This window comes from Capricornis sumatraensis, chromosome 11 (assembly GCF_032405125.1).
Source record: "Capricornis sumatraensis isolate serow.1 chromosome 11, serow.2, whole genome shotgun sequence".
NCBI lineage: Eukaryota > Metazoa > Chordata > Mammalia > Artiodactyla > Bovidae > Capricornis > Capricornis sumatraensis.
Genome location: NC_091079.1, coordinates 74,396,434 through 74,468,522, shown reverse-complemented (window position 1 = coordinate 74,468,522; position 72,089 = coordinate 74,396,434).

The window sequence follows — 72,089 nt, the reverse complement described above, 5'->3', positions numbered from 1 at the left end:
TAGTTGTCTACTTCAAGAAAGTCTTTTGATTTGAGCAACATTGTCACAATTCTCTGCAGGGTTTTCATAGAGTGTGAATAACACAGTATAACCTGCCACCATTGAAAAAGCCACCTCAAGCATGCTGTTCATTTGCTTTGTGGCTCAGGGTTGCTGTTTGTTTTTTTTTTATTAAAACTACTCACTGAATTACAGATTTATTTGATTTTCAATAGTTTTCCTGTTTCTGTTCCAGGATCGAATCCAAGGTACCACATTGCATTTAGTTTTCATAAACCCATGGTCTCTTCTGTGACAATTTCTCAACCTTTCCCTATCTTTCACAACCTTGACAGTTTTGAGGAAGTAGTCAGACATTGTCCCTCAATTTAGGTTTGTCTGATATTTTTCTTACCAGGGCTTTGGTTTTTGGAAACAATTCCACAGAGATGAGGAGCCTTGCTTATGCATTAGCAGGGGAGACATGATTTCCGTGTGACGTGGTGTTAATGTTACTTTTCATCATTTGGTTAAGGTGGTGTCTGCCAGGTTTTTCCACTGGAAAGTTACTATTTTTCCCTTTCCATACTCTACCATGAGTGCATTTTTATCTTAAAAGTCTCAAGTATTCTAACAAAGTTTTATTTCTTACTTTTTTCTTTTATAATCCTGTAACATGTAGCACCTTCTTCCAGGAAAAGGGAAATTCAAACTTATTTGAATTTCTTCCTGGAATGTAACATAATCCAAGGTCATCTTTTCAACAAATATTTTTGAAATATTAAAATATAACTCAACCCAGTGCTGACTGTTCCATATAGAACATTTACATCAATATCATGACTCATAGTTGTAATGCATTTGAGTTACTCTTGTCATTGATTGACTAGATTTCCTAGAACTTATAAAAGCTCACTTATATGAATAGTCTTTAAGACATTAATCAATAAAGAGAGCACTCAGAAATACCCTCCTTTTATACAGAAAGGCATTGTAATCTATTTATGTGACATTTTTGAAAAGTTTTAGCAAAAAGAAGTATATCTGAAATATATGTGATGAGCTCTGATTTTCTTCAGAGGAAAATATATAAAAGTATGATTTCATTTAAAAGTATATGTAACTCCAAAGCTTACTATTGTCAGTGGAAAAAAAACGTGTATGCAATAAAACATTATCTGTGACATAATTTTTTAAATGAAAATGTTTATATCTCTTCCCTTCCTTAATAGTCATCTAATTCAAAGTTTGTCAGCCATGTCCACATGAGCTGTATTTGTGTGCTTCTTGAACCTCTAATGCTAAAGAAAATGTTTCCAGACTTGACTCACACCTGATAGAAACAAGGTCAAATAATTGAAATATTACATTTAGACTCATAATATTAGACTCATAATATAATAATAGTGTAAGGAGCTTTGCCTTACATTTTGATTAGCTCCCAGAAAAGTATATAGCCCGTGTCTTATATCTGTAGAATAGTTGTGTAATTACAAACTACAACAGCAAATGATTAAGTTTTGAAACCTGGAGTATAGGTTTAAGAGTGTAAAAGAGGCATAACTTACAGCTAAGTGATATTTACTGCTGGAATGTAGGGATGCCTGGTGATGGACTTCAAGAGCCTGTTTCATCCAAAATTCTGTTAGACATTGGGGTAGAAGGCAGAACTCTGGTGTTTGTGAGACAGTTCAGTTCCGTTCAGTCACTCAGTCGTGTCCGACTCTTTGTGACCCCATGGACTGCAGCACAACAGGCCTCCCTGTCCATCACCAACTCCCAGAATTTACTCTAACTCACGTCCATTGAGTCAGTGATGCCATCCAACCATCTCATACTCTGTCGTCCCCTTCTCCTCCCACCTTCAATTGCCGGGGTCCAGCCCCAGTGGATCCAGGGTGATTCGAAGGTGGGGACGGAGTCGGCGTCTTTGGAAAAATACATATTTAATCACAGATATAGAGAGATTAGAAATGGATAGTGTAGTAAGAAGATTAGTGGAGAAAAAGAGGCTGAATAACTTGGATTACGTGGAATAGCATCCATGCTCCAGATGGGAATTCAGCCAGAAAAACGGGAGCAAGAAAGTAGCGACATGGGGGAATCAGTCTTTCTGGAAACTGATCCGATTTCTTTATTTTGGGGTTTGCTTATATACCTTTTGTTACACATAGGGATGAATACAGAGTCACACGGGAGTCAGCAGTCCTGACCTTTATCAAAATCAGATGCTTCACATAAATGTATAAAAAATGTACATCATCTTCTGGCCATGAGTGAGACCTGCTGACATTTTATGATCCTTTCTTTCTGACAACCAAAAAACTTATTTCTTCCAAGGGTGTTTTTTCTTAAACCAGGAACCACCCTCCAAATAAAGTTGCATTCCTAGACGGTGAGGGTGTAGTGAGTTACAATCAAGAAAGGAATTTATTTAACCCAAGGTTAACATGATTAGTCTTAAAGGTTAATACTTATTTCTCCTTTATGCTTAAAGGTTAATACTTATTTCTTCTATATGTTAGTTATATTCATTATAAGGGTAGGGAACATGGAGATTTAGCAGCAAACATCAGCCCAACAAATGAAAATCCTTTCACCAATGCTCCCCTTTAGATCTATTTAGTCTTAAGATATGATAAAGTTACATTTTTACATAGCAAGGACACAGTGATTTATAACAAAGTACAGTGATCTATTACAAAAGAGAAAATTCATTAACTCAAAAAGTCTAGTATCGCTAACATCAAAAACTACTATATTTCCTTTTCTATATTCCAAATACATTGATTAATATATTCCCAGGTGCCTAAGGATATGGAGGCCTGGTGGCAATCATTGGCTCAACAATGAGAAAAGCCCTATGCTAATTAAGACTCTCAAAATACTCCAAAACTCTCTGTGCTGTTTATGGTTGAGAGGTAGTGAACAATCATGTGCCTAGTGGCAGGAGTATGGATAATCCTGTCAAACAAGCTAGTCTGTCAGCAGAGAGGTTTGACCTGAGACATCCTTGTCCCACCCAGAGCAGGGAATTAGCAGCAATTATTGACACAACAAATGAAAAACCCTTCACCAATATAATTCCTAACCAACCCATTATACTAATAATTTCTAATTCCCCAAAAGAATTTGCCTTTAGTAAGTCTAAAACATCTCATGCCTCTCAGATTGGGAGGCTATAAACAATCACATGTGGCCGGATGAACCTATACAGGCGGGCTAGATAAACTTCAGAGCAGTCTGTAAGCTGAAACAGTCTTGTCACGCCCAAGAATCTTTATTGCCTTGGAGCTGCACGTTTACTCTTTCTCCGAGAGAAACAGTTATGGGGGAGAGCCCCCCGTAAAGTCAGAGGTGTAGGTGAGAGCATAAAATAGACTCTGGTTTTGGAGTTAGATGCTCAGGAACAGGGGGTTTCCTGAGGCTTGATCACGCCTTTGCGTATGCCAAGCCTCCTTCCTCATGACCTTTGCCATGGGCGGAGTTCCTCACGCTGGCCCCTGGCATTCAATCATTCCCAGAATCAGAGTCTTTTCAAATGAGTCAGTTATTCACATCAGGTGGCCAAAGTATTGGAGTTTCAGCTTCAAAATCAGTCCTCCCAGTGAATATTCAGGACTGATTTCCTTTAAGATCGTCTGGTTGGATCTCCTTGCAGTCCAAAGGACTCTCAAGAATCTTCTCCAACACCACAGTTCAAAAGCACCAATTCTTTGGCACCCAGCTTTCTTTATAGTCCAACTCTCACATCCATACATGGCCACTGGAAAAACCATAGCCTTGACTAGACAGACCTTTGCTGGCAAAGTAGAGACTGAGGATTGCCTGAAACACAAGAACATGCTTCCAGCTTTTGCGGGTAAGAAAGCATAGATTCTGCTGCATCTGTAGTTGAAGAACAGGGTATTTCTTGGCACTAGGAAGGTTTCAAGGCATTAGCTGTGGTTGTAGAGGCATTGACAGGACCTAGCTGTGGGAGCCTCAACAAGTGGCTGAGATGACACTGGTGATGTCCTGTAGATGCTGCTATAAGTGATGGACCGTGGCTAGAAGAGATCTTATCAGTCCAGCTGTTGGAGGCAGAAGAAGGATGGGTCCAAGCTCATCTGAGCCAACTTTCTTAATCACCAAGCTATCCGTGTTATTGTGCTGGTAAGCTTGCTTGATAAGAGTAGTACAAACCCTTGGCTTACCATCAAGAATCTGACACACATGTCCACACCAGCAACTAACTGGGAATAAAGGTTTAAAGTAGAAATGAAGAATTTGATTATCACCCACTGGTATCTCTAACCATGATTTCCAGTTCTTAAATAGTTTAATGACGATAAATGAAATAAGGCATCTCACAAAACGCATTTATTTTATGGTTTTGTTTTTTCTTTCTGCTGATAGGCCAATTTGTCTCCTGCTTGGCACAACTGCTAAGAGCAGTACATAGAGTGACCACTTGGTGTCAGCAGCTACTAACTATTCTTATAAAGGAACCAGCGTTTTCAGTCTCAAAAAGAAGAGACATTTTAAATAATTTGTCTTCTTGATTTTCTCTAACTCTGATGCTTTGATGACTCAACGTTCTAATGTGATTCCTAAGAATTCTGCTCAAGATATTCATAATTAGAACTAGTCCTGAATTTAATGTTAAAATGTTTAAAAGATATCTATGCTGCATGTTGATTTAAAAGTTGTGTTGATCTGTTTGTAGAGATCTGTTAGATGTAATAAGTAACCACTCTAGAGATAACTGAGTACATGCCCTCCTCTACATTAGCACAGGATTGGCCTAGAAAGAATACGCACTACTGGTAAAGAACATGCCTGCAATGCAGGAGACACAAGAGACCCAGTTTCAGTCTCTGGGTTGGAAGATCCCCTGGAGGAGGGCATGGCAGCCCACTCCGGTATTTTTGCCTGGGAAATCCTGTAGACAGAGGAGCCTGGCAGGGTACAGTTCATGGGGTCACAAAGAGTCGGACACAACTGAGCACATGCACACATGCACATGCGCACACGCACACGCACACGCACACACAAAGGAAAGCTTTGGAGTCAAGCAATAGTAAGAGCCCAGCCACTTTTTAGCTGCATCATCTAAGATAAGTAACTTGAGTTCCTGTTTCATCATTTGAAAAATGAGGATAATAATACCCTCCTTAATAGACTTAGAGTATTGATTATTATTATCAATACATGTTCAGTGTCTCAACCTGAAGTCAGGTTCTAGAGCAGGCTCTTAGCAAACTATATCCAGTATTTTACAGTAAGTTAGATATCATGTAGTTATGCGTACTTGAACATTCTATGAATCAAGTATTTAGAATTTTCTAGGATTTTCTTCAATCTTAGTTAAATCCAATGAGGAATCAAAATGTATCCGTATCTGATGCTGTTTATTTTATTATTACTTAAGCTTGCAAAATTATTTCGAAAAATTAGAAATAAATTGAATTATCTTTTATGTCCTTTCATCAATTCACTGACATATTAATATTAGAAGTTATTTAGAGATTTTTATTCACTTTTTTCTCTTGTATGTCATATCTTCCAACCTTATAAATCTCAGTACTTTAAATTTTTACTTTGTCCTCAAATTTATATCATTTTTATTTTCTCATGATCTAAAAATTGAAAGTGAGTGAAAGTGAAAGTCACTCAATTGTGTCCAACTCTTTCAAACCCATGGACTATACAGTCCCTGGAATTCTCCAGGCCAGGAAACTGGAGTGGATAGCCTTTCCTTTCTCCACAGGGTCTTCCCAACCAACACAGGGATCGAACCCAGGTCTCTCACATTGCAGGCAGATTCTTTACCAGCTGAGCCACAAGGGAAGCCCACAAATTGAAAAAGATTTACCAAAAAATTTTTAAAAAGAAATAAAGAAATGTTATACCAGAAATTCTGATGACAGAGAAATGAAAGAGTGTGTCTAAGTTAGGTTTTCACCCCCTTATTCCATCCTAATAGGCAAGAAAGCATCTGAGGTGGGGCAAGGATGAAGTAATGTATGCTCGGGTAGACAAGGTTTAGCTTGGTTTTGCAATCAGACAGACGTAACTTCAAATCCCTGTGGTGCCATTTTCTTGCTGTGATACTCAATTTAAGATACTAATTCTCTCTGAGCCTTAATACATAATAGGAATACATAGAGTGCTGTATTGAGTAGATGAGAAATTATGTCAAACTCTCATTAAGGTACCTAGCCTATATTTAGTGTTAACTAGCTAACTAATTAACAAGATAAATAAATAGAACCTTTGCTCCAGTTCATAGTCAAAGTTCCATTTTGGAGACCACCTGGGTTTGTCCTTCCTGACATAGCCAGAATGTGTCCTTATCCTGGACCTTCATCTCCTGAGCTTCGGATGATTCTAGATCTCTAGTTCCTCAGATCATTGCTATGCTGAGACATGAATAATAAGACCTAGATCCTCTTTAACTCATAATCTCTCAGTAAATGTCTTTCATCAGCACTGCAAGACCCCACAGAGGTCTTCCAGCCTGGATCCCTTCTATTTTCCTGAAAATTCATACTTGTGATTCCATTAACACTTACTGGAAAGCCAGGATAAGAAGCTGACTGAAGGTACAAAATTTTAACTTGCAGCACTTCTCAGCCTCCCCTACAAATACCAATGGAACATTTGAACATCACCCACTTAGCTTCCCTCGTGGCTCAGACAGTGAAGAATCTGCCCGCAAGGCAGGAGACCCAGGATCTATCCCTGGATCAAGAAGATCCCCTGGAGAAGGGAATGGCTACCTACTCTAGTATTCTTGCCTGGAGAAGTCCATGGACAGAGAAGCCTGGTGGGCTACAGTCCAAGGGGTCACAAAGAGTCAGACAAGATTGAGGGCGTGTGTATACACACACACACAAACACACACACACACTTAGCTTCATCTTCATCCCCTGATGCCTGAAGCAAGCAAGGACTAAATCTCTCCATATTTCCTTTCATGAGGAAAAGCAATCACAGTGAAATAAGAGCTCTTCTCCCAAGGTTTTGTCATGGGAGCTGAGAAGAAAGGCACAGTTCAAATAGTAGGAAAGCAGAGAGATGAGAAGTACTAATATAGTGGAGATTTGGGACTGTAATAGTAGAGAAAATTACTCTGGGAAGTTAGGGTAGGAACGTATTCAAGAGTGTAAAGAAGAGGAAAAGGATCAATTATTTTAATTAGACTTAATGAATCCCAAGCTTGGATTTTCATAAATGTTTGAGATACCTAAGTAAACGTTAGGCTCTAATTCCCTTAAATGTCACAACTTTTAAGCACAAATTTTGGGAAGGAAAGGTGAGTAGGGGACTTGTTCAGAATTTGAGCTCTCCTGTACACAGCCTGGTTTAGTATAGATTAATAGTAGTATATTACATCTGATCCCACAATGCAATTCTAATAAGACTGTACAAATTTGGGGCTAATGGTAAAAGTGGCTCCAGAAACAATCATGATAGCTCTTGGAGTGTTAGCTGAGAGGACAACGTGGAAACTACTTAAACTGGAATTATATTTTTGAGAGAAGAGATTTTAGGACTAAATTATCCAATTGAAGAGCCAAACTCAGGCAACACTATGTCAATGAAAAAGTTCAAAAGTCTTAATAGAGTTGTGACCACAAAATTGTTTTTAATCCTGGCTCCATAAATATACCTACATTTTTCTTTAGAAATGTGGGCTTCACAACTAAGGGTTTGCATGCTCAATGAAGACTGAAGATCCCACTTGCCACAACTAAGGCCTGGCACAGCCAAATATATATATATTAAGAGAAAGAAATGACTGTAGTTAGTTCTGCCTGGTTCTACCCACCATTTCCTCTAGATTCTACCTAAGAAGAATTATACCCATTCCCAACAAAAGAAGATAGGGAAGATAGTTTCTGTCAGTAGAGTAAGTCTGTGGACAAAATATACTATTAAGTATTTAAAAATCTCTTTTATGAGATTTTTATAAAATACAAAACTCTTTTGTAACAACATGGAGAGGATGTGTGATAAGATAAAAATGAAAACTTACAGGGCTTCCCTCTCTGCCTATGACTAATAGAATGTCAAATCTAGCAAAGTATAGGAATAAAATTAAAAGGATTGACTGCTGCCACTAATTTAATGAGGGGTGGGGATATAGGAGAAAAGTTTAGAATTATTCACAGGTCTCTAATTTGGCTGGACAAATAATATGGTGAACAAGAAGAGTGAGTGTAATACTGAGATGGCTTTTAGTGAATATGTCCATATACAGTTCAGTATATGCATTTGGAACCTAACAAAGTATCTGTGTTGAGAGATAGAATTGGTGGTTGAAGCCACAGAAATGGAAAGAATCACGGAGACAGAATACATAGATAGTGAACTACAAAGGGCCAATGAGGAAGCCTTGAGGAACACACATATTTAAGGGGGAGATAAAGAAAAAAAGAGCACACCAAATAAACTAGGAAGATAACACGCTATTGCATAGTGCTCTTCGGAATGAGCGTGAAAGAAAAAGTCTCCTTGTAATGCAGAGGAAAAGAACCAGTGATGTTTGGAGAAAAATGACAGACAGGTGACACCTTCACCAAATGTTCAAAGTTAGCATCCTAGAATGGGACCGGACACACACCCTGAACCTCCTGATGGGCTTCTTTAAGATCACTACAGCATTTCCATGGCATTCCCGCCAAAAGTTCAGAACCTGAGTCTGATCATGAAGAAACAGACAAATCCAAACAGAAGGACTTTCTTAAAAAAAATAAAGTTCTGTACTCTAACAGTAGCAATGTTGGTAATGTCATGAAATACAAAAGACAGCTCAGGAACTATTCCAGCTTAGATAAGACTAATGCATGAACCTAAATTTCCTCCTACTATAAAGGACACTCTTGAGACAAGTGATGAAATTAGAATAGAATAAGCAGGTTCAATAATAAAAAAAATAAACTAGGAAGAAAACATAGAAAGAATACTTGGAGATGTGGTGTCATGGAGCAACAGAGAAGAGGGCTTCACAAAGGAAGTGTTTAAGAATGCCAAATGTTGATGAGGTCAAGTAAGATGTAATGTAAAAAAAAAAAAAAATCACTGAATTTGAGAAGTGGAATTCTATAGGGGCTGTGTGCCAAAGTATATTTATTGAAGCAGTGAGAGCCAAAGTCAGATTGCTGTGAATTGGCAAATCACAGACGTAAGAAAGTGGAAATAGTGGAGGCAGATGTGTCAAGCAGGTTGGCTCTGCATTAGAGGAGGTTCGACAGTATTTAAAGGAGTCATGGGACGAAGGAGAGCTCCCTGCTCTCTTTTAAAGGGAATATGGAATTGAGGCCTTTTTTTATGGTTAAAATTTTGATCATGTTTACAAGTTGGTAAAGTTAAAAGTGAAACTGCAGAAGAGAGGACAGACAACAGAAAATGATCAGGGTTCTGCAAGCGAAAGAAGGGATGGGAAGCAAAGGGACAGATGGAGGTGGTAACCATAAAGGAGAGGAAGCAAGTTTTGTATACTGTCTCCTGAACTGTGACTAAAACGAAGCATGTGACTATCAGTGAGCTGTATAGGTGAAAGGGAGGTAAGAAGAGACAAATGACTTGGAGAAGCAAATAAGGTAGCCCCTTCAGACTTAACCAGAAATAAACACGTCTATGAGGGTAAAAATAATCACATTAGCAAGTTTTGACTGAAGTCTAAAGAAAGAAGGGCTCAATCTAGAAGAAGTCAACCAAAAGGACTCAAACCAGACGCCAAAGAGAGTATAAAAAGAGTGAAAGATGCAGAAACTGGCCTGGCTCTTTCATAGATCAAGATGTTCAGTCAGGTCCACCCAACAGGTCTATCATTGTAGGAACATAACAGAAGATCCTAGCGCCTTCCAGTAGTCACATATTTTGTTTAACTTCCTTTGTTCTTATTTCATTCTCACGAAGGACCATTTATTGGAGTAGGAAATGGCAACCCACTCCAGTATTCTTGACTGGAAAATTCCTCTGTCCATGGAGAGGAACCTGGTGGGCTACAGTCCATAGCGTTGCAAAGAGGGAGACATAACTGAGCACGCACACACACATACACACAAAAGGATCATTTGCGAGCACAACTTGTCTAGGTGGATGTTTGTTTCAGCTTTAGTTAACTTTCTCATTTCAAATGAGTCAGTTAGCATCCTCATTTGAATAACTTAGTCTCTTATGATTTAGTGTGGGTAAACTTCCCTAAGCAAAGTTTACCTGCCAGGCTCCTCTGTCCATGGAATTCTCCAGGCAACAATATTGGAGTGGGTAGCCATTATCTTCTCCTGGGGATCTTCCTGACCCAGGGATTGAACTGAGCTCTCCTGCATTACAGGCAGATTCTTTACCATCTGAACCACTAGGGAAGCCTCTAAGTGAACTAACATCTAAATTTTCAACCTGCATGTTTGACATCTGACAGATGCTAGATTCTGGTGAATATAATCTTCTTGTGAGGCTTCCTAATAACAGTTGGTACAAGTTTCCTGCAGGCATCTTAGTCCAGAGACTGAGTTAAATTTTCCTTATTCCAATTCTGTTTGGAAAAGTATCCTGTATATGTATATATAGCTTCTGTGTCCTACCTTAGCCAAGAGAGGTAGTTTAGAATAGTGATCATTATGAGTTTTGAAAATAGACCAGCTGAAGTAGAATCCAGACTGTTCTACTTCAGACAAGTTAATTAACTTCTTGCTATCTCAATTTCCTCATCTTGAAAGTGGGTATAATTGATGCTATTGTTTAAGTAATAATATTTTGTTTTATTTTTGGAGAATAAAGCATATAAAACTCTTAGTATAATTTTTGGCATTCTGTAAGTACTTAAGCAGTATTAACTATTAATATTAGTACTATACCAGATTGGTCATTCCCCCCAAATCATAAACTATGTCCCGAAGTATATTTATTTTCTAGTTCTTTCTTTATTCAGTAAATATTTCTGTTTCCATAAATAAATGGAGGTTTATGCTTAAACTTCACAGTGATTGATGCCAAAAAAGTGATGCCATAAGATTCCTCCCTGAAGAACTTACTACTGGTTGGAAAAAAGAGGATGATGAGAAAACTATCAGTCAAGACACAATAGTGCCTGTCCTCTAATGCCATACTAAGTAACTCAGTCACCCAAACAGGAAAACCAAGTTTTTGTGACTTGTTGTCCTCTCCCTATTCCCTACACCCAGATCACCAAATTGCTTTAATGTGAGTGTGGAGGGATGTCATTTGGCAGCCTGTTCAATGAATCTCTTTGAGATATTCTTTATTTACCTGCAGTATCATCAGGCACCCACGATCTTTTCACCTTTCTGATCTGTCTGTGATCCTGTGTGTGTAGCCCTTTACCCTTACACTTTTGGCCTCATGATCACAAGATGGGTGTTCCAAGCTATAATAGCCACAGTCCAGGCAAAAAGGAGGAAGGAAAAAGGCATGGGCCTTTCTGAGTGGACTTTGTCCTTGTGAACAAGAAAGGGAAGCTTTTCATAGGGACATAATCTGCATCTCATTGACCAAAAAACCATATATCCTGTAGCTGCAAAGGAGGCTGAGCTATTAACTGTGTCACTAACAGTCTTGTTGCTACTTTAGACAAACTGATTCTATTAGAAAAAGAGATGTGTGGGGAAAGTGCCATGGGGTTACTCAACATGCTTGCCACACTTGGTGGTTTAATCCTAAAGGAAATTTTCTCAACTTGGTCTTTAATTACAGTACTTCCATTTCCATTGTAATGTAAATACTCGATAGTTTTTCTTTGTTTATTATTACTGAGATTATAATCCTAGTTCAATATTTATGTTCCTTAGTAAACACAATCACAACTTACATTTTATAAGCAGATATCAATTTAGAAAATAAAAGTCTAATATTTTAAAATTTCTACTTTCCTATTTTACTACCTGATACCACTTTGTTTAACCTGCGTTTTACTGTGAACCTTCCTATATTTCTTGATGATAGAGATTAAGTAGATTTTTAAAACTATTAGAATATCATTCTTTTAAGTACTGTTTTGATGTCTTGAAGAATCAAAAGTATTGAGTTTGATTACCTAGAGACTTCTTTCAGCATTCTTTGTCTATAAGAGCACTTTGTCCAGCCTTTATTGGCTAGAAAAAATTAAAATTATGTGAATTTATAAACCCATCATTCTAATAATTACCATTTCTAGTAGAATTTGATCTAAGATATTGGCTGTATTTTTAAACCAAATGTTAAAGGGTGTCAGTAATTTCTTTTTAAATATGAAAGTTTGATTAATACCTTTCTCAGTTCAGTTAGTTTTTTTTTTTATCCAACATTTTCCAGTTGTCACACATACCATCCCCTGTAAAAGATATTGACTGGCCAAAGGGACTGACTCTTAGAAAACAAATTTAAGCATAGATCCAGCATGAAGGGACATTTAAATCTCTAGTACAAAGTTAAGTCATTAGGGTAATAACAGTAATTTTTTTTAAAGACCTTAATACGGATTATCCTTGACTTATGCTGGTTTGACCTAAAGAGTTTTAGACTTTATGATGGTACAAAAAGTATATAAATTCAGTATAAACTGTACCTTGAATTTTGAATATTTATCTTTTCCCCGAGCTAGCAATACTCTCTGGTGATGCTGGGTGAATGATTGAGCCCATGTATTTATTTACACACATGACCATGAGCATAAATAACCAGTGCACTTACAACCACTCTGTTTTTCATTTTCAGTACAGTATTCAATAAAGTACATGAGATATTTGACACTTAATTATAAAATAGTTTTTGCACTATATGATTTTGCCCAACTGTAGGCTGGGATGTGTTCTGAGTACATTTAAGGTAGGATAGGCTTAGCTATGGTATTTGGTAGATGAGGTTTATTATTTTTTATTTAACGATACTTTCAACTTACAGTAGATCTATCCTGATGTAACCCCATTATAAGTCAAGGAAGACCTGTACTGAAAATGCCCAACCATATTCATCTGCCATAGCCACATCCATTTGTTCTAAAGTCCTTAAGCTTTTTATCATAGAAGGTAGATCCAATTATCAACCCAATATCCAAGAGGAATATGTTGCAAAGGAGATACAACTAGAGTTATAAAAGCACAGCTTCAGTGACTGTGAATTTGGAAGCTTCTTTTGAACCAAAGAGTTATTTGCATGCTGTGTGCTAAGTCACTTCCATCATGTCCAACTCTTTGGGACCCCATGGACTATAGCCTACCAGGTTCCTCTGTCTATGGAATTCTCCAAGCAAGGATACTGGAGTGAGTTGTCAAGCCAGCCTCCAGGTGATCTTCATGACCTAGGGTTCAAACTAGCATCTCCGGCAGTTCCTGCATTGCAGGCAGATTCTTTACTGCTGAGCCACAAGGGAAGCCCCACCTTTCCTTCAAGTTGTTTAGTTGAATTGTTCTGGCAAAGGAGAGGTTACCACTGCAATCAGTCTGACTTCTAAAATTATACTCTCCTACCAGACAAAGCATCAGTCAACACTTCACAGGGTTAACTGTGGAATTGTGAAAAACAGAAAGAAACAAGCATTATTAATAGTAGCCCAAATAGACACTAACCCTGATGCCCACTAATAACAAAAAGGACAAATACATTTCAGATTATTAGTAAAAGGCATACAGAAATGAAAATAAACCATAGCTACATGCAAAAACATGAATGACTCAAAAATAATATTGAAATGAGGAAGCGAGACACAAAGAAATGCTTGTTATTATGATTCCATCTATATAAAATTCAGAAAGCGATGTTACAAGCTACAATAGTGGGGACTTTGGGGATCCTGGCAATGTTTTGTTTTGCTTTGTTTTTTCTGTTAACTTAATCTGAGTGTTGACTACATAAGTGATTCCATTTTGTGAAAATTCATAGTTTTCTATGTGATTTATATGCTTTTCTATATGTATGCTATATTTCAGTATTCTTTAATGGAAAAACTATCATCTATGACATCAGGATTAAGAGTTGGTGGCAATATTTCCATAGGAAAGAGGGGACTGTGATTGGGATGGGGCACAACTGGGTTTTAGGGGAAGCTGATGATAATCTATTTCTCGATCTAGGAGGTGATTAAATAGATGTGCTCACTTTGTGAATACTTTGTGAGCCTTCAGAATCTACACACTTTTCTATCTGGTGCTGGTGCTCAGTTGCTCAGCTGTGTCCGACTCTTGGAGACCCCAGGGACTGTTGGCCCACCAGGCTCCTCTGTCCATAGAAATTTATGGCATTAAGCCAGTGATAATTTGTCATTTCTATAGCAATTATTCTACCTAACTAACCAAGACAACCAACTGGTACATCAAAAATTATTTCAAGGGATTATTAAATATATAAGGTTTATGCTTAGATATTAATGCAATTTTGTCCTCAATTTGTCACAAAATACAAATTCAGGAAATACCATTGTAACCTATAATTTAAATCAGCATTTAAAGTGAATTTAAACTATAAAAGTATGATTCCAATTAGTAAAATACCATAACCCAAAGAGATCATAATAATACGTTCATTAAAGTGAAGTGAAGTCGCTCAGTCATGTCTGACCCTTTGCGACCCCATGGACTGTAGCCTACCAGGCTTCTCTGTCCATGGGATTCTCCAGGCAAGAGTGGGTTGCCATTTCCTTCTCCAGGGGATCTTCCCAACTCAGGAATGGAACCCAGGTCTCCCGCATTGCGGGCAGATGCTTTAATCTCTGAGCCACCAAGTACACAGTTATTTTCCTGGAATCCAAAATCACTGCAGACAGTGAAAGCAGCCATGAAATTAAAAGACATCTGCTCCTTGGAAGGAAAGCTAAGATAGATGTGAACAATGCATTGGAATGCAGAGACACCACTTTGCTGACAGAGGTCCGTATTGTCAAAACTATGCTTTTTCCAGCAGTCACATACGGATGTGAGAGTTGGTCCATAAAGAAGGCAGAGCACTGAAGAATTGATGCTTTCGATGTGGTACTGGAGAAGATTCTTGCGAGTCCCTTGGACTGCAAGGAGATCCAACCAGGAAATCAACCCTGGATATTCACTGGAAGGACTGCTGCTGAAGCTGACGCTCCAATACTTTGGCCACCTGATGGGAAGAACCAACTCACTGGAAAAGAGCCTTATGCTGGGAAAGACTGAGGGCAAAAGGGAAAGGGGGCAGCAGAAGATGAGTGGTTAGATGGCATCACTGATTTAATGGACGTGAATTTGAGCAAACTTCAGGAGGAAGTGAAGGGCAAGGGAGCCTGGCATGCTACCATCCATGGGGTCACAAAGAACTGGACACGGTTTAGTAAATAAACAACAAAAAGAGGACAATCATTCTCCCAAATTAACATTTAATTGGTGGAATTCAAGGACATAGTAGACTGATTAACAACAACAAATAAAATATTGTCCTGTAAGCATAGATTTTAATTTATGGCTTTCTTTTTTAAGTTATTAGCATTTTCTCTCCATTGTATTTATTTTCTCACTAAATTATGATATTACACATTGACAGTGGTGTAGAGGTAAAGAACTCACCTGCCAGTGTAGGAGATGTGTGAGCTGTGGATTTGATGCCTTGGTCGGGAAGATCCCCTAGAGAAGGTCATGGCAACCCACTCCAATATTCTTGCCTGGAGAATCCCATGGTCAGAGGAGCCTGGAGGGCTACAGTCCATAGGGTTGCAAAGAGTTGGATACAATTGAGAGAGACTTAGCACACTTGCCTGGAGTATCCCCATGGACAAAGGAGCCTGGTGGGCTACAGCCATGGGGTCGCAAAGAGTCAGACATGACTGAAGTGACTTAGCACACATGGGAGGTAAAAGAGAATCTGTTACTAGAATGATCTAAATTTCCTCAAAACATGTATCGCCATTTAAAAAATATTTTTTAGGTGCCTACTTGTGAGTCATGAAGTGTTGTTTATTATGTATACACTTAATAAACAAGATAGGGATTTAAAATGTAGCATTCATTACATTTTTAATTTGATTAATAGTTCCTCCAGAGATCTCAGTAGAATTCTAAGGACATACACTAAAATTTATTATTTGAATAGCAAACATACTTTATTGACCTAACAATGGCAATTCAGTTACTGAAATTAAATTGCACTAATTCTGTGAAAATAACAAAATTTAAACATGCCAATTTGAGATTCTTTCTTAGAACTTAAGTTTGATTATTTTGGTGAAACAGGTTGTAAAATAGAAGGTGTATAATCCTAAGGAAATGAAAGTTTCTTAGAGTTCAGTTGCAAAGGTTTCATCTTCTCAACTTACCTGGAAACATGTTAGCAAGAAAAATGTATATTCCTTTCCCTTATGTGATATTGTTTGAGTTAACTCTGTTTCTTTACTCCCTTTAACAGACAGATGGGGACCTGATGTTATTAATAAGTTGTTATACTTTTAAAAGGATAAATATTCATCCTAAATCTTTATTTCTCACATTCAGTAGGTGAAATGTTGAAGGCAGAGTCAAGGAAGAAATCAAACTAAAAATGAGAATGGTCTTACTAGTTGAGAAATGACTTGTTGTCTACCTTGGGCCTTGACAGAATAACAGAAATTCTCTGTTTATAGATGCAGGCAGGATTTGTGCCGAACTTTCTTCTCTATGTGCTGTGCTTAGTCACACAGTCATGTCTGACTCTTTGCGACCCCATGGCTGTAGCCCACCAGGCTCCTTTGTCCATGGGGATACTCCAGGCAGGAATGCTAGAGTGAGTTGCCATGCCCTCCTCCGGGGGATCTTCCCAAACCAGGGATCGAACCCAAGTCTCCTACACTGGAGCCAGATTCTTTACCATCTGAGCCACCAGCTATACAATGCAGGAAATTAAACACTCAGGTTACTAGTATTCTCTTTGATCAAATCTAAACCCACACAGTTCTCCCAGTTGTTTGTAACTGAAGGTTATCTGACTCAAGAACCTTCATGTCAAACTAGATCTATAGTAGAAGCCATGGGGTCTGGACAAGAGCAGAAAATTACTCTTTAGGGAAGTATATTTGGGGGATAAAGCACATGGAAGGTAAAATACCCACTGAGGTGCAAATCTATTTCCAAACAAGTGTAGATAGACTCATTGGCAAGATATTTCCTCTCAGTGATCTGTGACTGGGTCTTTAGATAACTTACTACAGGCTTTTAAAATTGACAAGTATTTTGTAGCTGATCTCAATAAAATGAAATTGATCCCAGTGTAACTCTTTTTAATGTTGCCATAACTTTATAGTGAAGAGACAGTGAATCTGAATCAAACAGATGGCTAATTAAGTACAGTTTCTATGGAGAATGAAGTTCAAAGACTGTTCTTCAGAAAACAAACCACTTAATCAACTGGTCCTCTGAGTGCATTATCATGCTATGCAGTTAATACCTGTATTTTACACGATATTCTATGTGATATTGCTTCAGATTATCCCCAGATTATCCACCAGTTGCCTCTCACTGCCTTTATTACTACCAAGCCACCATCATCTCTTACATGAGTTGCTGCAAAAGCCTCCTTTACTCTGCTTTTCCCCCTTTTCTGTCTCAAAGTCTCATCTCAGTACTAGTGAGAGAAGAGCGCTTCTGAATACAAGCCAGAAGAGGTCACGTCTCAACAATGCAGTGGCTCCCATTTCACTAACAGACTTAAAGCCAAAGTCCTTACAGGGACTGACTTGTCAGTGGTTTGGGTTCTCTAAAGGCAGAGCCTGAGATGAAGATTCCTGGAAAAGTGATGTGCTGAAGGTGTAATTCCTGGTGCAGCCTGGATGAGAGTGAAGCAGAATGGAGAAAGAGAAAGAGCTGAGAAAGAATATAATCTCAGGCAAAGTCCACCTTGACCTGAGCCAAAGCAACGCGACTCCGGTGCCCAAATGGATCACAGAGTGAGTCCCTCTTAAGGCAAGGAGATCAGCTTTGGAAATATTCGTATGTATCAACACATTGTCCACTGTCTGTGTGCAAGGGGGTCAACCTCCCACCACGTTTGGCTCCTGTCAGCTGAGCCCTCATAGCAGCGCCTGTGCCTGTTACAGGAGGCTGAGAGCAGGCCGCAGAGCATCTACTACACTGACCCACGGGGCCCCAGAGGCTGTGGTTTCCGGTACCTCTGTGGCCTCACTACCTGTCACAGTGCGGCTCTCCCACTCCACCCCAGCCACTTTAGCTCCAGTGCTGGTTCTGAGCTCACAGGTAGGGTTTTGCAGCTTGCTCCCTCACTTCCTACTGAAGGCAGGAAGTTGGAAATTTGAGGAGAGAAAAAAGGTGTAAAGTGGCTATTTAGATTGTGGGAAAGTGAACAATTAAAGAAATGTCAAAGCAAATGAGAACCTTCTTGCTTTGCTGAAAGTGTAAAAAATGCAGCTATTCTGGCAGCAGGAAATGAAATAGCTACTACATTCTTGGCAATGTACTCCAAAGAATCTTTTACACAGACACAGAAAGAGACAAGGGCAAGACTCAGCATCCCTGCGTTGTTTTCACATTAGCAATGTGGCACCAAATTGGGCAAAGGGGAGATAAAACACCAGAAATGCAGTCAGCAGTCAAGAGAATGAATGAATTCTACACATCACTAAAACTAGATGTCTAAAACATAACTCTGATTCTAAAGCTGAAGAAGCAGAATGAGAAGTATAATACAATTCAATTTCTATAAATTAAAAACATAAAAATACTATATATTGTTTTTGATACTTGTGTATTAAATTGACCTAAGTGGTAAAGAAAGAATGGTTAAGATGGGAGATGGAGACAAATACTGAAAATAAATCAATAACAGTTTGCAATAACTGATTAATCCTTTGCATATCCAAGGCCCTCCCAACAACAACAACTGTAAAAACAGAAGACCTGATACAGAAGATAAAATACTTCAGTGTGCATATTATTTATAGAAAGGAGAATCAATTTATAATCATCTGATGGAAATCTCAGAGATGGGTTATCCAGTGAGCAAGAAAGGATGAAAAGAAACTACTTACAGAATCCATTGTCATTAACTTATGATTTGTGAGAAGTCATTGATAATAAATTTGTTTAGTGTGTCATAACTTAGAGTTTTTTTTCTTAAGGTTCATTACAACTTTTATTCCTGTCCATTTTCATCATTAAGTTTTGAGTATCTTATCCATCTACAATGAGTGTTTTGGGAAAGCTAATCTTCAAGATTTGGGAAACATAATTCTACAGTTTTCTCCCAATTACCTTTGTCCTGTTCCTCTTTGTGTTCAGAGCAGAATTTCTCAAGAAATTCTATTGCCATTTTTTGCTGGATAACTCTTGTGTATATATGAGGCATGGCAGTGGGGAGTGGCTATCCTAGACATTTTTTTTTTCACTTAAAAAAAAACTTTATATTTGAGTAAAATTAATTTAAAATGTTGTATTAGTTTCAGGTGTACAGCAAAGCAATTTAGTTACACATTTACATATATTCAGACTTCCCTGCTGGCTCAGACAGCAAAGAATCTGCCTGCAACGCAGGACACCTAGGTTCAATCCCTGGGTCAGGAAGATCCCCTGGAGAAGGGAATGACATCCCACTCCAGTATTCTTGCCTGGAGAATTCCATGGACAGAAGAGCCTGGTGGGCTTGAGTTCATGTGGTCACACATGGGCAAACACCAAACACACATGGTCACACAAAGTCAGACACAACTGGGCAACTAACACAAAGCCAATACATGTATCCTTTCTTTTTCAGATCCTTTTCCCATATAAGTTATTACAGAATATTGAGTAGAATTCTTTGTGCTATACAGTAGGTCCTTGTTGATTATTTATTTCCTTTATAGCAGTGTGTATAAATCCCAGCCTCCTAATTTATCCCTCCCCCACCAACCTTTTGACACTTCCTTTCAAAATAAATTTGTTTAGGGATTTCCCTGGTGGTCCAGTGATTGAAAATCTTGCCTTCCAGTTCAGCAGGAGTGTTTTCAGTCCCTGCTCTGGGAACCAAGACCCCATCCCAGACATTTTAGAATGTTTAACGGCATCCCTGGTCTCTACTTAGGGATGTACTCAGCACTACTTCCCTAGTTGTTACAGCCAAAAATGTCAAGCCTGCTAGGCTCCTCTGTCCAGGAATTCTCTAGGCAAGAATACTGGAGTGGGTTGCCATTCCCTTCTCCAGGGGATTTTTCCAATCCAGGGATCAAACCCAGGTCTCTTGAACTGCAGGCAGATTCTTTACCATCTAAGCCAGCAGGGAACGTACCTCACCACCCCCGGCTAAAAAAAAAAAAATGTCTTCAGATGTTGCTAAATATCTCCCGAGAGTTTAGTAGAAAGCTAAACCAAAGGTTGGGTAATTCATAAGTTGATCAGATTTATTGTGATACATAAAAGCCTCCACACACTAACTGTGGATACCAGTGCATGCCTGATCCCAAAGAGAATATGTATGAGTGTACAGTTAATAGAAATACATGCCCTGAATGTCTGTAGACACATTTTCAAAACGTACTTAAATATTTCAGTTTTTAGGTTGAGCCACATGAAATTCCAATATTCAACCAACATGGCAATTTTGCATGGTTCTACCTACTAATTACCAAAATCTGCTATTGTTTGTTTCCCCTACTAGAACTTATGGTCCCTGAGGGTTCTTTGATGTATCCCTTGCTGGTTACTAATACAGTGTCAAACACAATGTGCATTCTGTAAATACTGACCATAGCATGAACAAATGTGTTAATTAATCTACATAAATATAATTACACATGTAATTGGAGTATAGGGCTGTAAGAAACTAATAGCAAAATATGTCCCTTGTTTTATTGACCTGGAAAATTTTTGTAACTCCTCAAAGTATTCTTCGTATAATTTCATCCCATCCTCAAAATATTCTTCACATAATTTTAATCACCTCATGCATCTCTAAGTCTATATAACAGTTCCAGGCTTTGGGGTGAGATATCCCAGTTTGAATCCCAGAAGCATTACATACCAGCTATATGATCTTTCTGTAAATGTTTACAATACTTACTTCAGTGGATTGTTCTGAAGGTTAAATATGACAGCATATGCAAAACAACCATCACAGTATCAGCTCCCAGTTGGCATTCAATACATGAGAAATTTTTGTTTTTCCCCATTTAACTACTCTTACTGATTGAATGTAATCTGATTTTCTTCTGTATTTTTGTTTCTTTTTGTTTTTGTTATTTCTTCTCTGCTTGGATTACATTTTTCAGGAAGATTTATTCAAGTAAAGTAGGAGTTCAGGGACTCTTAAATTTGCATATTTCATTTCTCAAGCTGAAAATAAATTTCCATTAACTACGCATACAGGTATAAATTTAATTACATTCTGTATTTGGTAGATGTACAGAATTTTATGGTATACTTATTAGAATTTAACATCATGACCTCCCACTATAACTGCATTCCTTAAAGAATTTAATATTGAATTTCATTTTCTTTTATCTTATACAAATAGGAAGGATAATTATATTGCAAATGTATAATTGTTAAAAGATATCATGAGATGTATTTAAACATTTTCTATTTAAGTTAAATTATACATCCTAAACACTGTAGTTTAAAAGTACTTATCTTTTCAACTAAACATATTTTTCCTTCTAAAAAGCCTTAAAAACAAGATTGTATAAAGATCTCCTGAAAAGATTAAACATTGTGCACAGACCAAATATTGTATTTCTAGAGTTTTATTTTTAAAAGAATCATTTATTTAACAACTGATTTGCAAAAGTGTTTCATTAGCCTTTGTCTACAAAATAAATTGCATTCTTCCTTTATCATTTTCTAACTTATCAGTAGATTCAAAGTCTGCCCCTACCAAATACCTCCCTTTACTACCAGAAATATTTACCAGGAATATAGCAAAATTCACTTTATCAGTTTTAAAATATATTTCATATAGCAAGTAAGAGACCCATTAAAAATTAATTCAAAAACATAAAACATAACACAAAAGAATAAAACAATCATCATTATCAAGAGGGTTTTTTTTTTATATAAACTAGTTTCTAGAAAGAATTCCAGAAACCCACTCTAATTTTACTCGGTTTGTCTCAGTGTACAATTCTAGGGGACAAACTTGGCTTGTTTGTGTGCGCCAGTCTAACCACACACACCTTACAGACAGATGTAAAATAAAAGGAAGAGGACTCCTCGGTAAGTAGCAGTGCACTGATACTTCTCTTGTGCACATAACCAAGATGCTCGTATGCACACATACAAACACACACACACACCCCAAGACCGTTTTCCCAGCTTAGAAATATTGAGTATGCCATGCTTCCCCTCTCTGACCTTTTCCCATCTCCTTCCACTTTCCATGCTTTCTTCTTTTTCCCCTTGTTCCCTTATTTATCATTATATTGTTATCGTCAAGTTCCCCTACTCCTATAAAGGTACCACCTCCAAGAAGGTGCCTTGTGAGAAGGCATCTTCAAATCCCTCTTTCTCCAAGAAGATTTGAGAGTTTCCCTTGCTTTATTCCTTCATTGATTTGGCAGCTCTGGGTACCTTCTAAATGCCAGGTACAGGAGAAGCAGAGATGAACAAATCTGAATTAGCCACATCTGGCTTTCGTCAAGCTATTAATAATTATGGCCCCACAGTGGTCATATTCTATATATTCTCTATTCCACATACTTCTCATGAAAGCAAATGTATTTACTCTCATTTGAGAAACAGGATGCCATTTCATAGGAGTTTAACAATTTTTCCCATGTCATCCAGCTACTAAGTAGAAGAGCTGAATTAACCCTAATTCCCAGACCCAAGGTCTTTGTGCCACACTGCTGATTGCTCTGACCAGCTGCCTCTCCCAAACGATAAAAGTAATTAAAACATATTATCTAGCAGTATGTATCTGCCACAGCAAGGGAAAGCTATATTAGACATTCTTGTTCTAGCATCTAACAATTAAACAAAAAACTAAAAGTGATTTAATTAAACTAATGAGCACACTGGAGGAATGCCAAATATGCTTAGATTTGAAGAGGTTTGCAGAAGGAAGACACTTATTTATTGCATAACTAAGAATTCTTGACTCCTATCCTTCACCTAATCCTCAAATGTTGTGTTTCAAGGTGCCAACTTGGACGCCTTTGCTCTCCAAAACCCTCAGTCTGAACGACCATGTCTATCTCCATGGTGTGCCATGTGTAACACAACCCCCAAAGAAACTTACAAACTAGAAGTGAAGGAGTAATATACTACAATAAATACATTACAAGGCAAAAGTCAGCCAGCACTATAAAAGAGGTGAAATAAGATCAATTGTATATTCCAAGGAGGGAGAGAACACATTCACTATTTTCTTCTAAGAGAAAAGACAAAGAGTATATGGACAGTTGATACAAGTGTCTTTTGTACTAGGCCTAGGAGAGTGGGCAAGATTGAGCCAGGTGGCAAAGGATTCTAAGTAGAGAATTAAATAGTAAAAAGACATAAAGGGAGAAAAACTGCAAAGAATGTTCCAGCAACATGACTTCGTTTTCACAGGCTCACACAGGTCACACACAAGAAAGTACTAGGAGGTAAGAATGGAGATATAGAAACAATATTGTAAAGCACCTTGAATTCCAAACTAAAACATTTCTATTTTCCTTTAGTAAGAAATATAGATCCTTAGAATATTACTAAGAATGTATAAGTAGATCAGGAGTGTACCTTAAAAAACTAAATGTATTAAATAACACCATCCTTAAAGGGTCCAAAATAGAAATACCACTGACCCTTAAACAACTACAGGGTTAATTCAAATATAGTTTAGAGTTGGCCCTCCATCTTCAATTTCTCTACATCCTCAGATTCGACAAGCCACAAACGGTGTCTTGTAGTACTATAATATTTGCTATTGAAAATGCCTACTTATAACTGGACTTGTGCAGTTCAGTCTCAGGTTGTTCAAGGGTCAATTGTACAAGGAGGATTTTATTCTAGAAACACAGTCATAGGATAAGGAAACAATTGGTTGAATAGGAAGAGGATATGGGAGAATCTAAACTCTTAAGCCTTGGTGACCGGATACTATGTCAGTACTAGAGATGATAAAGTAAATAGGAAGCCACTTTCTTTTTTTCTTTCTTTTAATGCCTTCCCTTTTGGTAACCATAAGCTTGTTTCCTATGTCTCTGAGTTTATTTCTGTTTTGTAGTAATCTAAAAAGTGATACAAGTGAACTTATTTGATCCACAAATAAGTGATATCATATGATATTTGTCTGTCACTGTATGACTTAATTTAGTATTATAATCTCTTGGTCCATCCATGTTGCCACAAATGGCATTATTTCATTTTTATGGTTAAGTAATATTCCATAGTCCATATAACACCATATCTTCTTTATCCATTCATCTGTCAATGATATTTAGGTTGCTTCCATGTCTTGGCTATTGCAAATATTGCTGCTAGGAACATTGGAGTACATGTATCTTTTAAAATTGAAGCTTATAAAATATATCTTTTTCAGATACATGCCCAGGAATAGGATTGCTGGATCATATGGTAACTCCATTGTTAGTTTTTTAAGGAACCTCCATACTGTTCTCCATAGTGGCTGCACTAATTTACATACCCACCAACAGTGTAGAAATGTTTTTGTTTTTCTCTTTTCTCCACACCCTTCCAGCATTTGCTATTTGTAGACGTTTTGATGATGGGCATTCTGACCAGAGTGAAGCGATACCTCACTATAGTTTTGATTTGCACTTCTGTAATAGTTAGCAACATTAAACATCTTTTCATGTGCCAGTTTGCCATCTGTATGTCTTCTTTGGAGAAAAATCTATGTAAGTTTTCTGTTCATTCTTTGATTAGGTTATTTGTTTTTAAATACTGAGCTATATAAGCTGTTTCTATGTTTTAGAAATTAATCCCTTGTCAGTCACATCATTTGAAAATATTTTCTCTTATTCTGTAGGTTGTATTTTCACTTTGTTTATGGTTTCCTTTGCTGTGCAAAAGCTTTTAAGTTTGATTAGGTCCCATTTGTTTATTTTTGCTTTTATTTCCATTACTCTAGGAGATAGAGCCAAAATATCACTGTGATTTGTATCAGAATGTTCTTCCTGTATTTTCCTCTAGGAGTTTTATAGCATCTGGTCTTACATTTAGGTCTTTAACATATTTTGAGTTTATTTTGTGTACAGTGTTAGAGATGTTCTAATTTCACTCTTTTCCATGTAGCTAGCCAATATTCCCAAGACCACTAATTGAAGAAACTGTCTTTTCTCCTTTATATATTCTTGCCTCCTTTGTCCAAGATTCATTGGCTGTGGGTGTGTAGGGTTGGTTTCTGGGTTCTCTATTCTCGTCCATTGTTCCATATGCCTGTTTTTGTGCCAATATCATGCTGTTTTGGTTACTGTAGCTTTATAGAATTGTCTGAAGTCTGGGAAGGTTATGTCTCTAGCTTTGCTCTTTTCCCTCAGAATTCCCTTTGCAATTCTGGGTCTTTTGTGGTTCCATATAAATTTTAGGATTATTTGCCCTAATTCTGTGAAAAATGTCATGGGTAAGGCTTGAGTTAAATCTGTAGATTGCAGAAGCCACTTTATTGGGTACAGTGGAAGACTACTTTGAGTTATATTTACTATATAGTACCCATAAACATTCTAGATAGAGATATAATATTTGGAATCATCAGTATAGATAATTCTTTGCCTCTCTGAGGCAGGGAGTATGTAAACAGATAAAGACAGTAAGGGCAGAATCTTGAACAAAATAGATAACAGAGAATGCTCTGTCAAGAGCATTGTGCAGAGCTACACAATCCAATTCAGCAGCCTCTACTCAACATGCATTTCAAACACTTGAAATGTGACCTGTCTAAATTATGTGCTGTAAAATATATACCAGATTTCCAAGAGTATGAAAAAACTGGCTTTTAGAGGAAAGAGACTGTCTTCCATCCAGTGTTACATAGCATATAAAAAAACTATACATAGCTGAGCACAAAACAAAATAAACAAACAAACAAAAAAAAACAAAGAGCTTTTTAACGACCCATATTTGTTTACCTGGATAGTGACATGTAGGAGAAGGGGAAACAATATTATCTAACTAGAAAAGATAAGTTAGCTTTCTGAGAACCACTTCCCCCCAACAACACATATAACACATATATAATTGGACTTCAATAAATATATAAGTGGATGTGTGTACATGCTAAGTCGCTTTGGTCATATCTGACTCTTTGCAGCCATATGAACTGTAGCCTGCCAGGCTCTTCTGTCCATGGAATTCTCCAGGAAATTTCCTCTAGGAGATTTTTCCAACCCAGGGATCGAACCAGTATCTCTTAGGTCTCCTGTATTGGCAGGCAAGTTCTTTACCACTAGCACCACCTAGGAAGCCCATGTAAGTGGATAAATGAACTTTAATAAATAATTCAGATTCCTGGGATAGAATAGATGCCATGCTCAAATAGGAAATTGAAGAGTTTAATAAAATAGCTATTTATAAATATGAAAGTGGAGTAAAAAGCAAACAAGGAATGACAACACTGGGGAGCTACTGCCACCCCTAGGCCTAAGAGATGGGGGAAGAAGCAGTTGCTGGTATTTGGGACATAGTGGATTCCCTTATAGGAGCCATGATCCAAGTTGGGTAGATGCAGCCAAATAAAGATGCCCTCAAAGGAGGAAGCCAGTACAGTTATTACTCTGGCTTCTCTTCCCATCAGCTGCTGATCTCCTGCCAGAGCCTCCCATTGGCTGACACAAACCCAAACAGGAAGGCAAAGGAGATCCTTGATGCAGTCCTCCCAGACCAACCTCCAAACGGTCAAGTGGAGAGTAGATCTATAGAGGCAATCACAAATTAGAGATTTTATTATGATTTTCAATCCAGCCAGAGATACTTTTCTTTTTTCTAAGGAACATTCATCATCTTGTCCTCATCATCATTCAAATAGTGAGAAAAACTTAATAACCTAGACAGTATCGTAGGCACTGGGGATACAATCATAAGCAAAAAGACTTAGGCTAAATCCCTGTCCTGAATGAGCAGATAGTTTCATGGGGAAAGAGATTCATCCCAGAGTTCCATAGATATCCTTTTGTAGAGAGAAAATCATGGTCTTTAGAATCAAACCAAAACAGTGTTTGATGACTAACCCATGTCCACTGAGCCTCAGCTTCATCTAATACAAGTGAATTGTAATTCCTGGTTTTTTTAGGGTTCATGTGTAATTTAAAAACCAAGTACCAGTTCAGTCACTCAGTCATGTCCTACTCTTTGCAACCCCTTTTACTGTGGCACGCCAGACTTCCCTGTCCATCACCAACTCCCAGAACTTATTCAAAGGCATGTCCATCGAGTCGGTGATGCCATCCAAACATCTGATCCTCTGTCATCCCCTTCTCCTCCTGTCTTAAATCTTTCCCAGCATCAGGGTCTTTTCAGTGAGTCAGCTCTTCACATCAGGTGGCCAAAGTATTGGAGTTTCAGCTTCAGCATCAGTCCTTTCAATCAATATTCAGAGCTGATTTCCTTTAGGATTGACTGGTTTGACCTCCTCACAGTCCAAGGGACTCTCAAGAGTCTTTGCCAACACCACAGTTCAAAAGCATCAATTGTTTGGTGCTCAGCTTTCTTTATAGTCGACTCCCACATCCATTCATGACTACTGGAAAAACCATAGCTTTGACTAGATGGACATTTGTCAGCAAACTAATGTCTCTGCTTTTTAATATGCTGTCTAGGTTGGTCATGGCTTTTCTTACAAGGACCAAGAGTCTTTTAATTTCATGGCTGCAGTCACCATCTGCCATGATTTTGGACCTCCCCCCCGCCACCACCGAAATAAATTCTCTCACTGTTTCCATTGTTTCCCCATCCATTTGCCATGAAGTGATAGGACCAGATGCCTTGATCTTCATTTTTTGAATGTTGAGTTTTAAGCCAGCTTTTTCACTCTCCTCTTTCACTTTCATCAAGAGGTTCTTTAGTTCTTCTTCACTTTCTGCTAAAAAAAGTGGTGTCATCTGTGTATCTGAGGTTATTGATATTTCTCTCAGCAATCTTGATTCCAGCTTGCACTTCATCCATCCTGGCATTTCACATGATGTACTCTGCATATTCCCTTCTCCAGTGGACCACATTTTGTCAGAACTCTCCACCATGACCCATCTGTCTTGGGTGGCCCTACACAACACAGCTCATAGTTTCATTGAGTTAGATAAGGCCATGGTCCATGTGATTAGATTGGTCATCTATTTCTGCTTTATTGACTATGCCAAAGCCTTTGACTGTGCAGATCACCACAAACTGTGGAAAATTCTGGAAGAGATGGGAATACCAGACCACTTGACCTGCCTCTTGAGAAACCTGTATGCAGGTCAGGAAACAACAATTAGAACTGGACATGGAACAACAGACTGGTTCCAAATAGGAAAAGGAGTATGTCAAGGCTGTGTATTGTCACCCTGCTTATTTAACTTATATGCAGAGTACATCATGAGAAACACTGGGCTGGAAGAAGCACAAGCTGGAATCAAGATTGCCGGGAGAAATATCAATCACCTCAGATATGCAGGTGAGACCACCCTTATGGCACAAAGCGAAGAACTAAAGAGCCTCTTGATGAAAGTGAAAGAGGAGAGCGAAAAAGTTGACTTAAAGCTCAACATTCAGAAAACTAAGCATTTTGGGGGGCTCCAAAATCACTGCAGATGGTTACTGCAGTCATGAAATTAAAAGACTCTTGCTCCTTGGAAGAAAAGTTATGACCAACCTAGACTGTATATTAAAAAGCAGACACATGACTTTGCCAACAAAGGTCTGTCCAGTCAAGGCTATGGTTTTTCCTGTAGTCATGTATGGATGTGAGAATTGGACTATAAAGAAAGCTGAGCACTGAAGAATTGATGCTTTTGAACTGTGCTGTTGGAGAAGACTCTTGAGGGTCCTCTGGACAGCAAGGAAATCCAACCATTCCATCCTAGAGGAAATCAGCCCTGAATATTCATTGGAAGGACTGATGCTGAAGCTGAAACTCCAATACTTAGGCCGCCTGATGTGAAGAACTGACTCATTGGAAAAGACTCTGATGCTGGGAAAGATTGAAGGTGGAAGAAGACGGCTATGACAGAGGATGAGGTGGTTGGATGGCATCACGACTCAATGGACATGAGTTTGAGTAGACTCCAGGAGTTGGTGATGGACAGGAAGGCCTGGCGTGCTACAGTCCATGTGGTCACATAGAGTCAGACATGACTGAGCGACTGAACTGAACTCAATTGAACTGAACTCTGCATATAAGTTAAGCAAGCAGGGTGACAATATACAGCCTTGATGTACTCCTTTCCCAATTTGGAACCAGTCTGTTGTTTCATCTCGAATTCTAACTATTGCTTCTTGACCTGCATACAGATTTCTCTGGAGACAGGTAAGGTGATCTGGTATTGCCATCTCTTGAAGAATTTTCCACAGTTTATTGTGATCCACACAGTCAAAGATTTTGGGATAGTCAATAAAGCAGAAATAGATGTTTTTCTGGAACTCTCTTGCTTTTTTGATGACCCAGAAGATGTTGGCAATTTGATCCCTTGTTCCTCTGCCTTTTCTAAATCCAGCTTGAACATCTGAAAATCCACTCTTGATATACGGTTTAAGCCTCACTTGGAGAATTTTGAGCATTACTTTACTAGCTTCTGAGATGAGTGCAGTTGTGTGGTAGTTGGAACATTCTTTGGCATTGTCCTTTGTGATTGGAATGAAAACTGACCTTTTCCAGTCCTGTGGCCACAGCTGAGTTTTCCAAATTTGCTGGCATATTGAGTGAAGCACTTTCACAGCATCATCTTTCAGGATTTGAAATAGCTCAACTGGAATTCCATCACCTCCACTAGCTTTGTTCATAGTGATGCTTCCTAAGGCCCACTTGACTTCACATTCCAGGATGTCTGGCTCTAGGTGAGTGATCACACCATCATGATTATCTGGGTCATGAAGATCTTTTTTGTATAGTTCTTCTGTGTATTCTTGCCACCTCTTCTTAATATCTTCTGCTTCTCTTAGGTCCAAATCATTTATGTCCTTTATTGTGCCATGAAATATTCATCTAAGATAGGTTTTGGCACACAGTAACTAATTATAACTTTGGAAATGGAAAGATCTTCTTTACTCTGTTTACCTGTTCAAATGCTAATCTCTTCTGGAAACACTCCCCACCAAACATGCCCAGAAATTTTGTTTTACCAGTTATCTGCATTTCCCTTAGCCAAGTCAACTTGACACATAAATTTAACCATCACAGACTGCAAAGCACCAAACAAAAACATTTGATATTTGTAAAACCATAACAGCAGCTCTCTCCTCTCTTAACATCACACAACTTCTTTTCATTTTACTTAACATGGGAGCAGGTGGTTGGTGGCAAGTGTAGCTCCCTGTTTCCAGGAAGTGGAGAATTCCTATGCTGATAGTTTGGGTTGTTTCAGATCACTGCATAACCTGCACAAGGAGGGCTAGAAATATGTCCATGTGGAGTGTAGTCATGGCAACACCTGTCACTTCCTGTCTTCACTGGACACACCCTTGACCCCCTCCTGAACTTTTCTACTATTGGGTTACTTTTTAAATGATTTTCATGTAGATAATTATAGACTAAGGCCTTCTGAGTAGTAAGCAAAATAATCCCCATTTTTATTAGTGATATTTGACCTTGTTTATGAGACTTCATTCTAGATGCTACAAGAAAATTTAAGCTGAAAAGTCTGTTTAGCTATGATTTAAAAAAAATGAAAACCTTCCAATTTGTGAAGCAGGATAAAAATAAAGAAGAAACAAACTCAGCTACAATGCAGCAGCCTACTTTTTTTTAACACTTTGAAGTATAAACATATGTTTTTTTTAATCAAAATAATTATAAAATAGAAGTTTTTCCATAATGATATTTTCAAAAAGAAACTTAAGGCTGCTGGATATATCCTTTTAAAGATATTTGATTAGGTGTTAGGGCTACTTATAAGATGCCAGGTCTGTAATCCTCTTGGTTTTCATTGGTCTCCCAGTTATACACAGTGGGTTCCTCTTGACTAAATTTAACCTTAATAAAATGTTTGACAAATGAAATCCAACTTTCAAAAAATTTTGGAAATGCCTGTTAGGAATTACCTACTGATTTTCAATACTCAGCAAACTCTATTCCTGAACATCCTTTATGTACTACAGCATTCAGACCTCTGTCTGCAGAAAGTGAGTTTTGTATTTTTACCTTCTCTAGTCCTTCTGTGAAACAGATTATAAATATAGCAGGGATTTGCATTCACTGTGAATTGAGGACTAACAAGCCTCAAGCTGTTTGCTGAATATCCATAGAAATCTATGTGCATACCTAAAGAAAATAAAGTGTAGCTTCAATCACTTGACAACATTCCTTATTCATTTGTTAGTTCACCACTCATTCATTCATTTACACTTTTTTTTTTTTTCCAGGTACAAGGGCAAAGTATTAAATCAGATAGTATGGAAAAGAAGAGTTATATGACGTTACCTACTTTTAAGAAGTTTTTGTTTCTGCTAGGATAACTGTATACAACCAAACCTTCAATTAAGTGATAGTTGAAGAACTGTTACAGAGATTCTACTGCTTCTAAACTTTTTTAAAAAACTTTGTATGTGGGCTAGTGTTACCTGTAACATTCAATCAACTTCCAAGATTGAGGAAATGAGGTTCAAAATCATCAAGTTCATTGAATCCTTGGATATGAGACATCCGTCTTTCCTTGCAAATCATATCTCAAGTTGTTTGCTATACATTTGCATAGAGGAATTATCAGGAAACTATCTACAATCACAAATAAATTTTTTCTTTTATGTATTGTTTAGTGTGTCAGTAAATTTGGAAAACTCAGCAGCAGCCATAGGACTAGAAAAGGTCAATTTTGATTCCAGTCCCCAAAAATGGCAATGCCAAAGTATGTTCAAACTACCACACAATTACGTTTATTTCATATGCTGGTAAAGTTATGCTCAAAATCCTTCAAGTTAGGCTTCAGTAGTCCGTGAACAAGAACGTCCAGATGTACAAGCTAGGTTTAGAAAAGGTAGAGGAATCAGAGATCAAATTGCCAACATTCTTTGGATCATAGAGAAAACAAAGAGATTCCAGAAAAAACATCTACTTCTGCTTCATTGACTATGCTAAAGCCTTTGACTGTGGATCACAACAAACTGTGGAAAATTCTTTAAGAGACGGAAATACAAGACCACTTTACCTGTCCCCTAAGAAACTTGTATGTGGATCAAAAAGCAACAGCTAGAACCAGACAAGGAACAATGGACTGGTTCAAAACTGAGAAAGGAGTATGACAAGGCTGTATAGTGTCGCCTTGAGTGTTTATCTTCTATGCAGAGTACATCATGCGAAATGCCAGGTTGGATGCATCACAAACTAGAAAATAAAGATTGCTGGGAGAAATATCAACAACCTCAGGTATGACACCACTCTAATGGCAGAAAGGAACTGAAGAGCCTCTTGATGAGGGTGAAAGGAGAATGAAAAAGCTGGCTTGAAATTCAATATTCAAAAAACTAAGGTCATGGCATCCAGTCTATCACTTCATGGCAAATGGAAGGGGGAAAATTGGAAGCAGTGACAGATTTTATTTCTTGGGCTCCAAAATCACTGCAGACGATAACTGCCAGCCATGAAATTAAAAGACACTTGCTCCTTGGAAAGAAAGCTATGAGAAACCTAGACAATGTCTTAAAAAGCAGCGACATCACTTTGCTGACAAAGGTCCATCTAGTCAAAGCTATGGTTTTTCCACTGGTCATGTAGATATGTGAGACCACAAAGAAGGCTGAGTGCCAAAGAACTTATGTTCTGAATTACAGTGTTGGAGAAGACTCTTGAGAATCCCTTGGACTACAAAGAGATCAAACCAGTCAATCCTAAAGGAAATCAATGCTGAATTTTCACTGGAAGGACTGATGCTGAACTGCAGCTGAACAGCAACAAAAAAGTATGACCCTGTCATGTGTTATTGTAAGTGTTAATATTGTGCTCTGAGGGCAACCCGGGTGACACTAGTGGTGAAAATCCTGCCTGCCAATGTAGGAGACACAAGGGACACAGGTTCGATCCCTGGGTCAGGAAGATACCATGGAGGAGGGCATGGCAACCCACTCCAGTTTTCCTGCCTGGAGAATTCCATGAACAGAGGAGCTTGGCGGGCTACATACAGTCCATAGAGTTGCAAAGAATTGGATGCATCTGAAGCAGTTTAGCACACATGCATTGTACGCATGGGCATGCAGATAACATTTTTTTCCATTTCTTTCATATATAATATTAAATATATTTTGCCCAAATGTATAGTCAGGCCACCCAACATGGCTGTCTCTTGTTATCTGTACATGTCCAGCCGGACCAATGCCTGCTTCACCTACAGGCTATGCTCCTGACTAACCTTCCTAAGCACTTGCTCTCAGGCCCCAGCTGATGATTGTTTTCATCAAAGGGGCGGGGAGGGGCATGCCCCTCTGGTGGTTTCCCTGGTAGCTAATGAGCCCACCTGATGTCAATTCCTCCCATAACCCACAATCTCTGGAGAGAGAGAAGACGGCCGCCATGTCCTCCTTGTCCTCGGCTGCACACAGTGGGGTGTTGCTCCAGGACCTTGCTGCAGACACGTAAGCGCCCCCACCCATTAATCTCTGATGTCTCTGTAGCTAAATCCAGCCTCTTTCTTCAGCTTGAAGCTAGGTAAGTACAGGCCTTGTAGGCCTGTGGGGTGCAGCCCTGCAACAAAAACACTATGTAACCTTTCCTGTGTCAGCAATATGTGCAAACACTTTATTCTTTATGCTATAGTGTTGACTGTTAAATAACAATGCTGTTTTTGCAGAGTATAACAAACATGCACACAATTAGGAAAGGTATTTTTCTCCTGCTAATCTCAGAGGGAGCCAGTCAAGTTCTCTGTCCATAATGCAGCCAGACTGACTTTAGAAAAAAGCAAGATCCACCTCACTACATCCTCACTTAGTTATCTGCCAATAGTGTTCAACCACTATTAGAATAAAAGTCAAACTCTTTTAACATAGCCATAAGGCCCAACAGGACCTGGTCCCTTCTTACTTCTCCTTCTTCAAGTTCCAGTCACTGAAACCTTTCTCCGTTCTTTATGCATCCAGACTCTTGAGCTGGACTGTCTATGTTCAGTTCTCAACTGGCCATTTACTAGCTCTGTGGTCTTAGACAAAGTACTTAGTTTCTCCTCTATAATATGGATGTAATAATGTACCTGCTTGACACTTTTGTTGTTATGAGGATCAAATAATATATATGAAATTATCAATTTGTGCCTGGCACACAGAGCTCTAAGAGGATTCTCGTTGTTTGCTATTCTTGTATAAGTACTTTAATACATGCTTTTGTCTCTGTTTTTAATACTGCCTTTCCTTTAGCTAAAGTATACTTACTATTCTATATCAGCTTAAATGTTCTATGTCTAGAAAATATGTCTTTCCATTTAAATTAAATCAGAACTCCCTATTAAATAGTTTTCTAGTACCCCATATGTCCTTAGAAGCACTTACCACAATAATGACTAGATAATTGTTAATTCTTTCCAGTTTTTCACTTGAATCCATCTCCACTGCTCCAAGGATATAAACCCAGTCCATCATGCCGATCACTTTGTAACCCCTCCATCTCTCACCCCCAACCTATGAACGATTCTCAATAGTTTAAAAGACTGATGAGTTCCATATGCTCGCTCTCTCTCTTCTGTCCTCCTTTCAGAATCGAGAGAAACAAGGAATGATGTGGCTAGCACGGAGGCATCAGGGACACTTAGGACACCTCTGTGCTCTGAAATGCACTCTGCACTGCAGCATCATGAAAGAAAAAATGAAACTGTGGAGAGATAGAGAAGAACACACTGGGGAGTAAGTTAGACGGTAAGAAAGGACACACATGTCTCAAAAAGGAAAGACTAATTATCCCAATGGTATTCCTGAGATCAGGGCAAGGGATCCAGTCATACATGGCAGAAAGTACAAATGGGAACCCCTAGTAAGACCTCTCATATCCAACCACAGCTCTGCCTCGGGACCACAGCAAAATGAGTCCAATTGACAAAGAGACTCTCATAGTTTTCCCACATCTCCTGTAAGAGTTCCAGAGCATTAGTCTTTCATCAGGAATATTTGTGTTCAATCTATTTCCTCATGCTCAGCCCCTGAATAGTCTCTTCATTTGTGTAATATTTTTCCCTCACTTTCTTCTTTAACACCAAAATCAATTCTGATGAACTCCACAAAATCTATATTATGAGCTATATGCTCACTGTCTCTCTCTAAAAAATGCGTTTGTGTACCTGTGAATATCTTTCTATGATTTCCATATATCTATATAAATTTTTTTCCTCTCCAACTTTAACAGTTAAACCTAGAATGGCTCCATTTATTTCCGTTTCAATCTTTCTGCACTCTCCAGTGCTAACCAGAAGATGTCAGTCTTACAACTCAAATTGATTCTTTGGCCCTCTCCCAACTAGCCTCAATACAAGTCAACTTAAGATCCCAGGGCAAAGACTCCTGAAGTCCCCTAAAAATTCAATAATAGACATGCAATTTTATGTACTAGGATTTCCTTTTTGGTATTTAAATACATCTTGTCTATTTGGGATTTACATATATGTAATTGGTTCGCAATTTCTATTCATAGACCCTTTCTAAATAGCTGAAACCAAACCAGTGTTGAGACTAAAGAATCAGAGAACTGTGAACTTTGAAGGGCCTTAGAATTTTCTACCCTCTCTACATGAATTTCTTTAATTCAAGAATGGAATGTGATTTCTTAGTACAAATTTATTTTCCTATTCATACATTCATTTATGGCTCAAAATTATAATAGAACATATTCTATATGCTTGGCAATGGGATAACTGCTAAGGATACAAATGTAAACAAGATGAAGTAGACACAATCCTTGCCCTCTGTTATGGGTTGAATTGTGCCCCTCCACCCCCCAAGAAAGGGGGGTGTAGTTCCCCAGTACTTTAGAATGTGAACTTATTTGGAAATAGACTCATTGCAGACACAACAATTAAGAAGATGAGGTCATACTGAAGTAGGGTGGGTGCTTAATGCAATATGACTGATGTCCTTTTATAAGAAAAGGAGAGAGAGAGACAGGGAAAAGATGGTCACGTGGCAACAGAGGATGAGATTAAAATGATGCATCTTCAAGTCATGGAATGTAAAGGGTGTCTTTTTTGTTATTTTATTTTTTAATTGGAGGGTTTTTTTTTTTTACAATGTTGTGTTGGTTTCTGCTGTACAACAATGTGAATCAGCCATAATATATATATAGATAGATATCTATATCTATATATGGTATCTCAGCTGATAAAGAATCCACCCGAGACCCCAGTTTGATTCCTGAGTCAGGAAGATCCACTGGAGAAAGGATAGGCTACCCACTCCTGTATTCATGGGCTTCCCTGGTGGCTCAGCTGGTAAAGAATCCACCTGCAATGTGGGAGACCTGGGTTTGATCTCTGCATTGGGAAGATCTTCCCTGGAGAAGGGAATGGCTACTCACTCCAGTATTCTGGCTTGGAATATTCCATGGACTATATAGTCTATGGGGTTGCAGAATCAGACACAACTGAGCGACTTTCACTTTTTATAAGTCCCCCCTGCTTCTTGAGCCTCCCTCCCAATCACCATCCCAGGTAATGACAGAGTGCTAGGGTGGGCTCCCTGTGTTATACACCAGCTTTCCACTGTTGTTTTTTCAGTGCCTAAGTTGTGTCTGGTTCTTTGTGACCCCTTGAACTGCAGCATGCCAGGATTCCCTGTCCATCACCATCTCCTAGAGCTTGCTCAAACTCATGTCCACTGAGTCAGTGATGCCATCCAACCATCTCATCATGTTGTCCCCTTCTCCTCTTGCCCTCAGTCTTTCCCAGCATCAGGGTCTTTTCCAGTGTGTCAGGTCTTTGCATCAGGTGGCCAAAATATTGGAGCTTCAGTTTCAGCATCAGTCCTTCAGATGAATTTTCAGGGCTGATTTCCTTTAGGATTGACTGGTTTGATCTCTCTGCTGTCCAAAGGACTCTCAAGAGTCTTCTCTAGCACCACAGTTTGAAAGCATCAGTTCTTCAGTACTCAGCTTTTTTTATGGTCCAACTCTCACATCCATACATGACTAACCTTCCCACTAGCTATCTGTTTAATACACGGTAGCATGTATATCCAGAGAAGGCAATGGCACCCCACTCCAGCACTCGTGCCTGGAAAATCCCATGGATGGAGGAGCCTGGTGCGCTGCAGTCCATGGGGCCACTAAGAGTCGGGCACGACTGAGCGACTTCACTTTCGCTTTTCACTTTCATGCATTGGAGAAGGAAATGGCAACGCACTCCAGTGTTCTTGCCTGGAGAATCCCAGGGACAGTGGAGCCTGATGGGCTCCCGTCTATGGGGTCGCACAGTCGGACACGACTGAAGCGACTTAGCAGCAGCAGCAGCAGCAGCAGCAGCATAAATATGTCAGTGCTACTCTTTCGATTCGTCCTGCCCTCCCCTTCCCGCTCTGTGTCCACAAGTCCTTCCCCCTCTGTGTCCAAGTCTGACGTCTCTGGCAAACATCAGAAGCTACAAATGGCAAGGCAAGATTCACCCCTATATAGGTTTCAGAGAACTCAGCTGACGCCTTGATTTTAAACCTCAGGAATTCCTGGTGGTCCAGTGGTTAAGACTCCACACTTCCACTGCAGGGGGCAGGTTTTCAATCCCTGGTTGGGGAACTGAGATCCCACATGCTGTGAGGTAAGGTCAAAAAGTAAATAAATAAATATATTTAAACTTCTAGCCTCCAGAACTATGAGATAATACATTTTCTGTTGTGTTAAGCCACCTAGTTTGTGTACTATGCTATGATAGCCCTAGGAAACTAATGCACCCCTAAAAAGATGATGAAATACAGACAAGTAAGCTAATACAATGTAATAAATACTGTTATAATTGACATATGGACTGTGATAAGAAAATATAAGAGAAATACCCATCAGAGGAGAGCAGAGGAGAGATTTATAGAGGAAGTGACTCCCCATTCCAAGAGTCAACAACAAAAAAGAGATGTCAAAGGCTTGCCCAGGTAAATTACTGTGAAGCAGTAGAGCCATTTTGTAAATGGAGAAAAGCACCTAATTTACCTGCTTACAGTCCTTTGCTCAGCTCAGAACTTAGGTCACCAATCAGAGTATTATTAGATATGAATCTCAACCCAGAAGTTCTGAGACTCTGATTGAATAAGATTTTATTGGTTATTTTCATTTTCTATATTATGTAACTAAGAGAAAAATAAACCTCTTTCAAACCTATAGTGACTGGAGCAACCAGTTTGTATAAGGGCACTTGCAGTTCCACGGAGCCTTCATCTTCCTTCCCTTCCCTTCCCTTCCCTTCTCTTCTGTCTGCCCTTACTTCTGCCCCATCAGAGCTCTGGGCTCCTTCTGTTCTCTGCTTTTTCCCTGCATCTGATTTGACTAAATTTCTACTAATTGACCTCCATCACTTATTGCACGTAGATTTTTTAGAATCTCTCATGTACCCACCAGAGTTTTTGTTTGCCAGCCCCCGATCTTGTTTCAAAATCACCATCTTCCCTCTAAGCCTCTAAGTCAAGGTTCTCCTGAGAAACAAAACCTATACGAATTGACTCGCATGAATGGAGGAGATTGAGAAGTCCTACATTGCCACCTGCAGTGTCTGAGCTGCATTGCCATTCAGTCTGAGTCTAAATGCCTGGGAACCAGGAAATCCAATGAAATGAAACCCCAGTTTGGAGAGAAGAGAAGATGAGATAAGATGTTCCACCCTTTTCATTGGCTGAGTTGTTGCCAGGAAAGGAGTCTATTTTTCTTCCTATTAGACTCAGCTATCATCACAGGGCGTGAGAACTCCCTGTTCTGGTCTCCAGACTCCAATCAAGTATAGTATTTAGGTTTTCACTTGTTAATTTGTTACAGGTCTCCCTTTTGATCAAGATCTATCTCTGAAAGCATCACATTAACCAGGTTTTTCCAGTTTCATTGACTTTTTATCCCTAAATGATAGGAAAGAGCTTTCCCTGGGTGTGGTGCATCCTGTCAGACGGAAAGGACATATATTGGAAATCTGCTGAGATCGTATTCAAGTAACTAGAAGGGGTAGAAGAGAGAACTCTCAGGTGCTTTTTATCTAAAGTCCATGTGTTATCAAGATCATTGATATTGGCGATCATTGGAAACATGTCCTGATCAAAGGTTCTGTGACAAACTTTAAATAAGCCTGGTCTTTATATCCTAGTCTATCTCAACAGATGTCATCTACTTCAGTTCTAGGAACTCTTTACTTTCAGATTTCCAGATGATGTGAAGTTCCAGACAGGGTTTGTGATGAGAATTCAGAACTTCTGTGTGAAGTGCAGAATGCCTCAAGGGGATCCCACAATGATTTTCTCAGTGTCCTTGACCAAAAGGGCAGTGGCAGTAATATCTCTAAGACAGGAGGAGTATCTTCATGTCACAGGGTCCAGCTACTGGCTATAATAACCTATGAGTCAAATGTGGTCCCCATGTTTTTGAGACAGTACCCCCAAGAGCATCCTCTTCCTTTTCATATACAAAAAGAAATCTGATAACTGGGATGTCCAAGGGCAGATAGGTTCATCAAACCCTCCTTTGAGGCTTTGAAGGCTATGCCATTTCAGTTCAGTTCAGTCGCTCAGTAGTGTCCAACTTTTTGCGTCCCCGTGAGCCACAGCACGCCACACCTCCCTGTCCATCACCAACTGCTGGAGTCTACCCAAACCCATGCCCATTGAGTCGGTGATGCCATCCAACCATTTCATCCTCTGTTGTCCCCTTCTCCTGCCTTCAGTCCATTTAGTCCACCCTATAAAACTGGGTCAGTGATGTTACTCTTTAGTAAAACACATGTTGGTTTGGCCATAAGTGAGAAATTTGAAATCCATTTTGGCAATAACTAGCCCAAGAAAACTTCTCAGTTGGTGATTAGTTTTGGGTTGTGGGAAACAAGACGCCCTGAAGTCTGATTGGACCCAAGTGTAGCCCTTGTTCTGATAATCAAATCAAATTGCAATTTTCCTTTGGCAACCTCATGCCCTTTTAAGCTAAAAGCTTTAGCAAGGAGGTGCTGTCTTCCTGTGAGGAGGCTTGTAAAAAAGAGCAAAGAAGCAAATCACCCACATATTGCAACAAAGTAGAACCCCTCTGGAACTTTATATCATCCAGACCAACTTGCAGGATTTGTGATATATAAGAATGATTCTAGGTAAGACCCGGAGGCATTAGTGTCCAGGGCATTGTTTATATTCCCCAGTGAAAGCAAAAGAGTATTGGCTAGCTTCACCAGCTGGGATATTAAAGAATGCACTGCATAAGTCAATTACAGTTAAAAATTTGGATCTGGTAGGAATGGGTGTTAGTGACTTATGAAGGTTAGAAAGTACAGGGTGTCAAGGGATGACAATGTTTATTGCTCAGAGGTCCTAGACAAACTTTTATTTTCAGCTGTTAGGTTTTCTGACTAGTGAAATAGTATTATAGGGGCTGTTACAAAGGATAATGAGGCCTTGAGCTTTGTAATCTTATATTATGGGCATTATACCTCTAGGGTCTGCTTTATGTATAAAGTATTGATTAATTCTGGAAAGAGATTTTGAGGGATCTATTAGAAATGTAATGGGAGTTGTGCTGTGAATTTTACTAATATCAGTTGGAGATTTTGCCTTTAAGGATAGTGGTGGCTGATTCAATAGGGACATAACAATCAATGTTTTCAGAATCATCTCTAGTACTGTCAGAAGTGAAACAAATAAAAGATGTCAAAGAGTCATTTAATTTACCTGGTTGGTTACTTTGATGTCTGCTGTTTAAATTCTAGAATTATTTCCCTCTTTTGGGGAAAATTCCAGCATGATTCTACCCTAAAAAGTCTTGGCTTAAAAAATGGATAGGGGCAAAAGCACTAAGGGGAAAAAAAAGTGTGCATGTCTCAAATGGACTAAACAAACATGAATAGGTTCAGAGACAGGAACCCCTTGCATTTCATTAGAGATCCCCACTCTTGAAACTGTTTTAGTATTCCAGGGCAGGTGCTGCCTTATAGTAGCGGGGCTGAGCACTGAGAGTGCAGCCTTGGTGTCAATTAATACTGGAAGAGAATGTTTCTCCAGGCTGATCAAGAGAGGGGTTAGGAAGATCCCCCAGAATTCCTCAGCTCCCCAGGATTGGGAATTGTGGGGACGTTAGAAAGACTGGTTAGAGGGCTGAAGCTTCCTGAAGTGCTTAAATTTGTAACAGCCTGTTTCCAATGCCTTGGCTCTTTGCAATAATAGCAGAAACTAGGAAGATTTTGGTTTGTTAAGGGTCCTTATTAACTGCAGTTGACCATTAAGAGTCTTAGCAGTCTTCCTTTCAGGTGACTCATCTATTAACAGAAAGCAAGAGAGCTGGCTTGCCAGACTGACTAAATCTGGAGTAGACATAGTTTCCCATTCCCTTATGATCTTTTTTACCGTAAGGAAAAGGTCCTGTAATGCGGGAGACCTGGGTTCGATCCCTGGGTTGGGAAGATCCCCTGGAGAAGGAAATGGCAACCCACTCCAGTACTCTTGCCTGGAGAATCCCATGGACGGAGGAGCCTGGTGGGCTACAGTCCATGGGGTCGCAAAGAGTCAGAAACGACTGAGCGACTTAACTTTCAGCCCATTAATAAACAAAGAGTTAAGAATTACCTTAACATCTAGAGGAAGACCAGAAACTTCTTTAAAAATAATCTGAAGTCAGTTGTAACAGTCATGAACAGGCTTAGATTTTTGCTGAAGCATTAATTTTGTTCCAATCAACAGATTTTGGTAAAGCCCCAGGAACTGGTTGATGAAGTCACCTAGCAATTGCAGATCCTGAGCTGGTCTCCCAGTTCTAATTCTAGAAACCTTTCAGGATTTTTCCAATTAGTTTTCATCCAATGCTGGGCCTGGCCTTCACACACATAAGAACTAGCTGATACAAGTCAGAAAAACCGGGTTGATAAGTTTGAATGATTATATTCAATTCCTCAGCAAATCAATGAGAATCTTCAGTTACTTTGGCACATTTGCTTTGACTATTGCTTTCTTCAGTTCAGGAATTATAAGAAATTAAGGGTTTAGCCTCTGGATCCTCAGAAGGCTTAATTTTAAAGAGACAGGTTTTGATAAGTTCAGAGGAAAAGGGAGTGAGGAGAGTTTCAGAGAAAAAGAGCTTTTCAGTGAGAAAGAGGATGGGGAACTGAGGCTACAGCTGCATAGGCAGCATAGAAAGAAAAAGTAAGATGGCACAGAGGCCGGGCCTGAGCAAAAAGCCAAGGAAGAGGAACACAAGGCTTCAGGAGCCCTTTTATATTTCTCTAATTGTTTGTTTGCCTCACAGAATCTTAAAATCTTATTTTTCAGAGAGGCGATTCTAGGCTTCTAATAGCATTGAAAGCTCAAAATACCAATCAAAATAGGCATTTTATTCAGCTTTGGAAATTTTAGAGCTATGGTGGTCCAATTTGGTTTTAAGAACAGTAAGTTTGAGGATTTCTAAAGTTCTCCATAATAGCCATTAATATGCCAAATTGCCTTTGATCAGGTCAGCCTGTTTAGTCAGAAATATATATGAGAAAGAACTGTGGTTTGTAAACATAAGATGGTTCGAGTCCCTGTAGAGGTGGTGCCCTCAAAATATTTAGATAGCTAGGACCCCATTTCTCAAAATTTTATCTCTAAATTAAAAGAATAATTTTTTAACAGCCTAAACAGCTCAGACAGCTTACAGCTCAACTCAAATAGCCTGAACAGCTCAAATAGCTTGCAATTCAAACAGCTTAAACGCTTCAAATATCTCAACCAGTCTGCAGGCCTAATATCAGGCAATTCTAAGAAAATAGCTTAGTCCTGGAGGAGTCAAACCAAAAGCTTCTTAGCTCAGTTTCTATAGAAGAACCCCTATTCCTGAGGAATAAACTAAAGGCTAAACTGGCATGGTTCTGGTTAAACAGCCGCTATTCTCAAAGGAATGGGTCAAAGGCTGAACCAGTTCCAGTTGGAACAGTCTGATTTCAAAGTAGACTGAAGTGCCAAATGAATAGTCCCATACAGAGCAAGGCTTTAACTAGAAAAAGTGAAACCTTAAAATATATTCTGATTAAAACCTGGGGAGCTTAAAAATATAAAAAGGGCAGAAGCTCAAATCCAGGAGAAATACATACCTTCAAACTGAGGGGTTTTCAAGAAAAGCAGTGAGCAACAATGAGCTCACTGTGGGTACCACACTTATATATTCACCATCCCTGGAGCCATCAGGGGTCTTCTCTGGATCCCTGTATGGACCACCAAAATGTTGACTTAAATAGACTGCCAGATATTTCTCCAGCAAAAATATGGGTTTATTCAGGATCAGCAAAAAAATTTCATTTTGGGGTCTGCAACTGTGGAGTGAAAGTATGTTAGTTGCTCAGTCATGTTCAACTCTTTGAGACCCCCATAGACTGTAGCCCACCAGGGTCCTCTGTCCATGGTAATCTCCAGGCAAGAAGACTGGAGCAGGTTGCTGTTTCCTTCTCCAGGGGATCCTCCCAACCCAGGGATCGAACCAAGGTCTCAGGCATTCCAGGCAGGTTCTTTACCATCAGGGAAGCAGAAGCCACGTGCAAATCCCTAAACGGCTAGGGAAAAAGAACTCTTTTACAGAAGAGAAAAAATTAGAGTCAGCAGAGTCTGTGTCTTTTCAATTGCTGTCTCTGCCAGGAAAGAAGAGGAGTCTTCTTTCTTCCTGCTGGGCTCTGCTATCATCACAGGGCGTGAGAGCTCCCCTTTCCGGTCTCCTGACTCTATTTAGTTGATGTTTCTGTTCATGAAATTTTTACAATTTCAGTGGTTATTATGGTGCTACTATTGCTCCTAATTAAAGAACTCTTGACCTAAATGTGACTTGGGTTGGGGAGATTATTCAAGGTACATAATATCTTTTTTTTTTTCAAAGCTTTTCATAGCACTTAGTGACCCTCAAGAAAATTGAGAGGATGCAAATCAGACATGGCTTCCTGGACATGTGTAAGTGGAAGCCACAATGAACTGTACACATACAGCCATCCCTTGATATTCACAGGGGATTGATTCAGGATTCCCAGGGATTCTGAAATCTATGGATGCTCAAGTCCCTTATATTAAATGACACAGAATTAACATATAACCTATGCACATCATTCTGCATATTTTAAACATTTCTAGATTACTTATCAATCAATGTAAATGCTATGTAAATAGTTGTAAACACAAGATAAATGTTCTGTAAATAGTTATTGGTATATGGCAAATTCAAGTTTTGCCTTTTTAAAATTTCTATAATTTTTTTCAATTATTTTCAATCCATAATTGGTTGAATTTGCTGATGTGAAACCCACAAATATTGAGGACAACTGTACTACTTCTCCTCCCCCCAATCCCAGAAATGGAAATCTACTGATAATGACTTTTCTTATTCAATCATAATACTGATAAATAAAAAATAATGATTAGGTAAGTGATGAAGGAACCCAAAGTACACATCCACTTGTAAAAAAAAATGTGAAGACTTTGTAGCAACTTGGAAAATATTTTTGATAAACAACTACAAGAGAAAATAGAATGAAAATTAATAAACAGGTAAGACTTTAAAAAAAAAGAAAGCAAAATATTTTGCTTCCACAAATAACCAATAAATTTCATTAAAAAAAAGCCCACAGGAAAATTACTTATAATCTCATCACCTTTAAAAATCAAATGTTTTTATGTTTTCTTTGTCATTTTTGGCTCATTATGCACTTACCATATTCTCTAACTAAAAATTCATTCATTCAATTGTTTGATGTATAAGGTGTATTTAAGGGCCCTGTAATATACTCTAGAAAGATAGTAATGAATTATCTAGAGACATGTCACTCCCTCAAAGCCCTTCTGTTAAGACAAAGATTAAGGAGAATTCCATTTGTGTAAGTAAAGTAAGTAAGTGTAGTCACTCAGTCGTGTCCGACTCTTTGTGACCCCATGGACTGTAGCCTACGAGGCTCCTCCCTCCATGGGATTCTCCAGGCAAGAGTACTGGAGTGGCTTGCCATTTCTTTCTCCAGGGATCTTCCCAACCCAGGGATCGAACCCAGGTCTCCTGCATTCCAGGCAGACACTTTAACCTCTGAGCCACCAGGGAAGTCTTAATCCTACCCTCAGGTCCATTTTTTGTTTACTTCTCTGGATATATTACTATAGGAGCATTTCAACCTACATGGTAATGATTGTTTAATGAACTTCTCTTTAGCTAGACTCTGAGCATATTGAAAACAAAAAGTGCTCTATTTTTTATTGGTCTAAAACTGTACCTAGTTTATAATAGAGAATAAATGATAGAGAAAAGGGAAAGGAAAATGGAGAGATAGGAAGAAGAGCAGGAGGATGTGAGAGATTAATACTGGAAGGAATAAATGAGTTTGATATGTGCAGATATGATTTGACTACAGCACAAAAACAGCAGCTTCAAGCCATCAAAAGAAGCAATTTTACTGGGTTTGTGAGGAGGTGACATTCATGCCCTTCGTTTCATTAACTTGATGCCTGTTAAACTGAACAGTCAACCCTATTATCCTACATTGTAAATTATACTTATTTTATGATCCATTTTTAGCCAGAACAGTACAAGTAGTAGAGATCATTATGGGAATTTAATGACTATTATGAGTAGTAAGAGAGATGTTTTGAAGATAACATCTGCCTCTTAGAATAATAAAACTGCACATCTGTTTGTTGTGTTAGTTTTGAGCAAACAGAAAATATGGCGTGTTTTTTCTTTTTTAAGATTTCTCCACAAACATGTGTTTTAGTAACCACTGATTTATTAGAATCACATGTGCAAGAAGAAAAACCGTAAGTCTTGTCTATGTCTCTGTTTCCGTCTTTATCTGTCTCTGTCACCTTCTTCTCTCTATCAGCATCTCACTCACCCCTCTTTCATACACACTTTACCCCATGTCAGAGGGAAAATTACTCACTTTGTCAGGTTTCCCAGGAAATCCCTAATAAGGATTCAAATATCCCTTACACACTATGTATCTTCCCTGGTGGCTCAGACGGTAAAGTGCCTGCCTGCAATGTGGGAGACCCAGGTTTGATCACTGGGTCGGGAAGATCCCCTGGAGAAGCAATGGCAACCCACTCCAGTTCTCTTGCTTAGAAAATTCCATGGATGGAGGAGCCTGGTAGACTACAGTCCATGGGGTCGCAAAGTGTCGGACACGACTGAGCGACTTCACTCTCTCTCTCTCCACACTGTGTATATATTTGTGCATGTCTCTGTGTGTGTGTAATTTATGTATCACTAAATGTTTACTCATGAAGTTACTATTAAGGGAGGTTTACATTGTTTATTTCTTTGTTAAAAGCTATGTTGTTTGGTCCTTGCCTGTGATGATGGTGTATGATTTTAGTAATAAATTCAGTCTTTTGAGACTCTTCTAACTGGATATTAGATGTTTAAAGGTTCCCATGGTTTTACAGCCTTTGAAATTGTGTGGAGCAGAGTGTTCATTCATTTATTCATGCCTTAATCTTATCCTTCATGGAACAAACACATGTTGGATGCCTATGTACATGACTTGGACTAGGATAAGACTATGATCACAGAGGTCATAGTAACAACACAGGATTACTTGTCTTTAAGGATCTCACAATTTAGAAGGATAGAAAAAAATAAGTAAAGTCAAGTGATAATTACAAAAAAGAAGTACATACAAGATGATGCAGAAGAGGGAACAGAGGGCTAGCTTCTGCCTTTAAGGATTAGGGAGGGCTTTGATGAAGTGATTCTGTTAAATCCAGACCCAAAACATACAGTGAATTCATTGTGAAGTTCAGCAGCTGAATCATTAATCATCTACCTTAAGAGAGTTAGAAGAACAAAGTTTCCTTCACGTGTAAGTATGATTAGTTGCCAGGGTCCAGCCCCGGTGGATCCAGGGTGATTCGAAGGGGAGATGGAGTAGGTGTCCTAGGAAAAAATTTATTTAATTACAGATATAGAGAGAGAGGTTAGAAACGGATAGTGTAGTAGGATATATTAGTGGAGCAAAAGAGGCTGAATAACTTGGTTTACGTGGAATACCAATCACCACCTACGTAGGCCACAGGCGTCTTTCCATTCTCCCGAGGGAGAGGAGGCACTGAGACCTCCCCAGTCCGATCTTAGAAGCCCAGGCAAAATTAGCAGGCTTGGTGAGTACCCACATTCCAGATGGGAATTCAGCCAGAAAAACGGGGAGCAAGAAAGAACGACACGGGAGAATCAGTCTTTCCAGAAACTGATCCCATTTCTTTATTTTTTACGCTTGCTTATATACCTTTTGTTATACATAGGGATGAATACAGAGTCACGTGGGGGTCAGCAGTCCTGACCTTTATCAAAATCATGTGCTTCACATAAATGTATAAAGAAAAGGTCTTAGGGGTTTTACATCTTCTTCTGGCCATGAGGCCTGCTGACATTTTATGATCCTTTCTTTCTGATAAATGAAAAGCTTATTTTTTCCAAGGGTGTTTTTTCTTAAACCAGGCACCACCCTCTGAAGTTACCAGATAAAGTTGCATTCCTATAGGGTGGGGGTGTAGTGGGTTACAACTAAGAAAGGAATTTATTTAACCTAAGGTTAACACGATTAATCTTAAAGGTTAATACTTATTTCTCCTATATGCTAGTTATATTCATTATAAGGGCAGAGAATATGGAGATTTAGCAGCAAACATCAGCCCAACAAATGAAAACCCTTCACCAATGTTCCCCTTAAGATCTATTTAGTCTTAAGATAGTGATAAAGTTACATTTTTACATAGCAAGGACACAGTGACTTATAACAAAGTACAGTGATCTATAACCAAAGAGAAAATTCATTAACTCAAAAAGTCTAGTATTGCTAACATCAAAAACTACCATATTTCCTTTTCTATATTCCTATATTCTATATTTCTATATTCTATATTTCTTGATTAATATATTCCAGGTGGAAATGGCAATCCACCCCAGTATTCTTGCTTGGAGAATCCCATGGATGGAGAAGCCTAGTAGGTTACAGTCCACGGGGTCGCAAAGAGTTGGACACAACTGAGTAACTTGACCTTAAGGATACGGAGGCCTGGCGGCAATCATTGACTCAACAATGAGAAAAGCTCTATGCTAATTAAGATTTTCAAAATACTCCAAACTCTCTGTGCTGTTTATGGTTGAGAGGTAATAAACAATCATGTGTGTAGTGGCAGGAGTATGGATAATCCTGTCACACAAACTAGTCTGCCAGAGGTTTGACCTGAGACACCCTTGTCACACCCAGGGCAAGGAATTAGCAGCAATTATTGGCACAACAAATGAAAAACCCTTCACCAATATAATTCCTAACCAACCCACTATACTAACAATTTCCAGCTTCCCAAAAGAAGCTGCCTTCAGCAAGTCCAAAACATTCCGTGCCTCTCACAGCTGGGAGGCTGCAAACAATCACATGTGGCCAGACAAACCTGTACAGGCAGGCTAGATAACCTTCAGAGAAGTTCGTAAGTTGAAACACTCTTGTCACGCCCAAGAATTTTTATTGACTTGGAGCTGTAAGTTAACTCCTTCTCCGAGAGAGGTAATGGGGGTCAGCCCCCCCGTAAAGTCAGAGGTATAGGTGAGAGCATAAAACAGTAAAGTAGGCAGACCCTGGTTTGGGGGGTAGATGCTCGGGAACAGGGGGTTTCCTGAGGCTCGATCCCGCCTCTGCGTATGCCAAAGCCTCCTTCCTCATGACCTTTGCCATGGGTGGAGTTCTTCACACTGGCTCCCAGCAATTAGTAAAATGACAAATATGAAAAGTAGACTTAGATTGCCAGAAAAGACCCCAGAGATAATAATAATATTTACTCATCTAAAAAATGATACAGAAAAATCAGTTTTGATTTTGAGTTGTGCCCAAGTTCTATAAATTCATGTATGGGACTATACATATCCTTCCTCAGGTTTGGCAAATTTTCAGCATTATTTTTCTTTTTTGAGTAGTGAATTTTTATTTTTTTCAAGTTATTTTTGAAATTTATTTCTGATTGATTGATGATTGCTTTACAGTATTGGCTTGATATCTGTCATACATCACCATGAATTAGCCATAGGTGTACGTATGTCGCCTGCCTCTTGAACCTCCCTCTGGAACCTCCCTCCCACCGCCCACCCTTTCCCACCCCTCTAGGTTGTTACAGAGCCCCAGTTTGGGTTCTCTGAGTCATACAGCAAATTTCCGTTGGCTATCTGTTTTACATATGTTAGTGTATATGCTTCCATGCTCCTCTCTCCATTTATCTCACCTCCTCCTTCCTCTCCCTTGCGCTTGTCCACAAGTCTCTTCTCTATATCTGTGTCTCCATTGCTGGCCTATGAATAGATTCATCGGTACCATATTTCTAGCTTCCATATAAATGGAATCTTTTTTTCCTTTTCTGAAAAAAAAAATATTTTTTTCTCTTTCTGACTTACCTTGCTCTGTATAATAGAGCTCTAGGTTCATTCATCTCATTAGAAATGACTCAAATTCATTCCTTTTTATGGCTGAGTAGTATTCCATTGTATATGTGTACCACAGCTTCTTTATCAATTCATCTGTCAATGGCTATCTAGGTTGCTTCCATGTCCTAGCTATAATAAATAGTGCTGCAATGAACATTAGGTACATGTGTCCTTTTCCGTTTTGGTTGCCTCAGTGTATTTGCCTAGAAGTGGTATTTCTGGGTTGTATAGAGGTTTTATTCCTAGTTTTTTAAGGAATCTCCATACTGTCTTCCATATTGGCTGTATCAATCGACATTCCCACTAGCAGTGCAAAACGGTTCCTTTTTCTCCACACCCTCTCCAGTACTTGTTGTTTGTGGATTTTTTGATTATGGCCATTCTGACTGGTGTGACGTGATTTCTCATTGTAGTTTTTATTTGAATTTCTCTAATAATGAGTGATGTTGAGCATCTCTTCATGTGTTTATTAACCATCTGTATGTTTCTCTTCTTTGGAGAAACGTCTGTTTAGGCCATTTGCCCATTTTTTTGATTGGGTTGTTCCTTTTTCTGGTATTGAGTTGTATGTGCTTCTTGTATATTTTGGATATTAACCCTTTGTCAGTTGTTTCATTTGCCATTATTTTCTCCAGTTTGGAGGATTGTCTTTTCACTTGGTTATACTTTCCTTTGGTGTGCAAAAGCTTTTAAGTTTAATTAGGTCCCACTTGTTTATTTTTGGTTTTATTTACATTATTCTAGGAGGTGGATCATAGAGGATCTTGCTATGATTCATGTCATACAGTGTTTTGCCTATGTTTCCTTCTAAGAGTTTTATAGTTTCTGGTCTTACATTTACCATTATTTCTTGAAACAAGTTTTCTACCTCTTTCTCTGCCTGTTTTTCTTCTGGTAGTCCCAAACAATTCACATTATGGGACTACCAGAAGGAAAACAGGCAGAGAAAGAGGTAGAAAACTTGTTTCAAGGCTTTATTCATTCTTTTATTCTTTTTCCTTCTCTGACTTGATAATCTCAAATGACCTGTTTTCAGGCTCACAGATTCTTTTTTCTGTTTGAACAAGTCTTCTATTTATGTTCTGTATTGCACTTACAGAACTATTTATGTTCAGTTCTGGAATTTCTGTTTGGTTCTTTCTTAAGAATCTGTCCACTGAACTTCTCATTTTGTTCACGTATGGTTTTCCTGATTCTGTTACTTGTAGCTCACTGAGCTTATGTAAATAAATTATTTAGAGTTCTGTGTCAGGCAGTTCATAGATCTCCATTTCTTTGGGGTTAGTTACTGGAAAGTTTTTGTGCTCTTCTAGTGATTTCCTGTTTCTTGTATGCGTCTGTTAATCTCTGTGCATTTGATGGGACAGTCACCTCTTTCAGAACTTACATGTTGGCTTTGGTGGGGAAAGACCTTCATTTATGGGTGGGTGCAATGGTGCTGGCTGCTGGGTGGAGTGTGGTAGTTCTGGTTCTGGGGAGGACTGAGTCCTTAATATTTTATCAAATAGTTTTGTACTTTTTCATAATGTACTTTTTCACATTCACTGATTAAAACAGAAAATATCACAACAATAAGTGCAGAAAATATACTTGATAAAATTCTACCTTGAATCATGATAGAAATCCTCAGAAAAATAGGGACCAGATAGGAAATACTTATTCTGACAAAGTTCGTCTTTAAGAAATTTAAAAATAGCATAAAACTTAATGATGAAATATTGCACAATTCTGACCTGAGTATGGAAAAAGGCAATATCTAATGTAACATTTTCATTCAACATTGTGCTTATGGTCCCAGCAAGTATAAGAAAAAGAAAGGCAAGAAAAACAGTGAAGACTGGAAAAGAAGAAACTACAGTCATCATTTTTCAGGTTTGCTGCATACAAAGTCAATATTAAGGAATTATTTTTTCTATACACACAGTAAACAAGTGGAAAAGTAAAATTTTAAATTGCCATTTACAATAATATTAAATGTCTAAGAATAGATCTAATTAAACATTTCTCCAAAGTACTATATTTCTGTGAGAAATATAAAAAGACACAAATGGAGTATATACTATGTTCATAGATTGAAATATTTAATACATTTTAAGATGTACATTGTGTTCCAAACTGACCTATAGTCAATGCTACTTTAATCATAATCCAAACTGGGGTGTGTGGTTTTGTTTTGTTTTTGTTTTTGTTTTTGGTGAAAATTAACAGATTCTAAAATATATAAGAAAATATGAGACTTAAAAATAGCCAAGATAATCTCAAAGAGGAAAAAAAAATTGTGATAGTTAACTCTACATTATATAGAGGCTATTTTTAAACTAAATTAATTTGATGAGGTTGATACAAGAATTAATTTAGTCTAATTGGTAGAAGAACAGATAAATTGACTAATAGGAAAAAATAGTATTCTGAAACAAACTTTTCACATGCTTTGTTACCATATTTAAAACAAAGACTCCATTACTAATCATAGAGAAAGAGTGGTCTTTTCAAAAAAGTATGTGGAGTTAATTGCATATTTATATAGGAAAATAAGAAATTGACCCCTTCCTTGACACCACACACAAAAACTAACTTAAAATTGAATATAGATAATCTAAAAAAATAAAATAATCAGGATTCTCAAAAAGCTACAGAATATCTTTATGACATTGGAATAGTCAAAATTTTTAAATGGCACACAAAAAACACTATGAAAGAATAATCACTTTGCTCCTTGATCACACTACTTCCTATACTAAAGAGAAAAACCACAGATTAGTATCAGTGATTTATAATATATATATCTGACAAGGGACTTGTATACAGGATGTATAAGTAATTCATACAAAGCAAAACAAACAGGAAAGATGCAAATTTTTTTTAAAAAAATGGGCAAAAGACCTTAATAGATACTTCACAAAAAGGGTATTAAAATCACTGATACAGGCAAACAAAGACAGTATAAGAAACTATGAATCAGTGTCCCTTATGAACATAGAAAGGAAATCCTCAACAAAATATCAGCAAACTGAATTCAGCAGCATGCTAAAAGAATTATATACCATGACCAAGCAAAATATTTCTATTCAAAACTACTTTCAAAAATTCCATTTTTTCTAAAATAAAACTTTTAAATTTCTTTAAAATAAAATTTTTTTAAATGTACATAAAATATAATATAAAATAAAATTTTAAAAAATTTATTTTACAGCTATTATATTGTATACATATTCATGCACCTTAGTCAATTTATCTCTGCCCATTTTTTAATACTGTTAATGATACTTTCTGAAAAAAATTTTTTTTCTGTATGGTATAATTATTTTTGTTTTTTAATGAAATGCCTTTATTTTAAATTTTCATTTTGGATTAATAAATGTGATATTCTTGTCTCTTCTCTTTAAAACATTAAGTTTTAATTGAGGAAAATCTCTGCTAGTGTTCCATTTTCTACTAAGCTTAGAAAAATTCTATTGAGTGGAGAAAATTCTGTTGTTTTTTAAATGTGTAAATACTTAAGCCCAGATGTTTTCATAGATGCTGTCTTTTTTCCTCCATTTAGAGTATCTTTCTTCAACAAATATTCTTACAGGATAAAACCTGAAAAGTAAATTGTTACTACTGAATATTTATAATTCTCTTGAATGTTTTACAAAACAGATATGATGTAAAACAGCAGGAATTCTGTTTCATTCTGATGCTATATCTATATACATACATATATGTATATATATTTATATGGTTAAAAATAGGAGTTCCATCAAAAGATTCTTTCAAATTGAAATACTCAAAAGTGAAATTTTTCAAATTCAAAATTAAATCTTACACATTGAGCTATAAAAGTTTAATTTATTCAGTTTCTTTTTCAAGGATAAATTTCACTATCTTACTGCTCACAGGCCGTTTTCAATAATTGTAACACACTAAGAGCTTTGGTGGAGAAGGCAATGGCACCCCACTCCAGTACTCTTGCCTGGAAAATCCCACGGATGGAGGAGCCCAGTAGGCTGCAGTCCATGGGGTCGCTGAGAGTCGGAAATGACTGAGAGACTTCACTTTCACTTTCCACTTTCTTGCATTGGAGAAGGAAATGGCAACCCACTCCAGTGTTCTTGCCTGGAGAATCCCAGGGACGGGGGAGCCTGGTGGGCTGCCACCTATGGGGTTGCACAGGGTCGGACACGACTAAAGTGACTTAGCAGCAGCAGCAGCAGCAAGAGCTTTGGACACTGGACTTTTTGGCACTCCATTTGTGAACATGTTGGTCAAAATTTTCTAACTAATTTGGAACAAAATGCAGTTAGAATTTAGAGAAGCCGTTGCAGGACACAAATTAATACGCAAAAAGTTATTCAGATGTTAAAACACATAAAATAAAATTGATACTCTGTACAAGGAGAGAATATTATAAGGCATGTTATTATATTTCTTTGCATTAGACTTTAGTTTCATTAAAATAAAACTTTTAGCATCAGTACTCTTACTGATTTATATAAATGCATTTTTAAATTTTAAGCAGAAGTTCTATTTTGATTGATAAAATTTTAGAACTTGTTTGGATACTAATGAATTAAGACAGAGGTTGGCAAACTACAGCCCTCTGACCAAATCTGAAACTCTGCCTGTTTTCATAAGTATAATTTTATTGGAATGTAGCCATGTTCTTTTGTTTATAGATTTTCTATGGCTGAATTTGCAATAAATAGCAGAATTGAGTAACTGTGTAAAAAACTATGTAGCCTGCAAAGTCTAAAATGTTTATTATTTGGCATTTTTGCAAAACACAAATTTGCCAACCACTCAGTTAAGCATATAATACAATGAATTTCAAGTATATTTCTGTGTTATGAGTTTCTTAATGAGCATTAATATTTTCTACAATGATGCTATGCTCTACCAAAATTTGTATTCATATTTTTCCCCACAAAACAGATAACTTTAATGGTGAACTCCTTAGCTGAATTTAAAATAGCATTCACAAGAGGATGGAATGATCTTCCAAAACTTTAACACTGATTTTATGAAATCAATAAAAAACATCAACTAGTTATTGTAATTAACTTATTTTTCTATTTAAAGCAATAGATAAGTATCAGAAATGGATAATTTCAGTGGTGGGAAGGCTTACTAAGGAGTGCCCTTGGGATCAACTCCTCAACTCCTTTGGCAGATACAGGAAAGAAGCAAAGTTGAGCAAATGAAGTCATGTTGGCCCAAAGATAGCTTTTGCCACCTATTTAGATTTATTCTGTTTGAGCTAAATTGGCTGGCCCTTTGTACCACTACCTCGATCAGTAATCACTGGGACACAGTTCTGTGCAGCTGAAGCAATCCCCAAAGAGACTGACAACTCTGAACTATCTTCCAGCAGTCCTCAGGTAGCTGAATGAACAAGTCCTTCCTTGAAGAGGGAACCAGGAAGCGCATCACCATGTTATGTTCATCCACTCCTTTGCGCGTGTTCAGAAAGCAGCTCCTCCAGGATTCTGGTGAGCCTCTCTTCCTCAGGAAAACTTAGAAAAGGAAGAGCAATGGTGCTGGCTATTAATCCTGTAGCTGCAGCTGCTCTAAGGGTCTCAACTAAGACACATTGTCTTTTTCTTTTACTTCCCATTTCAAATTTCCCTTATACTCAGCACATCTGGCAGTCTTGGCTGGCGACCATGTACTTTTCAGACTGAGTTTGCCTGAGAATTGTCATTTTCCATCAAAATTGGACAAGGAAGTACCAAGTGTGCCCAAATGGGTTACTAGGTGTCAACAATATTCCTCCAAAGTGTAATAGCAGCCATTTCTCCTGCTGATGATCAGAGTCAAACTTGCTTGCCAAGATGGTGACTCTCTCTTTTTGTTTGATGACCTTCAGACCCAAGAAGTCTGAAATGCCCAGATATCAATCATAATTTTTCTCTGCCTCTTCACCAAAGTATTCTCCCTTGCTGCTGCTGCTGCTGCTAAGTCGCTTTAGTCATGTCTGACTCTGTGTGACTCCATAGACGGCAGCCTACCAGGCTCCCCCATCCCTGGGATTCTCCAGGCAAGAACACTGGAGTGGGTTGCCATTTCCTTCTCCAATGCATGAAAGTGAAAAGTGAAAGTGAAGTTGCTCAGCCGTGTCCAACTCTTAGCAACCCCATGGATTCCAGCCTACCAGGCTCCTCCGTCCATGTGATTTTCCAGGCAAGAGTACTGGAGTGGGGTGCCATTGCCTTCTCCGATTCTCCCTTAAGAGACCAGAATTATAAACCTAAAAGAGTGCAGAGTTGTCAGGACAAAGGCACAAATTCCTACCATTAGTCATTGGGAACGTGGAAATAAGTAGAGCAACTCCAGCTTCTATGCCTTAATTCTTTAACCATCATATTCTTCCCTATGGAAGACATGGTTCCATATAAAGTTCTTTGACATAAGGTATATACCATGACCTGGAGGATGGTGTCCCATCCCAGTAAGAGTATCACCTCTAAACTAGAACTTCAGTTATGCTGCTGTAAGACCATTTCCAACACTCAGGTAGCAGCTTCTGGGTGATGCAGTATGTTATATAACCAGTAGATTGTATTGTCATGGATCCACTTCCATACCTCTTTTTCTCTAAAATCAATTCTTATTCTCATGAGATCCTGTGCTGGCAGGTTAGACTTGTCATATAGCTTCAGAGAATAGTGTTGGCTGAGGCTCTATTGGCTGAAAACGCAAACCTATACCTATGCTGTGTGCTGATCCCTGCTTAAATGAATCTTTGGCTCTTCCAAGATGGAAGGAGCTCAACAGAGTCACCACCAAGTGGCCCATTGGTCGACTTGAGGGATGATGCCATACCAGAGACTTACTATTGGTCTCTGGGGCTAGCAGGCTAGGAACACAGCAGCAGTGGTTAGATCAGTTCAGTTCAGTTCAGTTCAGTCGCTCACTTGTATCTGACTCTTTGTGACCCCATGAATCATAGCACTCCAGGCCTCCCTGTCCATCACCAACTCCCAGAGTTCACCCAGATTCATGTCCATCGAGTCGGTGATGCATCCAGCCATCTCATCCTCTGTCGTCCCCTTCTTCATCTGCCCCTAATCCCTCTCAGCATCAGGGTCTTTTTCAATGAGTCGACTCTTCACATGAGGTGGCCAAAGTATTGGAGTTTCAACTTTAGCATCAGTCCTTCCAAAGAACAACCAGGACTAATCTCCTTTAGAAAGGACTGGTTGGATCTCCTTGCAGTCCAAGGGACTCTCAGAGTCTTCTCCAACACCACAGTTCAAAGCATCAATTCTTCGGCACTCAGCTTTCTTCATAGTCCAACTTTCACATCCATACATGACCACTGGAAAAACCATAGCCTTGACTAGACAGACCTTTGTTGGCAAAGTAATGTCTCTGCTTTTGAATATGCTATCTAGTTTGGTCATAACTTTTCTTTCAAGGAGTAAGCGCCTTTTAATTTCATGGCTGCAATCACCATCTGCAGTGATTTTGGAGCCCCCAAAAATAAAGTCTGACACTGTTTCCACTGTTTCTCCATCTATTTCCCATGAAGTGATGGGATCGGATGCCATGATCTTAGTTTTCTGAATGTTGAGTTTTAAGCCAACTTTTTCACTCTCCTGTTTCACTTTTATCAAGAGGCTTTTTAGTTCCTCTTCACTTTCTGCCATAAGGGTAGTGTCATCTGCATATCTGAGGTTATTGATATATCTGCAATTTTCTTGCATCCAAATACCAAAGTGATTCATCTGTCAATCCATCAATCTTGATTCCAGCTTGTGCTTCTTCCAGCCCAGCATTTCTCATGATGTACTACTCTGCATAAAAGTTAAATAAGCAGGGTGACAATATACAGCCTTGACATACTCCTTTTCCTATTTGGAACCAGTCTGTTGTTCCATGTCCAGTTCTAACTGTTGCTTCCTGACCTGCATATAGGTTTCTCAAGAGGCAGGTCAGGTGGTCTGGTATTCCCATCTCTTTCAGAATTTTCCACAGTTTATGATGATCCACACAGTCAAAGGCTTTGGCATAGTCAACAAAGCAGAAATAGATGTCTTTCTGGAACTCTCTTGCTTTTTCGATGATCCAACAGATGTTGGCAATTTGATCTCTGGTTCCTCTGCTTTTTGTAAAACCAGCTTGAACATCTGGAAGTTCACAGTTCACGTATTGCTGAAGCCTGGCTTGGAGAATTTTGAGCATTACTTTACTAGTGTGTAAGATGAGTGTAATTGTGTGGTATTTTGAGCATTCTTTGGCATTGCCTTTCTTTGGGATTGGAATGAAAACTGACCTTTTCCAGTCCTGTGGCCACTGCTGAGTTTTCCAAATTTGTTGGCATATTGAGTTTAGCACTTTCACAGCATCATCTTTCAGGAGTTGAAATAGCTCAATGGAATTCCATCACCTCCACTACTTTTGTTCGTAGTGATGCTTTCTAAGGCCTACTTGACTTCACATTCCAGGATGTCTGGCTTTAGGTGAGTGATCACACCATCATGATTATCTGGGTCATGAAGATCTTTTTTGTACAGTTCTTCTGTGTATTCTTGCCACCTCTTCTTAATATCTTCTGCTTCTGTTAGGTCCATACCATTTCTGTCCTTTATCGAGCCCATCTTTGCATGAAATGTTCCCTTGGTATTTCTAATTTTCTTGAAGAGATCTCTAGTCTTTCTAGTGGTTAGATCAGCCTTGGTAAATTGGAGCCTATGTTATCAAGTTCATTTATAGCTACTGTGACTAATCCATTCATGCAGACAATGGCAAAGTCTTACATCCATTGACTAGGGGGATTAAGTGAAGTGCCTGAAAGAAAGTGAAGTCGCTCAGTTATGTCTGACTCTGTGACCCCGTGGACTGTAGCCCACCAGGCTCCTCCGCCCATGGGATTCTCCAGGCAAGAGTACTGCAGTGGGTTGCCATTTCCTTTTCCAGGGGATCTTCCCATGCAGACAATGGCAAAGTCTTACATCCATTGACTAGGGGGATTAAGTGAAGTGCCTGGGGCACAAAATTTAAGAAGGCATGCACTCAAGGACTGGTCAGTTCAGAGTTACAGAAAAAAGTGAGTGTCTCCTTGTGTTTTTCGATCCTATGTACCTCACTTGCTCTATGCTAGTTTCAGCCCTGCCTAAGTAATTTTGTTTACTTGGTCATTTAGTATACTTTCCATGGTGGTTACTTTCTGGTGAGCATTAATATGTGACAAATAAATCAATCCGCTTTTGTGCCCATTCCCATATGTCCATCTATATGCCTTTTTCTCAGACTTTCTTGTCTTCAAATTTCCAATCTTTCTCTTTCCATACTTATGATCAAATAGCAATGACATTTCCACTGTCCATGACCCACTTTCTGTTAATCTCCTAATGCTGTGTAAGTTCTCTGTACAACAAAGTAAATAACCTGTCCATGCACTGTCATTCAAGAGGGTCATCTTGCAGGGTCACCTCTGATTAAGCCTTGAGGACAGTCATTGTATATTGTAGGCTTGCATCCAAATACCAAAGTGGTTCATCTGTCAAGAACTCAGACTTTTTTTCCTCCATTAGCTGGTCACTAAAGGTCCTCTGGTGGCTTCCCTGGTGGCTCAGAGGTTAAAGCATCTGCCTGCAATGTGGGAGACCTGGGTTCGATCCCTGGGTTGGGAAGATCCCCCAGAGAAGGGAATGGCAACCCACTCCAGTACTCTTGCCTGGAGAATCCCATGGACAGAGGAGCTTAGTGGGCTACAGTCTACGGGGTCACAAAGAGTCAGATATGACTGAGCAACTTCACTTTAACTTTCACTTTCAAAGGTACTCTATAAGACCTTAAGTATGAGTTGAAAGAAGGCTGCTAGTGCATCAGTGTTGAATAACATGAGAATCTGCACTACCTGCTTATACACATTTTTTGTGCCCTCTAATCCCACTCCTGCTCAATCCTGGATGTATCACTTCCGTCTTACAGTTAATTGTTTCTAGACCTGCTCAACCTCATGACTAAGCAAAACATTGTCTATATAGTTGATCAAGGTGATGTCATGTGCTAAGTACATCCTTATGGATGGCTGCCAGCCAAAACTATGGGAAAGGTTCTGCAGGAGGTTCAGGCTGAGGTGAAAGAAATCTTGCCATGTGTGCCATACAGACCTGACTATTAAAGCCACCATGATAACTAGGGTCAGATACACAAGAAGTAGATAAAGCTTTAGATGGCTTGGTAAAACACATGAGACCCAGACACTGGAGGGATAAGCTCTGCAGACATCTAGAGGCCTGGAACATCAGTAAAAGTTTTCAGGGGTACAGTGGTCAGGGGCATTCTGATTCATCCTGTCCAAACCAAAGGACAGATTTGTACTGTGCTTTCCTAACAAACCCTGATAGGGTCCTTCAGACTCTGGTGGCAGCATGTTCCACACCTGGGACGTTCTGGTAGGATGTCTAGGTGATCCAGATCTCTTTAGACTATCTTATGATGCTGTGCTTAGTCACTCAGAATGTCCGACTCTTTCTGACCACATGGACTGTAGTCTACCAGGATCTTCTGTCCACGGAGATTCTCCAGGCAAGAATACTGCAGTGAGTTGTTCATGCCCTCCTCCAGGGGATCTTCCCAATCCAGAGATCAAACCCAGGTCTTCCACATTGCAGGTGGATTCCTTACTGACTAAGCCACCGGAGAAGCCCTGTCTTATGATAGAGAGCAGAAAAGTTAAGCTAGTGCAATTTCAAAACTATAGCTCTGTACTGTCTTCTGTTCTGTCAGAATATTAGCTGTTTCTGATCCTCTTCTTTGATAGGAATGATGCAAGTGCCTCAGGCTATATTAATCTGCTGTAGGCAGGTTTTATTCATTGGTTGATCTTTCAGTAGTCTAGAGTTAATCTAGTTTCTTCATGGGCCAGACTGGAGAATTAAATGGACATGTGATAGGGAGCACCACTCTAAGAGCTGGAACAAACCTATGCCATCCTTCTCCTCCCCTGATGTAGTATTTATTATCTTGGTTACAGGAGATAAAGCCCTAGATGCTTCCCTTGGCCATACCCACTATGATGTAATCCACAGGTCAAATACTCAGTATGGGGAATGTGCCAACTACCAAGTATTTCCATCCTAAGTAAATATTATGGAACTGCAGAAATGATCACCAGGCACACCTGTGATGCCAGTGGACTGACTGAGACAAACCTTAGATAAAACCTCATTTATCACATGGCTACTATACGTTCTCACTGTAACCAGAGGGTAGGAAGGGAACATGATGATGCTTTGGATCTTCTGGTATCAAAGTGATCTAACAGTCTTCAAACATTTGGTTAGTTCCCTTTCTTGAGTGTATACTTATCTGAGTAAATGGCACTAAATGCCTTTGGGGAAAAACCGGGTTAATCATTATCTTGTGCATTCCGCTGTGGTTCCTCCTTCCTAGGAACCCCGCCTTTTTTCAATCAATGCTTTTTGAGACAACTTGCCTTAGACTTCTGATCACCCATCCTGATATTTTCTGATGGTACAAGTTGACTTTCAGTTAAGAAAGTTAAAAGGGAAAACACAGACTGGGGGAAAATTATTACGATAAACTACCATTCTGTTATAAGCAACTCTAAAACTGGACAAAATGTATTTAAAATGGGGACCTGGTTTTGATCCTGGATTGGGAAAATCCCCTGGAGAAGGGAGCGGCTACGCATTCAGTATTTTGGCCTGGAAAATTCCATGGACTGTATAGTCCGTGGGGTTGCAAAGAGTCAGACATGATTGAGCGACTTTCACTTCACTTCACTTCAGATGTTAGATGACAGTACAGGTCTGTAACTCCTGAGAGAAGAGGAATTAACAAGGTGAACCCTGCCATTACCCTGGATTTCTGCTTCAAGGTAGTTTTCAGGTTGAGGCCCTGAAAAGAAGCTTTAACTGAGTACAACAATATCACTGAACTATGGAAACAAAATTTGAATTTTGACGCTGCTAAGTAAGCTAGAATTTGTAAAGGAGATTACCGTTGATAGCAAGTGATACTGAGAAGGAAATCCACAAATCTGCAGAGGGATTCCCATGAGTCTTTGCCTGAATATTAAACCGTGCATTCAAAGGTGTGTACAACACTAGAAAAAAGTGAATAACTGGGGGAAGAACAATTACCAAAGAGTTGTAAGTCAAATAACTATATCTTGCTAGAAGTAATACAGTATAGGGCTGGGGGGTATTAGATAGATTAGATATTGGGGTTATAGTGTGGGGAATGCTAATTGAACCCTATAACTTTTAATAGAAAACTCATGAAATCCAGGCCTTGGGAGTAGAGTTTATCTGGTCTTTGAGTAAAGGCTGTTCTAGATTTACCCTAAAAAACTTAAAGATGGGGCTCAAAGGGATCAATCTAATCTATATGAAAATTAATCACCTACTAGAAACTAAAACTTAATGCTGCTCTATCAAAGAAGGCCAAAAATTTCAGACATTCAGCAACATAGAATACATAATGTCCAACACACAATAAAATTTGCTAGAGGAAGGAAAATGTAACTCTTGACATGAGAAGATCAAAGAAAAGGAGTAAAAAGTGACAGAGATGATCAAATTAGCAAATAGTGAAGTGACTCTTAAATTCCTATTATGAATATGTTACGAACAAAGCTGGTGGAGGTGATAGAATTCCAGTGGAGCTATTTCAACTCCTGAAAGATGATGCTGTGAAAGTGCTAAACTCAATATGCCAGCAAATTTGGAAAACTCAGCAGTGGCCACAGGACTGGAAAAGGTCAGGTTTCATTCCAATCCCAAAGAAAGGCAATGCCAAAGAATGCTCAAACTACCGCACAATTGCACTCATCTCACATGCTAGTAAAGTGATCCTCAAAATTCTCCAAGCCAGCCTTCAACAATACGTGAAGTGTGAACTTCCTGATGTTCAAGCTGGTTTTAGAAAAGGCAGAGGAACCAGAGATCAAATTGCCAACATCCACTGGATCATCGAAAAATCAAGAGAGTTCCAGAAAAACATCTATTTCTGCTTTATTGACTATGCCAAAGCCGTTGACTGTGTGGATCACAATAAACTGTGGAAAATTCTGAAAGAGATGGGAATACCAGACCATCTAACCTGCCTCTTGAGAAATCTGTATGCAGGCCAGGAAGCAATAGTTAGAACTGGACATGGAACAACAGACTGGTTCCAAATAGGAAAAGGAGTACATCAAGGCTGTATATTGTCACCTTGCTTATTTAACTTATATGCAGAGTACGTCATGAGAAACGCTGGGCTGGAAGAAACACAAGCTGGAATCGAGATTGCCAGGAGAAATATCAATAACCTCAGATATGCAGATGACACCACCCTTATGGCAGAAAGTGAAGAGGAGCTAAAAAGCCTCTTGATGAAAGTGAAAGAGGAGAGTGAAAAAGTTGGCTTAAAGCTCAACATTCAGAAAACTAAGATCATGGCATCCGGTCCCATTACTTCATGGGAAATAGATGGGGAAACAGTGGAAACAGTGTCAGACTTTATTTTGGGGGGCACCAAAATCACTGCAGATGGTGATTGCAGCCAAGAAATTAAAAGACACTTACTCCTTGGAAGGAAAGTTATGGCCAACCTAGATAGCATATTCAAAAGCAGAGACATTACTTTGCCAACTAAGGTCCATCTAGTCAAGGCTATGGTTTTTCCAGTGGTCATGTATGGATGTGAGAGTTGGACTGTGAAGAAGGCTGAGCGCCAAAGAATTGATGCTTTTGAAGATTCCTGGACTGCAAGGAGATCCAACCAATCCATTCTGGAGTTCAGCCCTGGGATTTCTTTGGAAGGAATGATGCTAAAGCTGAAACTCCAGTACTTTGGCCACCTCATGTGAAGAGTTGACTCATTGAAAAAGACTTGATGCTGGGAGAGATTGGGGGCAGGAGGAGAAGGCGACGACAGAGGATGAGATGGCTGGATGGCATCACTGACTTGATGGATGTGAGTCTGAGTGAACTCTGGGAGATGGTGATGGACAGGGAGGCCTGGCTGCAGTTCATGGGGTCGCAGAGAGTCGGACATGGCTGAGCAACTGAACTGACTGACAGCAGTAAATGAAAACATGAATATAATGAGGAAACAAATTGGGAATTTCAATTGAGAAACTCAAGCTATAAAGAAGAATAGGGTGGAGAGTCTAGTACTAAAGAATATAAGTAACTAAAATAAAAATTTCACTGGATGGACTGGCCAGCTTAGGTGCTACAGAAAAAAAGCATTTAACACAAAACAGGACAATAGACACTGCACAAACTAGAGATGCTATGCAGGCAGGAGAAGAGGCTTATAAGATATATTACAAAGAGTTATCACTATAAACCCCCCCCAATTTACTGAAATTAGAAGATTTGCCAAATTAACTATGCTTCAATTAAAAAAAAACCGATTTGCTGAGGAGAGCTGATAAGGATGTAGAGCTTTAAAAATTGTTGCTGATGTCAGAACAAAATGTTACATAGACATTAGAAAAGTACTTGATATTTTCTAATAGTCTTAAATGATGTATGACCCAACAATTACAGTCCTGCATATACGTATACCCAGGAGGGGCAGGTGCTCATGTTCACACACAAAAATTCAGAGTATTTTTATCTTTAATAGCTCCCAGTTGGAAACAATCCAAGTGTTCATCAGCTTAAGAATGGTTAAATAATTTGCAATATATTCTTTCAATGGAATAAATGAAAAAGAAGAGCTACTAGGACATATAACAACATGAATAAATTTCAGTGATATGCTTAGTGAAGGAAAACAGAGAAAAAGACTATATGTTAAGTGATTCTTTTTCTATGAAGTTCATAAAGAAGTGAAGCTAATCTGTATTGATAGAAATCATCATGGTTTCCTCTGGAGTAGGTAAAATATTCTGGAGTCTTGAAAATATTTTCAATTTTGATGTGGGTGGTGGTCATATGGGTGTGTTGTTGCTGTTGTTCAGTCACCCAGTTGTGTCTGACTCTTTGCAGCCTCATGGACTGCAGCACGCCAGGCCTCTCTGTCCCTCACCATCTCCCAGAGTTTGCCCAGGTTCATGTCCATTGCATCAGTGATGCCATCCAGCCATCTCAAGGGTGTGTACATACGTAAATTCATCAAGCTAAATTAAGATTTGTGCATTTCTTTATTATTTGTAGTTTTCCCACTTGTGTTTGCCTTTAAATAAAAGTCTTGAGTATACTCTGAGAAGTCAGAGCACAAGGAAGGATATGAATCCTTTCAAAAATCTGAACTTGTTAAATCTTTTCACTGTATAAATATTCAGTAAAGATTCCACAAAGTGCAGATTTTTGAAAGGATTCCTCTCCTTCCTGTGTTCTGCTGGTCACATAGCCAAACTTGGCTGTCGACTGATTAAGTTAGAGTTCTTCAGAGAAGCAGAACCAATAGGATATATAAACACAGAGGAGCCTGGCAGGCTACAGTCCATGGGGTTGCAAAGAGTCAGACACGACTAAGCAACTAACACACATACACAGTGGTTTATATACACATGAGCCAGTTCCTATAATAATCTCCTCATATCAATATGCATAGGTAGTATATAATTAAACTCCTCATATACATACACATGTATGTCTATACATATGTATTACATATAAATGCATATTCTATATATGTATGTCTTCCCAGGTGGCTCAGCAGTAAAGTTTCTGCCTGCAATGTAGGAGACCCGGGTTTGGTCCCTGGGTCGGGAAGATTCCCTGGAGGAGGACATGGAAACCCACTCCAGTATTCTTGCCTGGAGATTCACATAGACAAAGGAGTCTTCCTGGCTACAGTCCATGGGGTGGCAAAGAGCTGGACACCACTGAAGCGACTTAGCATACACACATGTCTATATATTATATACTGTATATATATGAGGAGGGTTTATATATACCTAAAAAATCTTGCAGATCTGCTGTCTACAAGATGGTGAACCAGAGATACCAGGAGTATAATTAAGTGTGAGCTTGAAGGCCTGAGAGTCTGGGGACTGATGGTATAAATCCCAATCTTGGTCCAAAGAACAGGCAACCCGGAGCACTAATGTCCAAGGGCAAGGAAAAGCAAAGTTTTGGCTCAAGTAGAGAAAGCAAATATACTCTCTTCCTTTCTTGTTCTACTCAGACCCTAAGTATTAGATGATAAAAGTTGATGCCCACAGGCATTGGTGAGGGCAAATCTGTAGTCAGTCTGCTGCTCCAAATGCTAATCCCTTCTATCCTTACAGACAAATCCAGAAATAATGTTTTATTAGCTTACCCGGGCACCCCCTTGGCCCAGTCAAGTTGACACGTAAAGTTTACCATCACACAGGGGAAAGCCATCCATAAACAAACCAGCTTAGCCATCCTCAGGCACATCATAAATCCCACTGCCCTTTCCTTGGCCAAGAGCCAAAGTCAGACCTCCAGGCATCCTAGAAAAGAATCGGAGTCTTAGTTCTCTGTGTGTAGATTCTCAGCAAATGCTTGTGGGTTTATTAAGAAGTTCATTTACTGAATAACATGATTTGGTCACGTTCTGAATCCATTTATGCCTACATAAAGCCATGAAAGATGTTTCTTAGCCTTTTCATAAACCCTTAAAATAGTTTCCTCAAGTAGAGAGAAGATGATTGATTTTACATCCCAAATCTCTGTTGGCTCTCTTCTAAGAAGAGAGAGATTTTAGTTCCATTGTATATATTTCACTTCATAAGACATGATTGCCTTTTTGTCTTTGCTCAATTTTAGTAAGTTATTTTTAAAGTCTTAGATTATTAAAGACATAATAAGTGAACAGTCAATGTGAAAAGGCAAAGTGCCTTCACTTAGAAGTGTGAACTTAATTGAAATTGCCTTTTGCCTGAAGATGGTGCTACTACCAAGAACACACAACAAAGTATTTATTCAGTGATAATTATAAATCCAAATGTCTCACTGCTAAAGTATAGAAGCCTAGCAAATGCATAACTATTTGAGGCTTCAGTTAGTGTAATACTTTAATGTAAAATAGTACTCTCTGAACCTAGAGGAGTCTTCTAGCTACTTTTGTCCTGCAGCAGCATGCCCTAGTCATCAGTAAATTAGTAGACTAAGAGCTCTGTGAGGATAAAACCTTGACAGTCTCATGTATGTTTGTATCTCCAGTGATTAGCATAGTGATAGCACAGGACAGACATTCAATGTGCATTTATGGAATTATTGAACAAAAAAATATTGAATAAAGCCTTTCGTGTGATTGTGGCCTAAACCTTCACGCAAGTTGAAGCCAGAGTTCTAATTTTCATTTTCTTGTAGAGAAGTCAACAAGACTCAGCTAATCTTTTTATGGGAGTTTTTAAATGGCTCCAGAGGCACCTAACCAATTCCACCCCATGGATGGACATGTTTAATACCATCACAGTACCTCAACCAAGAGTGGAGCAGTTTTCAGTTTTACCCAAGTTCTGGTTGAGGTCTGGTAAATGGAGGGGTGGAAAAAACAATGACATTGGTAAAGGAAACAATAAAGATAATATCCTTTTAAAATGTAAATATATGTATCTCAGTCAGTCAGTCAGTCAGTTCAGTCGCTCAGTCGTGTCCAACTCTTTGCGACCCCATGAATCACAGCACGCCAGGCCTCCCTGTCTATCACCAACTCCTGGAGTTCACTCAGACTTGCGTCCATCAAGTCAGTGATGCTATCCAGCCATCTTATCCTCGGTCGTCCCCTTCTTCTCCTGCCCCCAATCCCTCCCAGCATCAGGGTCTTTTCCAATGAGTCAACTCTTTGCATCAGGTGGCCAAAGTACTGGAGTTTCACCTTTAGCATCATTCTTTCCAAAGAAATCCCAGGGTTGAGCTCCTTCAGAATGGACTGGTTGGATCTCCTTGCAGTCCAAGGGACTCTCAAGAGTCTTCTCCAACACCACAGTTCAAAAGCATCAATTCTTCGGTGCTCAGCCTTCTTCACACTCCAACTCTCACATCCATACATGACTACTGGAAAACCCATAGCCTTGACTAGATGGACCTTAGTCGGCAAAGTAATCTCTGCTTTTGAATATACTATCTAGGTTGGTTATAAGTTTTCTTCCAAGGAGTAAGCGTCTTTTAATTTCATGGCTGCAGTCACCATCTGCAGTGATTTTGGAGCCCCCAAAAATAAAGTCTGACACTGTTTCCCCATGTATTTGCCATGAAATGATGGAACCAGAAGCTATGATCTTAGTATTTTGAATGTTGAGTTTTAAACCAACTTTTTCACTCTCCTCCTTCACTTTCATCAAGAGGCTTTTTAGCTCCTCTTCACTTTCTGCCATAAGAGTGATGTCATCTGCATATCTGAGGTTATTGATATTTCTCCTGGCAATCTTGATTCCAGCTTGTGTTTCTTCCAGCCCAGCGTTTCTCATGATGTACTCTGCATAGAAGTTAAATAAGCAGAGTGACAATATACAGCCTTGACATACTCCTTTTCCTATTTGGAACCAGTCTGTTGTTCCATGTCCAGTTCTAACTGTTGCTTCCTGGCCTGCATACAGATTTCTCAAGAGGCAGGTTAGGTGGTCTGGTATTCCCATCTCTCTCAGAAGTTTCCACAGTTTATTGTGATCCACACAGTCAAAGGCTTTGGCATAGTCAATAAAGCAGAAATAGATGTTTTTCTGGAACTCTCTTGCTTTTTCCATTTCCAAATCCAGCGGATGTTGGCAATTTGATCTCTGGTTCCTCTGCCTTTTCTAAAACCAGCTTAAACATCAGGAAGTTCACGGTTCACGTATTGTTGAAGCCTGGCTTGGAGAATTTTGAGCATTACTTCACTAGCGTGTGAGATGAGTGCAATTGTGTGGTAGTTTGAGTATTCTTTGGCATTGCCTTTCTTTGGGATTGGAATGAAAACTGACCTTTTCCAGTCCTGTGGCCAGTGCTGAGTTTTCCAAAGTTGCTGGCATATTGAGTGCAGCACTTTCACAGCATCATCTTTCAGGATTTGAAATAGCTCCACTGGAATTCCATCACCTGCACTAGCTTTGTTTGTAGTGATGCTTGCTAAGGCCCACTTGACTTCACTTCAATGTCTTTGTTCCATATGTAAAATCCAAAATTCTTACTCTGAGCTACAAGATACCACAAGATCTACCTGCCGCCCCTCCCAACTTTCCTCTGACTGTAACCCCCAGAGTTCTTCCCTATGCTCAGTGCTCAGCCTCACTGGCCTTCTTGCTAGTTTTCAGGCGTCTCATGCACATTTGTAATTTGGTGTCCTCTGCCTGTTCCCAATAACAGAAACATATTTGCACTGGGCATCATCAGAATTACTAAGAAACCATAGTAAAAAGACATTTAGCAATTTTATAGCAATAGCAAATGACCAAAACAATTACACATTTATAAATCCCTTTTAGATATAACAGATATTTTAGTTTGTTAAACATATATAATAGTCCATTGTGTTAATTTTTAATTACAACATAATTGCATTTGCAGTTATGTAAATATTGAGAATTTCTTTCTTTTTTTAATTGAAGTATAGTTGATTTACAAAGTTATATTAGTTTCAAGTGTACAGCAAAGTGATGCAGATTCTTTTCCATTATAGATTATTACAAGATATTAAATATAGTTCCCTGTGCTGTACAATAGGTCCTTATTGTTTATCTATGTTATACAGATACTACTCCCCTGGAGTAGTAATCCTAATCCAAATTCCTAATTTATTCCACCCCTACTCTTTCCCCTTTAAAGTGAGTGAAGTCACTCAGTCATGTCTGACTCTTTGCAACCCCATAGACTGCAGCCTGCCAGGCTCCTCTGTTCATGGGATTTTCTAGGCAATAATACTGGAGTGGTTTGCCATTTCCTTCTCCAGGGGATCTTCCCAACCCAGGGCTCGAACCCGGGTCTCCCACATTGTAGACAGAGGCTTTACCATCTAGCCACCAGGGAAGTCCAAAATTTGTTTTCTGTGTCTGTGAGTTTCTTTCCGATTTGTAAATAAGTTCATTTGTATTATTTTTTTAGATTCTTATGTGACATACTTGATATGTGTCTTTGACATACTTCACTTAGTATGATAATATCTAGGTCTACAGAGACATTACTTTGCCAACAAAGGTCCGTCTAGTCAAGGCTATGGTTTTTCCAGTAGTCATTTTATGGATGTGAGAGTTGGACTGTGAAGAAAGCTGAGCACCAAAGAATTGATGCGTTTGAACTGTGGTGTTGGAGAAGACTCCTGAGAGTCCCTTGGAGTGCAAGGAGATCTAACCAGTCCATTCTGAAGGAGATCAGCCCTGGGATTTCTTTGGAAGGAATGATGCTAAAGCTGAAACTCCAGTACTTTGGCCACCTCATGCGAAGAGTTGACTCATTGGAAGAGACTTTGATGCTGGGAGGGAATGGGGGCAGGAGGAAAAGGGGACAACAGAGGATGAGATGGTTGGATGGCATCACTGACTCAATGGATGTGAGTTTGAGTGAACTCTGGGAGTTGGTGATGGACAGGGAGGCCTGGCGTGCTGCGATTCATGGGGTCGCAAAGAGTCGAACACGACTGAGCGACTGAACTGAACTGATTCTTGTTGCTGCAAATGGCATTATTTTATTCTTTTTTATTTGATATTGATTATCACATAAATGTGTATTACTTGTTGCTACTCGATATATAATATATATATATTTCTTGATATATATATATATATATATATATATATATATATATATATATATGCCACGTCTTCTTTAGCCATTCATCTGTTTATGGATATTTAGGTTGCTTCCATGTTTTGGCTATTGTAGTAGGGCTGCTATGAACACTGGGGTGCATATATCTTTCCAAATTAGAGTTTTTGTCTTGTCTGGATATATGCCCAGGAGTGGGATTGCTGGATCATATGGCAACTCTGTTTTTAGCTTTTTAAGGAACCTTCATACTGTTCTCCATAGTGGCTCTACCAATTTACATTACCATCAAAAGTGTAGGAGGGTTCTGTTTTCTCCACATCCTCACCAGCCTTTATTATTTGTAGACTTTGATTATGGCCATTGTGGCCAGCGTGTTATGATACCTCATTGTAGTTTTGATTTGCGTTTCTCTAGTAATTAGTGATATTGAGCATCTTTTCCTGTGCCTACTGGCCATCTGTGTATTTTCTTTGGAGAAATGTATATTTAGGTCTTTTGCCCATTTTTATTGTTTTTTTTTTAATTGAGATATATAAGCTCTTTGTGTATTTTGAAAATTAATCCCTTGTCAGTCATATCATTTGCAAATATTTTCTCCCAGTCCATAGCTTGTCTTTCATTGTGTTTATGGTTTCCTTTACTATGCAAAAGCTTTTAGGTTTAATTAGGACCCATTTGTTTGTTTTTACTTTTGTTTCCATTACCCTAGGAGACAGATCCAAAAAAATATTGCTGCAATTTATGTCAAAGAGTGTGCTGCTTATATTTTCCTCTAGGAGTTTTATAGCATCCAGTCTTATATTTAGAGGAGCCTGGTGTGCTATGGTCCATGGGATCAATGACTGAACAACAACAACTTACATTTAGGCATTTAATCCATTTTAAGTTTTTGTGTGTTTTTTGGTATAGTACTAGAGTATATTTTAATTTCATTCTTTTACATGTAGTTATCCAGTTTTCCCAGCAAGCTTATTGAAGAGACTGTTTTTTCTCCATTGTATTCTTGCCTCATTTGATGAAAATTAGTTGACCATAGGTGTGTGTGGGTTCTCTGTTCTGTTCCATTGATCCCTATGTCTGTTTTTGTGACAATACCACATAGTTTTGACTACTGTAACTTTGGGATATTGTGGAAGTCTGGATGGGTGCCTCCAACTTTGCTGTTTTTCCTCAGGATTGCTTTGGCAATTCTGGGTCTTTCATTGTTCGATATAAATTTTAGGATTATTTATTCTAGTTCTATGAAATATGTCATGGGTAATTTGATAGTGGTCATATTAACTCTGTAGATTGCTTTGGGTAATATGGAAATTTTAACAATGTTAATTCTTCCAATCCAAGACCTTGGGGGATATCTTTCCATTTCTTTGAATCATGTTTAATTTTTTTAATCAATATTTTATAGTCCTTGGCATATGATTCTTTTACTTCCTTGGTCAGGTTTATTCCCAGGTTTTTTTTTTTTTTTTTTTTTTACATGATTTTAAAAGGGATTTATTTTTAAACTTTCTGTTTCTGATGTTTCATTGTTCATGTAAAGAAATTTCTGTATGGTAATCTTGCATTTTGCAACCTTGCAGAATTTGCTCATTAGCTCTAATAATTTTTGTGTGTAATCTGTAGGGTTTCCTATATATATATAGCTCAGCAGGTAAAGAATCTGCCTGCAAAACAGGAGACAGAAGAGACGCAGGTTCAATCTCTGGGTCCAAAAGATCCCCTGGAGTAGGAAATAGCAACCCACTCCAGTATTCCTGCCTGACAAATCCCATAGAGAGAAGAGCCTGGCAGGCTACAGTCCAAATGGTTGCAAAGAGTAGAACATGACTAAGTATGCACATATATGGCATCATGTCATCTGCATAAAATGATAATCTTACCTCTTCCCTTCCAATTTAGATATCTTTTATTTCTTTTTCTTGTCTGATTACTGTG